The sequence below is a fragment of the Myxine glutinosa genome, chromosome 11 (assembly GCF_964187855.1).
Source record: "Myxine glutinosa chromosome 11, kmMyxGlut1.1, whole genome shotgun sequence".
In the NCBI taxonomy this organism is placed as follows: Eukaryota; Metazoa; Chordata; class Myxini; order Myxiniformes; family Myxinidae; genus Myxine; species Myxine glutinosa.
In genome coordinates, this window is record NC_136271.1 from 4,282,044 (window position 1) to 4,354,132 (window position 72,089).

Genomic DNA, 72,089 nt, shown 5'->3' on the forward strand with positions numbered 1-72,089 from the left:
ATGATGTCATAGGTGCCTCCATTAACCCACGTTAACCGTTACCATTAACCCACGTTAAGCATTAACCGCAACCCACGTCTAAATCCAATATGGCCGCCGCCATGTATGTCTGATGCCATGTATGTCTGAACATTGTGAGCGAAATATCTCGAAAAATAAGCGAAGTACCAACTTCTAATCTGGTGTGTGGGTGTATATCGGCATAAGGAAGAACGCTATTGAAAATTGGGTCGCCACGTCAAAATCCAAGATGGCCGCCACCATATATATGTCTGAAACTTGTGAGCGAAATATCTTGAAAAATAAGCGAAGTACCAACTTCTAATCTGGTGTGTGGGTGTATCTAGGCACAAGCAAGAACGCTGTTTAAAATTGGGTCGCCACGTCAAAATCCAAGATGGCCGTCACCATATATATGTCTGAACCTTGTGAGCGAAATATCTTGAAAAATAAGCGAAGTACCAACTTCTAATCTGGTGTGTGGGTGTATCTAGGCACAAGCAAGAACGCTGTTTAAATTTGGGTCGCCACGTCAAAATCCAAGATGGCTGCCGCCATGTATGTCTGAACCTTGTGAGATGAATATCTTGAAAAATAAGCGAAGTACCAACTTCTAATTTGGTGTGTGGGTGTATCTCCTGTGCTATCACCTCGGACCACTTCTGTGTCACCAGCCACCTGAGTATTGCTGTTCCTCGTCTTCAGCCCACCTTCATCACTGCCCGCAACATTCGTGCCATCGACCGTTCCGCCTTTAAAGAGGATCTTCACACCCGTCTCTCTGGCCGTTCCTATGTCACTGCAGAAGACCTCGACTGTTGCCTCCGCACAGCGTTGGACTATCATGCTCCAGCGACACGGCGCGCCATTCCCAGACGCAGGAGTACTCCGTGGTTCAGCGCAGTCAGCGACGAAGTCAGGGCTGCCAAAAAGGAACGACGACGTGCCGAGAGACAGTGGCTGAAGACTGGCCTCACAGTCCATAAACAGTTGTATAACATAGCTAAAAGACTCATCATAAAAATCATTCTGAAAGCAAAAACGTCATATATTTCTGATCGGATTACGAGGAGCTCCTCCTGCAAGCAACTGTTCAGCATTGCCAACCGCCTGTTTGCCACCAAAAATAAATCCGTTCTTCCCACTGTGTTTCCTCAAAACGAACTACCCCAACGCTTCCTGCATTTCTTTCACAATAAAATTCAGTCAATAAGAAACAATCTTGACAAGCAGTCACTCCTTTCCTTCCATGATGCTGAACACTGCTTTTACGGACGACCTCTTAGTTCGTTTACTCCTGTTACTGATGAAATTGTCAAATGTACAATCCTCAAGTCAAACACAAAAACATGTGATCTTGACCCTCTCCCACCGATTTGTTCATTGAGTGTTTGGACACCCTCCTCCCATTTATTACTGCAGTTATCAATGATTCTCTGACTACGGGTTCATTTCCGCTTCTCTTTAAGCAAGCTCTTGTTAAACCACTTCTTAAAAAGCCCACCCTTGACCTTAACGACATGAAAAATTACCGTCCTATCTCCAACCTGTCTTTCCTGTCAAAGATCACAGAAAGAATTGTGCTATCACAGATGAATGACCATCTAGTTTCAGATAATCTTTTCAATTCTCGCCAGTCAGCATATAGACCAGGCCATAGCACCGAGACCACTCTCCTAAGAATAACCAATGATCTTCTGACCTCTCGACTGTGGTAAGGTTTCCGTTCTTGCTCTTTTGGACTTGTCTGCCGCCTTTGACACGATTGACCATAGTGTCTTAATTCGTCGTCTTGAAATCACATTTGGTATAACTGGTACTCCCCTTTCTTGGCTGATGTCCTATCTTACTGAATGCAAACAGTTGTTGTCAATGGCCAGAAATCAGCCCCTTCTCCGCTTTCCTTTGGCGTTCCCCAGGGCTCAGTCCTGGGACCTATCCTCTTTCTTTTGTACACTCAGCCTCTATTTGATCTTGTTGCCAGACATTCAGTTGATCACCACGCCTTTGCGGACGACAATCAGCTGTACAAAGGAAGCACGATTCAACAAATCGTGCCCACTGTTGAAGTGTTAGAAGGCTGTATTGCCGACGTGAAGGCGTGGATGACCCAAAACAAACTTCAGCTGAACGATGCTAAAACAGAGTCTATGATTGTAAGATCACACAGATGTCCTCTACAATGTTCACTTCCTACCACTATTCATGTTGGTGAAACCGATGTAAACTTTGTTTCGTCGGCCAAGAACCTTGGTGTGGTTTTCGACTGTAACATGACATTTTCCAAGCAAGTACTTCAAACTTGCAATTCAGCATACTTTCAGCTGCGAAAGATCGCATCCATTCGCCACTTTCTTACTCCTCAAGCTGCTCTACCTCTGGTCTGTGCCCTTGTCCTCTCAAGGCTAGACTATTGTAATTCTTTGTATGCTGGCTGCCCTCAGTTTCTCTTGGATAAGTTACAAAAGGTTCAAAACTCTGCCGCTCGTCTTGTCTGTAAGGCGAAGAAGTCTGGCCATGTTACTCCCCTTCTTGAATCTTTACACTGGCTGCCTGTCTCTGCTCGTGTGCATACAAAATGTGCACACTATGTTATAAATCATTGTGTGGAGCGGGACCTCACTATCTCTCCGATTTGCTCACTCTCTATGAACCTCGGCGACGGCTTCGTTCAAGCGACGACTCTATGACCTTAGAGCCGCCGCGCACCAGCACCAAGTCGTTTGGTGAGAAATCCTTTTCCTTTGCTGCACCTCTGCTCTGGAATGACTTGACTTCCTCTGTTCGACATGTTGACTCTCTTCCTGCCTTTAAAACCTCCCTCAAAACCTATCTGTTTCACAAGTCTTTCAAAGTCTAAGTCCTGTTTTCCCTTTGGTTTGAGGTGGGACAGAGATCGAGAGCATGTCTGTGTACATGTGCGGGGGAGGGAGGGGGGAGGAGGGGGAGTACACATCTGTGGGTTTTGAATGGGAGGGAGAGGAATAGGGCAAGAGTGAAGGTGTGTCTGTGTGTGTGTATGTTTGTGTGTATGTGTGTGCGGTGTGTGTGCGTTCGCATGATAATGTAAAGCGCCATGAGGGTAGTTTACTCTGCTTGATGGGGCTATATAAGACTCCTTTATTATTATTATCTCGGCATAAGGAAGAACGCTATTGTAAATTGGGTCGCCACGTCAAAATCCAAGATGGCCACCACCATATATATATGTCTGAAACTTGTGAGCGAAATATCTTGAAAAATAAGCGAAGTACCAACTTCTAATCTGGTGTTTGGGTGTATCTAGGCACAAGGAAGAACGCTATTGAAAATTGGGTCGCCACGTCAAAATCCAAGATGGCTGCCTCCATGTATGTCTGAACCTTGTGAGCGAAATATCATATCATAGCATGTTTTCTGCGTCTTCCACTTTGTCAACTCGCATCTCTTCCCCGACGGGGGACCTAGGTGTAACGCTTGTCACGCATTAGTTCTTAATTCACATAGGATGTCCTCTATGGCTTTCCGTAGTTTTGAAAAAAGTCATAGCAACTGCTTTGCAATGGTCAAAGCAACAGCTAATACACCAGATTTTATTGAATTTTTGGACAGTAATAATGGCAGAACAGAAAACCAACTTTTGGGAAATAAGAGCATTGTTGAAATGTTCTCATATGACTACTTTTTAAAGCTATGACTTTTTCTTGGGTTTTGAACAGCATGTTGATCAATTTTGCCATGAAGGGTATAAGCTTACAAATAATAATTGTAACTAGAATGTTTCTTTGTTAAATACTTTTTAGCGAACTTTTTTTTCAATTAAGTCCCAACAGTGAGCTACAAAAGATGATATGTACAAAATATGCAGACTTACCATAAAATAGGTAGTTTCTTAACCTTTTGATACAAACAATGGCATGCAGAACTTCCACCCAATTAGATGAGCTCATGGTTGTAGTAAACAAAGCCTGTAGTCACTGTGCTGCCCTCTAAAGCTGTTTTTGTTTTTTTACTGCGGATACCCAGATGTGTCCAATTTAATTCAATAATTTCGTATTATCACCATCTCCCGTGATCATGGTCACGTTTCTTTTTCCACAGTCATTAAGCTGGCAGAATTTTTTTTTCTGCTGTGGCATCCATTTTGGAAGCCATTTTGGCCACCATCTTGAATTTTGGCAGATGGATACTCAGCAACATTGGAAATAATGGTAAATTTGAATTATTTGATCCCATAAACCTACCCATTGGCACCAAAATAACTGTACTAGATGCTGTACTAGAATCTGAGATATAGTTATTTTTATGTAAAAATGGCGGACATTGTGAAATTCAAAATGGCAACCATTGGAATAATAGGAAAAAAATGACACCAACCCAGCTGTGTTCCTTGGGGTTTAGGGAAATCAAAAACATTGGTGCAACTAGTATAGCAAATTTTGCAATAAAATCAAGACATGTTACATACCATGTACGGTACAATATAATACACCATTGTTTAGATAATACATGGTGAATTTAGTCATTTTTAAAGCACTGCAATTGTTGGCGATGTAATAAATGACCATGAAAACATGGGTGTAGACACATCATTTGTGATATTCTCATGTATAGTTTTCCAGATATTGAGGAAAGTAGGATTTCAGCAATTGTTTCCTTACCTTGGGTGGGAAAAATATGACCCTTACTAAGGACAAAACTGCATTTTTGTAATGTTTGACCATGAAAACATGGGTGAAGACAGCAGATTTGTGATACTCCCATGTATAGTTTTCCAGATATTGAGGGAAATAGGATTTTCGGTAATGGTTTCCTTACTTTGGGCACTTTGGGTGCTTTTGGGTGGGAAAGACACAACCCTGGCTAAGGAGAAATGGATTTTTATAATGATTGACCATGAAAACATGGGTGAAAACAGCAGATTTGTGATACTCCCATGTATAGTTTTCCAGATATTGAGAGAAATAGGATTTTCGGTAATGGTTTCCTTACTTTGGGCACTTTGGGTGCTTTTGGGTGGGAAAGACACAACCCTGGCTAAGGAGAAATGCGTTTTTATAATGATTGACCATGAAAACATGGGTGTAGACACCAGATTTGTGATACTGCCATGTATAGTTTTCCAGATATTGATGAAAATAGGATTTTCGGTAATGGCGTCCCTATTTTGGGCGGGAAGGCATGACCCGGCAGCAATGCATTTTTGTAATGTGGGGGTAGGACCCTTTCAACCCACGTGGTCAGTTGCTTCGGCGCTTTTCACTTGAATAAACCTTCTGGGCTCCTGGTCTATTAAGGTGTTGAACTATTTTTTTATATTTTATTTTTTTGGTATACAAGATCGAGGCTCGTGAAAGAGCGAACATTAATCACACAGAAAGACAAACCGACACATAAAACAAATAACATCGGGAGCGGTAGACAAGATGGGGAGAGAGGGGGAAGGACACAAACACAACATTTGAGAGCAGGGACCGAGAGACATGGAGACATCGAGAGATCTGTGGGAGGGAGAGGGCTTTGGGGGAGGAAGCTTGGGAAGGGGGGGTGGGAGAGGTATAAAACATATGGATGCTGCCAGGACTTCCAGGAAAGAAGTTGGAATTTCAAACAAGGTGTATCTGGGGTGAATTAGTGGGGGTAGAAAAGATCAAGGTTTTGGATGGGGGAAGATAAGAGATGGTGGTGAAGAGCTGTTTTGAAGACCTGGAGGGAGGAGTGGGATTGAAGAGAGTGAGGGAGTTTGTTCCAGAGGCGGGAGAAAAGAGGAATGAAAGAGTGAAGGTGAGCAGAGAGCCGAGATTTCGGCAGTTTAACCATCAGAGGGTTGCTGGCAGATCTTGTGCGACCTGTAGGAATATTTGGGGGACAGAGCACAGAGAGAGCTGGGGGAGCAAGGCCGGAGAGGAGTCGGTAGAAGACGGAAAGACCACCTACCTGCCTGCGGTGAGTGAATGAAAGACCCTCAGAGATAGCTTCATCGCGGGAGATTCCAATGATTCTGAAAGCTTTGGTTTCAACAGCGTGAAGCCGAGCTAGGTGTGAGGCAGGAGCACCGGCCCATAGGGGAGAACAGTATTCCATTGAGCTGCGGATGAAAGCCTTGTATGTGGTGAAGAGCTCAGGTGTGCCTAGGAAGGACTTCGCACGACGGAGGATGCCCAGTCGGCGACTGGCTTTGGAGGCCAGCTTGGAAATGTGGTTTTCCCAAGAAAGATCATGGCAGATAGTGAGACCCAAAGCTTGAGCGACAGAACTTCTTGGAGAGGATTGTTGAGAAAGTAAATGGGAGGGTTGTCCAGTCGATCTTTTTGGAGAGACATAGTAAGAGTGTGAGATTTGTCAGGATTGAAAGCATGATTTGTGTGATCTTTGAGCATGATTTGTGTGGGGTTAAGGTGTTTCTTAAACTTTGAGTATGATTTGTGTGGGGTTAAGGTGTTTCTTAAACTTTGAGTATGATTTGTGTGGGGTTAAGGTGTTTCTTAAACTTTGAGTATGATTTGTGTGGGGTTAAGGTGTTTCTTAAACTTTGAGTATGATTTGTGTGGGGTTAAGGTGTTTCTTAAACTTTGAGTTTGATTTGTGTGGGGTTAAGGTATTTATTAAACTTTGAGTATGATTTGTGTGGGGTTAAGGTGTTTCTTAAACTTTGAGTTTGATTTGTGTGGGGTTAAGGTGTTTCTTAAACTTTGAGTATGATTTGTGTGGGGTTAAGGTGTTTCTTAAACTTTGAGTATGATTTGTGTGGGGTTAAGGTGTTTTTTAAACTTTGAGTTTGATTGTGGTTTCCACCATACTTCTTGAACTTAATTTTTGTTATGTCTTCACGAATGATATTTTGAATGAATAACTTCAATAGTCAGTAACATGTCAATACCCATCATCATGTGAATGAATAACCATCATCATACTAAAATACGCAATTTGGCATCTGTCTGTCTGTCTGTCTGATGATTTTTTGACCGCAATACATTCTGTTGTTAATTATCCAATCTCAACCAAACTTGACAGGATGACTAAGGGTCAAACAATGAAGGTTGTACCACGCTCATTTGCCCCCCTCCCTCCCCAAGGGGGTTTGCTTGCACAAGCGGGTTTTCACCACCAATAAAGTTGCGTGTTGAGGTGTATATAAATGTTAACTTAGCTTCATCGTTGACTTTTTCCAAGGACCCTTGTAATAACAAAACTAATGATAATTAATAGCATAATATTAATGTTATTACAAAACAACATTAACACTAATAAAATCCCCCCCCCCCCTTCTCTCCGTCCCTCCCTCCCTCGCCAAGGGGTTTTCCTCCTTGGCCAAACACTGTGTAAACATGTATGAATAACTTCTTGTGCTGTTTCCGAAGGAGCACCCCCTCCCGAAGGATGACAGGCTGAGTCAACCCCCCAGAGTTAATTCAACGATCGACCGAGATTCGAACTTAGGATCCCAGGATCCCAAGCCAGCACCCTAACCGTGAGGCCAACACCTGGCTGCGCAAGGCGGTAAAAATATTATAAACCACAAACATGTTTGATTACCTTTTTAAACAGTCGATAATGCTGTTTAACACTGAACTGAAATAAATTTGGAGGAATCCGCACATCAGTCTGTGTTTTTCACGTCGACGAACGCACCTGATCGTAGATCTACTGTAGTTTATATACCCCACAAGGATTAACAACACGACTCTTCCTGCCTCTAACATGGAGTTCTTCCAAGGAGTTTTTCGTGGAGTTTTTCCAAAGTTGCTTCTCATAACAAAAGTAATAATAACACTTTTGATAAAGCACAATATTAATAATGTTACAAAACAATATCCCCACTCTCCAAGTGGTTTTCTGACTTGCAATAATTTTGAGGGGCAACCCCCCAGAAGACCCGTCATGGCCCGATTTTTTTTAATGCTGTGAACAAACTTTGGTACAACACAGGTGATGAAGGTTGTTGTCAAGTTTCATCAAAATTGTGTGCATACCTGCCAACCTTTTTTGAAAGAAAAGCGGGAGGCTGGCGTGCGAGCTACTCACCAATATTTATTTTTCTAACACATCATGATCATCAGTCACGTTTCCATAAATTACTCACTGTCCAAGCTCTACATGTATGTGCCCATACATGCACACAAGAGTTTACATAAACTCACTGATATATCTTTATGAATGAAATGACTGGCCACTCTGATTTCATAACATATTTACAGTTTCACACATATTTACAGTTTTCAGGTTTGAACAGTTAAGATGCACATTTAGCAATTCAGAGCCTGGTCGGTGGCAGATTTGGCCTTCTTAAGAAGGTCGGCATCCGGCTTCCACGAGAAGCAGCTGACTCCATCCGGCTTGAAGATGTTAATCTTCCCTGCCAGCAAACCACACAGAGTGTTTCTGACGCCATGGCTGAAAAAACAGGAAAAAAAAAACAACTGAAAAAACACAACTATTTATTTTTTTCCAATAACAATTTCCAAATGCGGTATGTCTGACTAATAAGTTCGGTATGCGTTGGGAGCTATAGAAAATCGGTATGCGTTGGGAGCTCTAGAAAATCGGTATGTGTTGGGAGCTACAGAAAATCGGTATGCATTGGGAGCTATAGAAAATCGGTATGCGTTGGGAGCTCTAGAAAATCGGTATGCGTTGGGAGCTATAGAAAATCGGTATGTGTTGGGAGCTATAGAAAATCGGTATGCGTTGGGAGCTATAGAAAATCGGTATGCGTTTGGAGCTATAGAAAATCGGTATGCGTTGGGAGCTATAGAAAATCGGTATGCGTTGGGAGCTATAGAAAATCGGTATGCGTTGGGAGCTATAGAAAATCGGTATGAGTTGGGAGCTATAGAAAATCGGTATGCGTTGGGAGCTAGAGAAAATCGGTATGCGTTGGGAGCTAGAGAAAATCGGTATGCGTTGGGAGCTATAGAAAATCGGTATGCGTTGGGAGCTATAGAATATCGGTATGCGTTGGGAGCTATAGAAAATCGGTATGCGTTGGGAGCTATAGAAAATCGGTATGCGTTGGGAGCTATAGAAAATCGGTATGCGTTGGGAGCTATAGAAAATCGGTATGCGTTGGGAGCTAGAGAAAATCGGTATGCGTTGGGAGCTATAGAAAATCGGTATGCGTTGGGAGCTATAGAAAATCGGTATGCGTTGGGAGCTATAGAAAATCGGTATGCGTTGGGAGCTATAGAAAATCGGTATGCGTTGGGAGCTAGAGAAAATCGGTATGCGTTGGGAGCTATAGAAAATCGGTATGCGTTGGGAGCTATAGAAAATCGGTATGCGTTGGGAGCTATAGAAAATCGGTATGCGTTGGGAGCTAGAGAAAATCGGTATGCGTTGGGAGCTATAGAAAATCGGTATGCGTTGGGAGCTATAGAAAATCGGTATGCGTTGGGAGCTATAGAAAATCGGTATGCGTTGGGAGCTATAGAAAATCGGTATGCGTTGGGAGCTAGAGAAAATCGGTATGCGTTGGGAGCTATAGAAAATCGGTATGCGTTGGGAGCTATAGAAAATCGGTATGTGTTGGGAGCTATAGAAAATCGGTATGCGTTGGGAGCTATAGAAAATCGGTATGCGTTGGGAGCTAGAGAAAATCGGTATGCGTTGGGAGCTAGAGAAAATCGGTATGCGTTGGGAGCTATAGAAAATCGGTATGCGTTGGGAGCTATAGAAAATCGGTATGCGTTGGGAGCTATAGAAAATCGGTATGTGTTGGGAGCTATAGAAAATCGGTATGTGTTGGGAGCTGTAGAAAATCGGTATGCGTTGGGAGCTGTAGAAAATCGGTATGCGTTGGGAGCTGTAGAAAATCGGTATGCGTTGGGAGCTATAAAAAATCGGTATGCGTTGGGAGCTATAGAAAATCGGTATGCGTTGGGAGCTATAGAAAATCGGTATGCGTTGGGAGCTATAGAAAATCGGTATGCGTTGGGAGCTCTAGAAAATCGGTATGCGTTGGGAGCTATAGAAAATCGGTATGCGTTGGGAGCTATAGAAAATCGGTATGCGTTGGGAGCTGTAGAAAATCGGTATGCGTTGGGAGCTATAGAAAATCGGTATGCGTTGGGAGCTATAGAAAATCGGTATGCGTTGGGAGCTGTAGAAAATCGGTATGCTACCGCGCGAATCGGTAGGGTTGGTAGGTGCGTTGTGTGTGTAGTTTCTGAGAAGAAAGCAAATACCTATTTTGAGGGTCAAACCTGCAATTCCAGTTTCGGAGAAGTACTTGTAGGTATTTACGGACGGACGGATGACGTGCCATCGCATAAGCTCACCTGAACTTCGTCCCAGGTGAGATACTCATAAGGATAATATGACTCCCTGTCGCTCCCGCAGTGACCAGGTGGACTGGTGAAGAAGATTCATTGTTGATCTGATTAATTAAAACTTGTTTTTCAATTTGTAAACATTCAACATTACCTCGTTTCATCATTATCATTTGAATATTCTGTACCTGTCATTTGTTGTACCTTATTTATCCAACGGTCTCATTCGTAAGAGATTCAGAGAGCAAGTGAATTGATGATGCTGTTTGAACAAACCAATTGTCGTGTTCTCGTTGGAATCAAGTGAAACTTTAACAAATGCTCGAATGTTCGGTTAATACCGTAGTTTGCAGAGAGGGCGTGTCGGTTTCGGTGATGAGTCAGTTTCGGGAAACAGAAACAGTTCGAGAAACAGAAACAGTTCGGGAAACAGAAGGTATTTAGTCACGTGGTAATTCATATAAAAACACCATCGCTACTGAATCACAACACTCGTTCCAGTTCTGTGTTCTCATCCTGGATTGCAGGTGAGTGAGCTACATGTGAATGGATGCAGGTGAGTGAGCTACATGTGAATGGATTGCAGGTGAGTGAGCTACATGTGAATGGATGCAGGTGAGTGAGCTACATGTGAATGGATGCAGGTGAGTGAGGTACATGTGAATGGATTGCAGGTGAGTGAGCTACATGTGAATGGATGCAGGTGAGTGAGGTACATGGGAATGGATGCAGATGAGTGAGCTACATGTGAATGGATTGCAGGTGATTGAGCTACATGTGAATGGATGCAGGTGAGTGAGGTACATGTGAATGGATTGCAGGTGAGTGAGCTACATGTGAATGGATTGCAGGTGAGTGAGCTACATGTGAATGGATTGCAGGTGAGTGAGCTACATGTGAATGGATTGCAGGTGAGTGAGGTACATGTGAATGGATGCAGGTGAGTGAGCTACATGGGAATGGATGCAGGTGAGTGAGCTACATGTGAATGGATTGCAGGTGATTGAGCTATATGTGAATGGATTGCAGGTGAGTGAGCTACATGGGAATGGATTGCACGTGATTGAGCTATATGTGAATGGATTGCAGATGAGTGAGCTACATGTGAATGGATTGCAGGTGAGTGAGCTACATGTGAATGGATTGCAGGTGAGTGAGGTACATGTGAATGGATGCAGATGAGTGAGCTACATGTGAATGGATTGCAGGTGAGTGAGCTACATGTGAATGGATTGCAGGTAAGTGAGCTACATGTGAATGGATTGCAGGTGAGTGAGCTACATGTGAATGGATTGCAGGTGAGTGAGCTACATGTGAATGTGAAATTCGTCATCGTTATCTTGTTCAGGATGTAATAAAAAGTATGTTTTGTACCTGTTATCTATTTCTGGATAATCTGAACACCCAGATAAACACCTTTACTAAAATCAATGATTGCTGGTGAGGTCTGATGAGAATGTCGTCAAAACGTGATTTTTGTTTTTCAGGACAAACGGTGAAAACTACCTTTTGGTGCCAACAAGGTTAGTGCCGAGTTGTGTGGATGTTCATACCCATAAACAAGCATCCTAAGGTAAAGGTAATCTTTTTACACAAATATGGCAGGACTTGGGTCGGTATGGACATGATGTGTACATTGGTAGGACTAGGGCATTGCCCGTACTATATCTATATATAAAATTATATCCCCCCCCTCTATTTACATGAAATGGTTTGGTCCAAAGCGAACGGCTTGCGAGTACGGTGACAATCCCCCCCCCTCTATTTACATGCAATGGTTTGGTCCAAAGCGAACGGCTTCCGGAGTTTGGTAATGAAATCGCCATCGCGTGCACAAACGCGCAGGAAAGCGAATGAATCGCAAATTCGGTTTTATTAGTTTTAAAACATAGTTTAACGCCAACATAGTTTGCAAACGTGAAATAAATGAATACGCTCTCAAATGTGCCATCCGAGGCAGAGTGTGTCCTCCACGTTCGGCACACGCGATCGTTCGCTGCTCTCTGATTGGTTGAATCGTTTTTTGGACATAGCTCGGTAAGTAATTGTCCGATTAATATGAAACCTTGAAAAGGCACATCCTCGGGTCCCCAGCAATATACCTGGCAAGTTAAAAGTATATCGGACCCGTGGTTGTCGAGAAACAGCGGTCACAGACAAACAGACGTACAAACGTACAGACGTACAAACAGAGATTACTGGAATTATAGATAGATGATGGCTTAAAGGATTGTCTAAACTCTAAGGTATGAATGTTGATATAGATTGCAGGTATCCCGACTGTGTTCGAATCCCGATTAGACCATAAACTGAGAGTAGTGGCAGCTCGGTGTATTACAAAGTGCACGATCCATTGGATGAATTCTAAGCTGGGTGTCCTGCCTCCTCACATTAGTTGATAGAGGTTAAAGACCCAACGTTCTGTTTCGTGATGAGTGAGGGAGTTATCGCCGGCATCCTGAATAAATTACAATTTCCTGCCCTATAGACCCTGTTACACCCTTTAGATCCTGCTCGACCCTTTAGAACCCGAAGATCCGATATGTGCTTTAGAACCCCTAAGACGTGTTAGACTCCATGCTACCGTTTAAGACCTTTAAACCCCAAAGATCATTTTAGACCCCGAAGATCTTTAAAGACCCTCTAAGACCCTCCATTACCCACCAGAACACTAACACCGTTTAGACCCCCAAAAAACCGTTGAGACCCCTAAAACCCCTCTCAACCGCAAGACCTTTAAAGACCACTAAGTCCGTTTAACACCCAAAATGTCCTTTACTACCCCTAAGCCACCTTAGACTCCCTTCTGTTGTTTAACACCTTTAGTCCTTCACACATGTCAGACCTTTAAATACCCTTTAAACCCCTAAGACCCTTGAGACCCTTTAGAACCCGAAGACTCCGAATATCCTTTGGACTCTTAAATACCCTTTTTTTTTTTTTTTTTTCTTTTTTTTTGTATACAAGATCGAGGCTCGTGAAAGAGCGAACATTTATCACACAGAAAGACAAACCGACAAACCGACACATAACCGACAAACTGACACATACAACAAATAACATCGGGAGCGGTAGACAAGATGGGGAGAGAGGGGGAAGGACACAAACACAACATTTTAGAGCAGGAACCGAGAGACATGGAGACATCGAGAGATCTGTGGGAGGGAGAGGGCTTTGGGGGGGAGGCATGGGAAAGGGGGTGGGAGAGGCATAAAACATATGGGCACTGCCAGGACTACCAGGAAAGAAGTTGGAATTACAAACAAGGTGGATCTGGGGTGAATTAGTGGGGGTAGAAAAGATCAAGGTTTTGGATGGGGGAAGATAAGAGATGGTGGTGAACAGCTGTTTTAAAGACCTGGAGGGAGGAGTGGGATTGAAGGGAGTGTGGGAGTTTGTTCCAGAGGTGGGAGAAAAGAGGAATGAAGGAGTGAAGGTGAGCAGAGAGCCGAGATTTCGGCAGTTTAACCATCAGAGGCTTGCTGGCAGATCTTGTGCGACCTGTAGGAATATTTGGGGGACAGAGCACAGAGAGAGCTGGGGGAGCAAGGCCGGAGAGGAGTCGGTAGAAGACGGAAAGACCACCAACCTGCCTGCAGTGAGTGAGTGAGAGGCCCTTGGAGTTAGCTTCATCACGGGAGATTCCAATGATTCTGAATGCTTTGCTTTCAACAGCGTGAAGACGAGCTAGGTGTGAGGCAGGAGCACCAGCCCAGAGGGGAGAGCAGTATTCCATTGAGCTGCGGATGAAAGCCTTGTACGTGGTGAGGAGCTCAGGTGTGCCAAGGAAGGACTTCGCACGACGGAGGATGCCCAGTCGGCGACTGGCTTTGCAGGCCAGCTTGGAAATGTGGTTTTCCCAAGAAAGATCATGGCAGATAGTGAGACCCAAAAGCTTCAGCGACAGAACTTCTTGGAGAGGATTGTTGAGAAAGTAGATGGGAGGGTTGTCCAGTCGATCTTTTCGGAGAGACATAGTAAGAGTGTGAGATTTGTCAGGATTGAAAGACATGTTCCACTTGTTTGCCCAGTCTGTGATTTTGTCCAGGTCTTCAGAGAGTGAGGAGGCTGCAGACTGCCGATCTGAGGGAAGAGGAATGGAGCGGCAGAGAGTGGAGTCATCAGCAAAGAGATAGAGAGGATTTTCCAGAGAGTCGGAGAGATCATTGATAAAGACCAGAAAAAGCACAGGGCCCAGCACACTGCCTTGGGGAACTCCAGCCTGAACAGGAAGGGGAGATGAGAGAAATCCATTCAGGGCCACACGTTGACTACGACCAGAGAGGAAGTCCGCAAGCCATGCATGGAGATTTCCATGGATACCATAGGAGTAGAGTTTGGTGAGCAGAGCTGGGTGCCAGACCGTATCGAAGGCACGTGATATGTCGAGGGAGACAGCTCTGATTTCCTGTTTGGCATTGAGGACCTCCATCCATTGTTGAGACAGGAGAAGCAGCATGTCCAGAGTAGAGTGACCTGGTCTGAATCCAAATTGATGATCAGAGATCAAGCCATTGGAGAAGAGGAAAGATTTCATATCCGAAGCAATGATGGATTCCATGACTTTGCTGATAATTGGGAGCAGGCTGATTGGTCTGTAGTTAAAAGGATCTGTTTTTGCACCTTTTTTGTGTAAAGCGGTAATGTTTGCTGATTTCCAGGATGCTGGCAGATGACCTTGAGCAAAAGATAGGGTGAAAAGCACAGAGAGAGGGTGAGATAGAGCGGCAGAGCAGGATTTTAGGACCCGTGGGCTGATGCCGTCTGGTCCAGTTGCAGAATCAGAGTCGAGGTTAGACAAAAACTCCTCCACCTTGTCAGGAGAGAAGGACACAGAGTCCAGGAGCAGTTGGGTTCGACTGGGAAAGTTGGGAACAGAGAGAGATGGGTTTGGGACTAAAGATTTTGAGGCAAACACAGAGTTGAGGCATTCGGCTTTGTCACGTGCGATGTCAACTGTGTGGCCATTTGAGGTAAGGGAGGGGATGGAGGGGGAACAAACACCAGAAACGGATTTGACCAGACGCCACCATGATTTGGAGACGCCCTTCGCCCTTCAGGGGAAAACTTTTTTGGGAAAACTTTCTTGGGAAAATCTTTCTTGGGAAAACCACATTTCCAAGGTGGCCTCCAAAGCCAGTCGCCGACTGGGCATCCTCCGTCGTGCGAAGTCCTTCCTTGGCACACCTGATTTGACCAGATTTGACCAGACGCCCTTCAGATGCTTTAGAACTCTAAGACCCTGTTACACCCCTTAGAACCCTCAGACTTTTTAGATGCTCTTTGAACTTTTAGAACCATAAGATCCTATATATCCTTGAGAACCCATAAGACCCGTTTGACTCCTTTCTACTGTTTAAGTCTGGTGTTGGCTTTGCGGTTAAGGTGGTTGGCTTCTAATCTTCATGTCCTGGTTTGAGCCCGTGTCAATCCGTTGAATTAACACCAGGTGGGTTGACTTGGCATATCCATCCTTCTGAGGTCGGAAAAATGAGTACCAGCTGACTGGAAATGAGGCAACCAGCAGCTACAGGCTGCACATGAAACCACCACCGTTTAAGACTTTCACACCTTTTAATATCCTTTAAACCCTGAACATCCTGTTAGACTTAAAACTCTTGGGACTGGTCTTAACAGGTCCCTTTAGACCCTGTTACTTCCTTTAGAATCCTGAGACCCTTTAGAACTATAAGACCCATTAAGACCATATAGAACCCTTAAACCCTTCAAGACTTTCAAGACTTCAAGATGAAATCTTTCCTCTTCTCCAATGGCTTGATCTCTGATCATCAATTTGGTTTCAGACCAGGTCACTCTACTCTGGACATGCTGCTTCTGCTGTCTCAACAATGGATGGAGGTCCTCAATGCCAAACAGGAAATCAGAGCTGTCTCCCTCGACATATCACGTGCCTTCAATACGGTCTGGCACCCAGCTCTGCTCACCAAACTCTCCTCCTATGGTATCCATGGAAATCTCCATGCATGGCTTGCGGACTTCCTCTCTAGTCGTAGTCAACGTGTGGCCCTGAATGGATTTCTCTCATCTCCCCTTCCTGATCAGGCTGGAGTTCCCCAAGGCAGTGTTCTGGGCCCTGTGCTTTTTCTGGTCTTTATCAATGATCTCTCCGACTCTCTGGAAAATCCTCTCTATCTCTTTGCTGATCACTCCACTCTCTGCCGCCCTATTCCTCTTCCCTCAGATCAGCAGTCTGCAGCCTCCTCACTCTCTGAAGACCTGGACAAAATCACAGACTGGGCAAACAAGTGGAACATGTCTTTCAATCCTGACAAATCTCACACTCTTACTATGTCTCTCCGAAAAGATCGACTGGACAACCCTCCCATCTACTTTGTCAACAATCCTCTCCAAGAAGTTCTGTCGCTCAAGCTTTTGGGTCTCACTATCTGCCATGATCTTTCTTGGGAAAACCACATTTCCAAGGTGGCCTCCAAAGCCAGTCGCCGACTGGGCATCCTCCGTCGTGCGAAGTCCTTCCTTGGCACACCTGAGCTCCTCACCACATACAAGGCTTTCATCCGCAGCTCAATGGAATACTGCTCTCCCCTCTGGGCCGGTGCTCCTGCCTCACACCTAGCTCGGCTTCACGCTGTTGAAACCAAAGCTTTCAGAATCATTGGAATCTCCCGCGATGAAGCTATCTCCGAGGGCCTTTCACTCACTCACCGCAGGCAGGTAGGTGGTCTTTCTGTCTTCTACCGACTCCTCTCCGGCCTTGCTCCCCCAGCTCTCTCTGTGCTCTGTCCCCCAAATATTCCTACAGGTCGCACAAGATCTGCCAGCAACCCTCTGATGGTTAAACTGCCGAAATCTCGGCTCTCTGCTCACCTTCACTCTTTCATTCCTCTTTTCTCCCGCCTCTGGAACAAACTCCCACACTCCCTTCAATCCCACTCCTCCCTCCAGGTCTTTAAAACAGCTGTTCACCACCATGTCTTATCTTTCCCCATCCAAAACCTTTATCTTTTCTACACCCGCTAATTCACCCCAGATCCACCTTGTTTGAAATTCCAACTTCTTTCCTGGAAGTCCTGGCAGTGTCCATATGTTTTATACCTCTCCCACCCCCCCCCCCTTCCCATGCCTCCCCCCAAAGCCCTCTCCCTCCCACAGATCTCTCGATGTCTCCATGTCTCTCGGTCCCTGCTCTCAAATGTTGTGTTTGTGTCCTTCCCCCTCTCTCCCCATCTTGTCTACCGCTCCCGATGTTATTTGTTTTATGTGTCGGTTTGTCTTTCTGTGTGATTGATGTTCACTCTGTCACGAGCCTCGATCTTGTATACAAAAAAAACAAAAAAAAAAGACCCCTGAGATCCATAAGACTATTTAGACCCTGTTACATTCTTTAGGACCCTAAGATCCTCTAGGACCCCAAAGACACTTTATGACCCCAACGACCATTTATAGACCCTTTAGATCCTTCAGGCACTGAAAGACTCCCAATACACTTTGGACCCCTAAGACCCATCAGACATCGAATACCCTTCAGAACCCAAACACCCTATAGAACCCTTTGACCGTTTGACCCCTAAAACCCCTGAATACCCATGAAACCCTTTAGACCACAAAAGCCTTCTTTTTTTTGTATACCAAGTCAAGGCTCATATAAGAGCTAACACATAGAACATACAATAAAGGGAGCGGGAGAGAAGAAGGGGAGAGAGAGGGAAGCACAACAGTAGATAACAGGGACATCGGGAGATCTGTGGAAGAGAGGGCTGGGGAATGAGGTTGGGGGGGGGGGTTGGGGGGGAGGAGGCAGCGGTGGATTACACAGGATAAACATTTTCAAGAAAGAAAACAGAATTTAAAGGACGTTAATTTGGGGTGGATTAACAGGGATAGAAAAGATCAAGGTTTTGATGGAGGAAGATAAGATATTGTCATGTCCGTGGCCGGCTGATGAACACCCTCCTTGGACGAATAGCTGGACGGTCTTTAATCCGAGGCGAACTCCGAATAATGGCGGTACTTTTTGGCATGCGCGGACGGAAGGCAGCAAGGTGCTTACCTGAACGAAGCACACGGGTTGATTCCCGAAACCCCCGAACAATTAAACACACTAGAGCGTGCCCGTACGTGGGTGCAAAAAAACATGCGTGCAAACAACAACAACAAAAAAAAACTTTGAAACCACGTGGCAGTAACGACCACAGAACCCCCCCCCTCTATTTACATGAAATGGTTTGGTCCATTCGCAAAGCCAAAGCGAACGGCTTGCGAGTACGGTAGAACCCCCCCCCCCCCCCTCTATTTACATGAAATGGTTTGGTCCATTCGCAAAGCCAAAGCGAACGGCGAACGGCTAAATCGCCATAGCTCGGTAACTACTTGTCCGATTAATATGAAACCTTGAAAAGGCACATCCTCAGGTCCCCAGCAATATACCTGGCAAGTTTCAAGTATATCGGACCCGTGGTTGTCGAGAAACAGCGGTCACAGACACACAGACACACATACACACAGAGATTGCTGGAATTATAGATAGATGACAAATACCCATGGTCAGAACAAAATTTTCCTGTTTGGAATGATTTTCAATTTTGTTTTACTGCCAGACAGACAGACAGACAAAGTTCAATTCCAAATGCCATAACATAACATAAATGCCATAATAACATGACAAAACACGGTCATAACCTGTATGAAACATTCCAATCCGCCTCAGCGCCGCCTTTGACACCATCGATCACACCATCCTCCTCACCCGACTTGAATCCACCTTTAACATTACCGGCACTGCCCTCTCTTGGATTAAATCATACCTCTCTGACAGACGTCAGTTCATCTCCATCAATAACTGCAAATCCCCCACTGCTCCCCTCCCCCAAGGTGTCCCCCAAGGTTCAGTTCTTGGCCCCCTCCTCTTCATCCTTTACCTGTCCCCCCTCGGTCACTTAATCCGCCGTCATGGTCTCCAATTCCACTGCTTCGCCGATGACATCCAGCTTTTCATCTCCACCAAGTCCATCTCCACCGCCACCCACTCTATCCTGACAAACTGCATCACTGAAATAAAATCCTGGCTTCAAATCAACTTCCTCAAACTTAACTATGATATATCTGAAATAATCATCATTGGCCCAAAAACGCTCACCAAGTCCACCCATAACTTTGCCCTCAACATCGACGGTTTCCCAGTATCCACCTCCACTCACATCCGGACTCTTGGCATCATCTTTGACCAAACCCTCTCCTTCGACAAATACACTAAACAGATCACAAAGACAGCCTTCTTTCACCTGAAAAACATCGCCCGTCTCCGTCCATCCCTCTCCTCCGTGGCTGCAGAAACCCTCATCCACGCCTTCATCACTTCCCGTCTGGACTACTGCAACAGCCTCCTCTTTGTTTCACCCTCAACAATCACCAATAAACTCCAATACATTCAGAACTCCGCTGCCCGTCTACTCACCCATTCCCGGACCCGTGACCACATCACCCCCGTCCTTTACAAGCTTCACTGGCTCCCCATCTCCCAGAGAATCCAGTACAAAATCCTCCTCTTGACCTACAAAGCCCTCCATAACCTGGCCCCATCCTACCTGGCTGACCTCCTCTCCAGACACACTCCCACCCGCAACCTCCGCTCTGCTGGTACCAACCTCCTGACCCCCCCCCCCATCCGGACCAAATTTAGATCCTGGGGGGACAGGGCCTTCTCCATCGCTGCTCCCACCCTCTGGAACTCGCTACCTCACACCATCAGAGACTCCTCCTCACTCACCACATTCAAAACATCTCTCAAGACCCACCTGTTCAACACTGCATTCAACATTTAACCCACAGCATCTAACCCCTGACTATCTCCTCTCCTTCTCCCTCCTTTGTGCTTTGAATATTTCCCTATTGATTCTTCTTTTTTTGCAATTGTTTTTATGTTTTGCTATGCATTATGTTTTGCACTCTGTCAAAGCGTCTTTGGGCTTCCTGAAAAGCGCTATATAAAATAAATGCATTATTATTATTATTATTATTAAATAAAATGCAACAATAATGATTGAATGAAAGTAAACGCAAGAATAAAATAAATGCGGAGGTGAATCTAACATTTCCTAGGGTGAGACGTCTCCACTCAGACACAAAAACAGACAAAGGAGAATATAATAAAACAAAATAAAATTCCCCAAGCCGGCCGGCACTCAGCTCTGGTCCAAAATTGGTGCTTGTGGATTGTGGTGATTGGTGGTCGTCGAAACTGGTCAGGTCGGCAGTGCAGGATGAGGATGGCTGACGAAAGGACCGCGCGTCAAAGCCCCACAATGGCGCCAATCAACGACGCAAGCGCACCCCTTCCTCACGATCGAAACTGTCGACACCGTTCTCTCTCAGCGTCAGCGCACCGAAGAATGCCAGCTGTTCGAGCCAGTCTGTTCGAGCGAAGGGATCAACAATGACGAAAACCTTCCCGTTCGTGCAGAAACGAGAGTCCACACCGAGAGCAGAGACGTGCTCCTCTTCTTCCTTCCCTCTCCTCCAAAGCACACACTAGCCAGAAGCACCAGCACAACAGCGACCGACAGGGATAAGAGCCAGACCGAGAGAGAGTCTTCTTCTTCCTGCTCTTGAACCTACCCTGCTCTCTGACGTCACTCGACCAGTCTCCGAGTTCTGTCGAAACACGCCACGTCCTCTTGACCAATGACAAAGCTCGGGGCATGGCCTACCGGTTACGATCCTTTTGAGGCGGAGTTTAGCCGTCGATCGAGAGTGTAAGGCTTCTGTCGGCAATTCTGCCGCTTATGGTGGGTAAATGGAAGGTTGTTGTTGTTGTAACGAGGGTTTTGTGGCCATAGGCTCCTCCCCCTCCACCCTCCCCCCCCCCATGTGAAGTTACATAAATAACCTAAAGCTCCAGTTTCCCTACTTAATACATCAAAATGTCTCCTACGCGTTCACGGTCCATGCTAATACTATACAATCCTACCTTTACTGTGGTAATTTATTCTCTACCCCCACAAACGTAACAATATTGTGGTGAACAGCTGTTTTAAAGACCTGCAGGGAGGAGTGGGAGAGTGTGGGAGTTTGTTCCAGAGGTGGGGAAAAAGAGGAATGAAAGAGTGAAGGTGAGCAGAGAGTCTTTATTTTGGCAGTTTAACCAGAAGTGTTGCTGACAGATCTTTTACGACCTGCAGGAATATTTGGGGGACAGAGCACAGACAGAGCTGCGGGAGCTAAGCCGGAGAGGAGTCGGTAGAAGACAGAAAGACCACCAACTTGCCTGCGGTGAGAGAGAGAAAGGCCCTCAGAATCAGGTTCACCACAGGAGATTCCAATGTTTTTTGAATGCTTTGGTTTCAACCGCATGAAGCCGAGCTAGGTGTGAGGCAGGAGCACCAGCCCAGAAGGGAGAACAGTATCCCATCAAGCTGCGGATGAAAGCTCTGTACGTGGTGAGAAGCTCAGGAGTGCCAAGGAAGGACTTCGCACAACGGAAGATGCCCACTGCCCAGTCAGCGACTGGCTTTGGAGGCCAGCTTGGAAATGTCATTTTCCCAGGAAAGATCTTGGCAGATAGAGAGACCTCAAAGCTTTAGTGAAGGAACTTCTTCGAGAGGAAGTGAGAGGGTTTTCCAGACGGTCCTTTCAGAGAGACATAGTGAGAGGGTGAGATGTGTCAGGATTGAAAGACATGTTCCACTTGTTTGACCAGATTTTATCCAGGTCTGCAGAGAGTGAAGAGGTTGCAGACTGCCGATCTGAGGGGTGAGATATGGAGTGATAGAGGGTGGAGTCATCGGCAAAAAGAAAAAAAAAGAGGAACCACCTTTAGAGGACATTTTTCCCCGCAGAGCGGGGGTTGGCCAGTCATCAGCAAAAAGACAGATCAAAAATATTTTAAACCCTTTTAGACCCCAAACACATGTTAAGGCTCCATATAACCCGAAGACCCTCAATAACCCTAAGACACTTTTAGAACCTTTCGATCACTTTGCACTCTTTAGGCCCACAAGACCCTTTATAACCCCTAAGATCCCTTGGAACCCAAAGACCCTGAAGACCCTTCAGACCATTTTGTCCCCTAAAAACGTTTAGACCCTGAAAACCGTTTAAAACCCCGAATAACATACAGACAACTGTTACGTGCTCCTCCCCAAACCCCGGTCACGGTGTACCTCCGAGCCCCGAGAGGGGTCACGGCAGAAAGATGTGTTATTCTGTATGTCTTAGAGCAATGGTGAAACCACACCAATTGTTACCAACAAACAGGTATTGTATAAAGTCCACACAAGAATAACAGTACAAAAAACAATAGTAATCAATTGTACAACCAATATATATTTCCGATGATGGTACCATCATGTTCGTACAATATAACTCACTGTGCTCCAAGTGAGCGAAAAGCAGAACATTCCCAATGTCTCTATTCCTGGCTTCAAGCCAAAGTTGCTTCCGGCTTCAAGCCAAAGTCGATTCACTCCAGTGATCGTCCGTACGATGTCGTATCGAAACCAGAATCCCGTTTGGATGACAGTCACAGTCCTGCTGCCAAAGCTGCACAAAGGCGCCCTCAAGGCGACTGGGAAATCACACCCTCTGGTATGGATGTTCCACGGCTCCAAATCGGCGAACCGCAGATTTCCCACTCAAAAGCCAGGTTACACACACACACCAGATTAACGTCTGAATGCGGTGAAAATGATTGAAGCGAAGTGAAAAACCTTGAGCGATGCGCAAAGCGCGCGAGTCAAAATGGCCGACGGCCCGCTCTCGAGGCGTAACGGCACTACGATGATTCTCTTCGGAATCAACCGCAAAACCTGACACGCAGGTTGATCTGTCACAGCGATAACAACTCTGTCGCAGGAATGCCTTTCCCGGGAAACCCAAAGTTCACTCGTGACCCTCGTTCGCCAATCGTTCGCTCCAGACCTCGAAGGAGCTCGGCTTCTTGTCCGACTCACTCGCTCCGCCTTCTCCCTCTCCTCTTCCTCTTCGTCGTCGTCCGGTTCCGTCTTCATTTAAAACATTAACTTTTTTTACCTTTTGAAAATAGTAATCTCTATCTCCCTTAAACGACAACAATAAGAGTACATGGAATCAAAAATGGTTACAGTGGATGAAGACCACAACAACAGAAGTGACAAATCCATAACACTTCCCCCCTTCAAGAAAGAAAGTTTGAACATAGTGAAAACTTTCTTTGCAGGCAAAAACTCTTTTAACAAACAAAAGTAAAACTCACACCCAAATGATCAATTCACTTGAGTAACAATAATTAATATTCCCCAAAATAAAGCAACAAAACTTCCAAACCACCTACAGAAATTTCCAAAGTTAGTTCACTCTGGACAAAGCATCAGCAACGACATTGTCCCTGCCTTTTACATGCTTCATTTCCAAGTTGAACTCCTGCAAAGCCAAACTGCATCTCATCAACCTCTGGTTTTTATTTTTCATTTTTTGAATGAAGGTTAAGGGGTTGTGATCAGTGAAGACTTTTATAGGAAAGGTAGTAGTTCCCAGATACACCTCATAATGCTGAAGCACTAGCAGGAGAGCAAGGGTCTCTTTCTCCACAGTGGCATAATTTGCCTGATGTTTGTTAAACTTTCTGGAGTAGTAGCACACCGGGTGATCCACTCCATCTTCATCTTCCCGTAATAGAACTGCCCCAGCCCTCACATCACTTGCATCAATGGCCAACTTGAAAGGTGCTTGAAAATCCGGGGCTGCTAGGACAGGAGAGCTCATTAATATTGCTTTGACGTGGGCAAAGGCAGCCTGACATTTGTCATCCCAAACAAACTTGGTCTCTTTCCTCAGCAAATTCGTTAAAGGGGCTACCACATCAGAAAAATTCCTGCAGAACCGCTGGTACCAACCAGCCATACCCAAGAATCTCATAAGCTCCTTCTTCCCTTTTGGAACTTGGAAGCGATCAATGGCTTCTATCTTGGCTGTCACTGGTTGCAACTGACCCTGACCTACTACATGGCCTAGGAACACCACCTGTGCTTTTACAAACTCACTCTTAGATAAGTTGATGGTCAACCCTGCCTCGGTCAGTTTCTTGAAAAATGCCTGAATTTGTTTAATACTAGGGCATGCCCGTACTATATCTATATCTAAAATTATATCCCCCCCCTCTATTTACATGAAATGGTTTGGTCCAAAGCGAACGGCTTGCGAGTACGGTGACAATCCCCCCCCTCTATTTACATGAAATGGTTTGGTCCAAAGCGAACGGCTTGCGGAGTTTGGTAAAGAAATCGCCATCGCGTGCACAAACGCGCAGGAAAGCGAAAGAATCGCAAATTAGTTTTAATTAGTTTTAAAACATAGTTTAACGCCAACATAGCGGCAACATAGTTTGCCAACGTGAAATAAATGAATACGCTCTCAAATGTGCCGTCCGAGGCAGAGTCTGTTCGCCACGTTCGGCACACGTGATAACTCGCTGCTCTCTGATTGGTTGAATCGTTTTTTGGACATAGCTCGGTAACTACTTGTCCGATTAATATGAAACCTTGAAAAGGCACATCCTCGGGTCCCCAGCAATATACCTGGCAAGTTTCAAGTATATCGGACCGGTAGTTGTCGAGAAACAGCGGTCGCATACACACACACAGACAGAGATTAGTGGAATTATAGATAGATGATCTTCCATGGTCATGGTGTGGATGATGACATCATCCAGATAGGCCTCCACCCCCTCAAGGTCTGCAATAAGCTTATTAATCAGCCGTTGAAATGTAGCAGGCCCGTTTTTCAATCCAAAGGGAAGAACCTTGTACTGATACAACCCATTTGGTGTGACTAAAGCCGAGATCTCCTTGGCTCTATCAGAAAGAGGAATCTGCCAATACCCTTTCAGCAAGTCAAATTTAGTTACAAATTTAGCTGGGCCTATTCTATCAATGCAGTCATCAATCCTCGGGATGGGATACGAGTCGGTCTTGGTCACTGCATTAACCCGTTTTAAATCCGTACAACAGCAAAAACTGCAATCGGGTTTTGGAACCAACACACATGGTGAGCTCCATTCACTGCTGCTTGGTTCGATGATGTCATTCTCCAACATATGCTGAACCTCCTTCCAAAGATACTCCATCTTCACAGGGTTCATCCGATAGGGGTGTTGTTTCACTGGAGTGGCTTCCCCCACCTCAATATCATGATATACCAGGTCAGTACGACCAGGTACATCTGTGAACAAATGTGCAAACTCAAAAATTAGGCTGGATAGTTGTCCTTGTTGTTCCCTCGTTAAATGGCCTAATTTCTCATCTAAATGACAACACTTCCATGTTCGTCAATCTGGGACAAGTCTGGTCATAAAAGATATCAAACTTCACACCGGCCTCAACCTCTGGATTCTCTTGCACCCCGACTACAGGCACGACAGGTGAGACAGGAACCATTTTTTCCACAGGCTTCCTCTCATGATATTTCTTCAGTCGGTTGACATGACACAGCTGCCGCTTTTTCCGTCGGTCGGGAGTTGTCACCACGTAATCTGTTTCATTAACCCTCCTTTCGATTGCATAGGGACCAAAATATCGAGCCTGTAGTGGCTGACCTGGAACAGGAAGCAACACTAACACTCGGTCCTCAGGCCTGAAATTTCTTATCTGAGATTTCTTGTCATGTCTCACTTTCATTTTATCCTGTGTCACTTTCAAGTTTCTTCTCGCAACTTCACAAGCCTTTGCCAATCTGTGCCTAACCGTTGACACATACTCCACCACTGTTGACTGTGACTCCTCCTGTAGCCACTGTTCTTTCACCAATTTTAACGGTCCTCGCACTGCGTGTCCAAACACAAGTTCAAAAAGACTGAACCCCAATGACTCCTGAACAGATTCCCTCGTAGCAAACAACAATAAGGGTATTCCTTCATCCCAATCCTTGTCACATTCCAAACAGTACGTTCTGATCATATTCTTCAATGTCTGGTGAAACCTTTCCAAGGCCCCTTAGCTCTCGGGATGGTAAGTACTTGATCTTACTTGCTCCACTCCCAACAGGTGTACCACTTGCTGAAAAAGTGTTGACATGAAATTGGAACCCTGATCAGACTGGATGACCTTAGGTAGGCCAACCAAGGTGAATAAATTTAATCAAGGCCTTCGCAATAACTGCCGCAGTAATTTCTCTAAGAGGCACTGCCTCTGGGAACCTTGTGGAAGCGCACATGATGGTCAACAAATACTGATGTCCAGCCTTAGTTTTAGGTAAAGGGCCTACACAGTCAATAATGACACAGCTGAATGGCTCTTCAAAAGCTGGAATGGGTTTTAAAGGTGCGGATGGAACTTTCTGATTTGGTTTTCCCACCAGCTGGCAAGAATGGCAAGATTTACAGAAATCCGCTACATCACGTTGCAATCTTGGCCAGAAAAATGTACCATTATTCTGTCACAGGTCTTGTTCACTCCAGGGTGCCCCGCCAAAGGTGTCTCATGCACCAAACTCAATATCTCCTTCCGGTACGGCGGTGGCACCACAATTTGGTAATGAACTTTCCACTCATCGTTTTCTGGCACCTCCGGTGGTCTCCATTTTCTCATGAGTATTTCCCCTTTCATGAAGTAACCAACAGGTATTTTCGTAGCCTCTTCCTCTGTAACGGCTTTACCAATTAAACTCCGGATTTCCGTGTTGTTCTTCAACAAGTCTCTTTCGGACCAGCACCGTTTGCTTAACCTCGCTCCCAGATGTCTCCGACGGACACTCCATTTCCTCTTTGGTTCCAGGTGCCACCTTTTCCTTAAGTTCCTTGATGTCACTCCCTTTCCTATTTCCTCTTTCAGAATTTTCCTCCAATACCTCCAAGGAACCCAAATCCACATCGCCTTCCTTCTCCTTCTCTTCAGAGCGCTTCCTACCCATAGCACGAGTCACTGCACAGGATGGAAAGATACCCGGATTCTCCTGCTCTAACTGTGCGGTGTTATTTTCCATACTGGGCTTTTCAACCAACATTGGATTACCAGAAATTACCAGATCAGGGAGACTTCCGGTTCCTCGGGCGAGTGAGGCGTGCTTCGAGCTCTCCACGGCATCGAAGTTTGAGTGTTTTCCCATTCTTGTCTTTGTCAAATTTCCACTGGTTATTTTGCTGTGTACGTGTTATTGTGTGTTTCTAGTTGGTGTTGGTTTGTGGTTCGTGCAAACTTGTGTGTAGTTAATCGTTTTCTGAGTCGTACCTCGTGCGCGGCCTGGTGACTTGGGGCTTCCCTCCCCCCGTCGGTGTTTTGTCGGTTTGGGTTATTTCCTTTGCTGTATTGCTTGTTTCTTTTATTTTGTTTTCTCCCCCTCACCTCACCTCCCTAGACAAATAATTATATATTGATTCTTTCTCTCCTCCCGGACACGTGCTTGTTCGCTCTCCTCCTCGTCTCGGCTTGTGCCCAGCCCCCTGTATCTCGTTTTCTTCCGCCTCTGCTCCTTCTTTCTCAAATCCACGTTCTCGCTTGGAGACTTTTCCCGGATTGTTTTTTCATGGTTCTGTTTGGATATTGTTGGAATATGTTTAAACCGCAGCCGTGATGCTGACGCCCCCCCCCCCCCAGAATGTACATGTTTTAAACGTTTCCCAGTGTGTACCCTGGTCAGAATAGGTACACCGTATCCCTGCGTGTCGTAAGAGACGACTAAGAGGGTTGGCGTCAGGAAGGGCATCCGGCCGTAAAAACATTGCCTCAAAAAGAGAACCATGACAATCACAAGTACATATGGGCAGGGTGCAGCCCGAAGTGGAGATCGGTTTCTGAGGTTTGGGACATGGAATGTGGGGACAATGACAGGGAGATCAGGAGAAGTGGTGGAAGTATTGGTCAGAAGAAGAGTGGACATATGTTGTGTGCAAGAGACGAGATGGAAGGGAAGTGGTGTGAGAATGGTGAAGGGTAGGCAGGGACAGAAATACAAGTTTGTGTGGCAAGGGTGCCCGGAGGGCGTGAATGGTGTTGGTGTCCTGTTTTCTGAGGAGTTTGTAGACAGTGTGGTGAGTGTGACTAGAGTGAGTGATAGGTTGATGATGGTGAAAATGATGATTGGAAAGCTCTTGGTGAACGTCATCTCGGGATATGCTCCGCAGGTTGGTCGAAGCGATGAAGAGAAGGACAAGTTCTGGTGTGCGATAGAGAAGCTGATGGAAAACGTGAAATATGAGGAAGTTGTTGTGGTGGGAGGAGACCTGAATGGACATGTGGGAAGGAGTATGGATGGTTTTGAGGGAGTTCATGGGGGTTACGGATATGGTGTGAGAAATGGAGAAGGTGAAAGGATTTTGGAGTTTGCTGATGGAGCTGATTTGTTGATTTGTAATACTCAGTTCCAGAAAGAGGACAATAAGCTTGTTACATACACGTCAGGTGGGTCGACGACAACCGTTGACTACCTGATGGTGCGTCGGCGAGATAGGGGGCACCTCCGGGACACAAAGGTGATCCCGGGGGAGGAGGCTGTTTCACAGCACCACTTGGTTGTCTGCGACATAAGGGTGAAAGGTGCGAGGAGAGCTCGGCGGGTGAAGTACCAACCGAGAATGAAGGTGTGGAGGTTGACAGAGGTGACAGTAAGGGGGGCATTAAAAGAGAGGCTGAGTAGGGTCGAGGATGATGTGGTTGAGCTTGAAAGTAGTTGGATGTCAATGAAAGCTAGTCTGTTGGGAGCCGTTGGTGAGGTATGTGGATGGACAAAAGGACCACCGAGGCACTCGGAAACATGGTGGTGGGATGTTGAGGTTGGAAAGAGGATTGACGAGAAGAGGAAGAAGTTCAAAGAGTGGCAGAAGGCGAAGGGTACGGGAGCAGAACAGCAGAGCATGAAAGTTATAAGGCAGCCAGGAAGGCTGCAAAGAAAGAGGTAGCAAAGGCGCAGGAGGCATGTAGGAAAATGTTCGGAGAATGCTTGGATTCGGAAGAGGGTCAGAAAGCAGTATTCAGGATTGCAAAGCAGATAGCGAAAGAGAGGTGTGATGTGATGGGGGTGAGTTGCTTGAAGGATGAAGTGGGACAAATCGTTGTCGACCCAGATGGAATTAAAGGAAGATGGAAAAGATATATGGAAATGCTGTTGAATACAGAGAATGAATGGGATGGCAACATAGAGAGTAACCCAGTTTTAGGACCGGCAGAGAAGATAACTGAGAAGGAAGTTGAGGAAGCGATAAAAGCAATGAAGAGTGGAAAAGCGGGAGGGCCGACGGGAGTTGTGGGAGATATGTTGAAGGCAGCAGGAAGTTGGGGTGTGAAGAGAATGACAGAGATCTGTAATCTGGTGGTGAAAGAAGGCCGCATTCCAGTGGATTGGGAACTGCGTACCCTCGTCCTTCTATACAAGGGGAAAGGTGACCCTCTGGAGTGTGGCTCGTACCGAGCGATAAAGTTATTGGAGCATGGAATGAAGGTATTGGAAAGGGTGTTGGAGAGGAGGATAAGGAAGAAAGTGAAGATCGACGAAATGCAGTTTGGATTTATGCCAGGAAGAGGAACGACAGATGCGCTTTTCATTGTGAGGCTGTTGGAGGAGAAGTACATGGATAAGAGGAAGAAGTTGTTTTTTTGGGTTTGTTGATCTGGAGAAAGCATTCGATAGGGTTCCACACAAAGTATTGACATGGGCATTGAGGAAGTTAGGAGTGGAGGAATGGTTGATCAGAGTAGTGATGGCAATGTACAAAAGAGCACGCACAGCTGTAAGGACGAAGGACGGGAACAGTGGTGAGTTTGAGGTGAAGGTGGGAGTGCATCAGGGGTCGGTACTAAGTCCACTACTATTTGTAGCTGTGATGAAGGTGCTGGCTCAGACCGTAAAGGAGGGTTTACCATGGGAGTTGTTGTATGCAGATGATCTGGTGTTGATTGCGGAAAGTATGGATGGACTGAAGGAAAAGATGAACAAGTGGAAGGAATGTATGGAGACAAAAGGTCTGAAGGTGAATATCGGAAAGACAAAGGTGATAGCAAGTGGTAAAGCATGTGGTGAGGTGGAAAGAACTGGGAAGTGGCCATGTGCTGTGTGCAGGAAGGGTGTCGGAGTGAACTCCATTCAATGTATAATGTGTGCTGAGTGGGTTCATCAAAAATGTAGTGGTCTGAGAGGGTCATTAACCAGTGTGGCAGCTACATTCAAATGTAAGGTGTGCACAGAGGGAGCTGCAGATGGAGGAAATGTTGAGTTGGATCTTGGAGACGGCGTGAAGCTGGAAGGTGTGAAAACATTTTGCTACCTCGGAGACATGCTGAATGGAGAAGGTGGATCAGACTCGGCAACGGTTGCTCGAGTGAGATGTGCATGGAAGAAGTTTCGGGAACTGAGTGGCGTGCTGATGAGGAGGAGAGTGTCGCTGAAGCTGAAGGGAAAGGTGTATGCAGCATGTGTGAGAAGTGTTATGATTTATGGGAGCGAGACATGGGTAATGAACGTAGAGCAGCAACGAAGGCTGGAAAGGGTGGAAATGCGAATGGTTCGATGGATGTGCGGAGTATCGTTGAGAGAGAGGAAGACAAATGATGAATTGCGAAAGATGATGGGAATATTTCCTGTGATTGATGCTGTGAAGAGGAACAGGTTGAGATGGTTTGGTCATGTATTGAGGAAGGATGAAAGTGACTGGTTGAGAAGAGTGATGGAAGTTAATGTAGAAGGAAGTAGAGGACGGGGAAGACCGAGAAAGACTTGGCTAAAGATGGTGGAAGAAGAAATGCGGGCAAGGGGGTTAACAAGGAGAGATGCAGAAAATAGGGCAAAATGGAGAAGATTGTCATGGGGACCGCAAGGCTAACCCCCGCTCTAGCAGGGAACATGGCCTTAAAATGCATGTTGTGTTGTTGTTGTATTGGATTACCAGAAACTCGACCACCGGCCAAATCATTCCCGATAATAAAAGAGATTCCCTCTACAGGAAGAGTGGCTTGTAAACCTACGGTGACCGGTCCTGACACTAAATCAGACTTCAAATGGATGACATTTTTTGTGTGATGACATGTGATGTGATGACATGTGATGATGATCACACACACAAAAAAAAAAAGTCTCCATCCAGTGACACAAACCCCTCTGAAATAAAAGGTTTGTAACCCTCTTGAACAAGGTCGTTCTGTGATGCCGTAACTTTGGCATGGGAACCTTCACAAGGCACTGTCCTCCAAGGACGATTTCTCGCATTGGCCAATGCATTCGGCGTTGTACTAGTCTGACTCCGCTCCTGATTTTTCCTTTTCAGGGTGTAACATTGGGACATCAAATGCCCAGGTTTCTTGCAAAAACCGCAAGTAGGCCCGGAGGAAAAACTCGTGGTCTGCCTTGGGCCCCCCGGAAGATAAGTCTGTCTTGGAACTGTAGTCTTCTGATCCCTAAAAGTCGTGGTATCAGATTTGTCCCCATAGTCATCTCTAGGCCGCCTCCATGAATATTTGTTCTCCGCACCTGATTTACCATAACTCCCCTGGCTAACTCTAGGCGGGAAGTTAGGTTTGTGGAACCCCATCCTGTGTGTCAAGGCATAGTCATCTGCCACGGTTGCTGCCTCATACAACTCTGGTACTTTCTTTTCATCCAGATGGACTTTAATGTCCGCGTGGACACACTGCTTGAATTCCTCCACCAAGATCAATTGTCGTAACAGATTGAAGTCTTTCCCAATCCGCTTCGAGTCACACCACCGATCAAACATGGTTTCCTTCATTCTAGCAAACTCCACATGGGTCTCACTCTCCCTCTTCCTGGCATTCCTGAATTTTTGCCGGTAAGCTTCAGGGACAAATTCATAGGCTTTGAGAATGGTTTTCTTCACTATCTTATAATCCGTACATTGGTCAGTCGGTAAAGTCGAATAGATATCTTGAGCTTTACCCACCAGAACACTTTGCACTAACATAGTCCAGGACCCCACAGGCCATTTTAGCATTTGAGCCACTTTCTCAAAGTGTAAAAAAAACTTGGCTACCTCCATTTCATTGAAGGGTGGAACCAGCCTCACGTGCCTACCAACATCCCAAGTGTTCTGACTAGTTGTCGAACTAGCCGGCATGGACACAACTTCTCTCCGTTCTCCCATTAATTCCAGCTCCTTGAGTTTAAGTTCCTTCTGATACTCCATGTCACATTCCTTTAACTCCCTTTCGGCTCTCCTTTCCTCTGCTCTTCTTTCTTCTTCAGCTCTCCTTTCCTCTGCTCTTCTCTCGAGTTCGAGTTCTGCTCTTCTTTCCTCGAGTTCCTTTTCAGCTCTCCTTTCCTCTGCTCTTCTCTCCTCGAGTTCTTTTTCAGCTCTCCTTTCCTCTGCTTTTAACCTTTCCTGGCTCTGCAGTTGCATCTCCATTTTCCGGAGCTCCACATTTTCTTTTTCCTCGGGTAACCAATCCAAGGCTACCTCGTTCCATGTTCCTTGTCCCACCAGAGATTCTACCACCAATGTCTGCATCTCTGCTTTCTTCATATTAACTCAGACCTCCAAGTTAAAATATTTGGCCAATATCAAGAATTCCGATCTTTTTAACGCTTGGAACTGTGCCTCATTAGAGGACGCCGCAAACTTTGCGTCAAACACCATGGTGACTATCAGTTAGCACCTGTTGAACCTTCACACCAAAAATTTCAATTTTTGTTTTTTTTTGAAAAATTAGGGAATGTAAGAAAAATTCCAAATTTGGGAATTTTGGGAATGTTAGGGAATTCTATCCCGGACGAGGATGTTAGGGAATTTAATCCCGGACGAGATTTGAGAATTTTGTCAGCAAAGACGAGCCCCCAATTTCTGTTACGTGCTCCTCCCCAAACCCCGGACACGGTGTACCTTCGAGCCCCAAGAGGAGTCACGGCAGAAAGATGTGTTATTCTGTATGTCTTCGATCAATGGTGAAACCACACCAATTGTTACCAACAAACAAGTATTGTATTAAGATCACACAAGAATAACAGTACAAAAAAACAATAGTAATCAATTGTACAACCAATATATATTTCCTATGATGGTATCATCAGGTTCGTACAATATAACTCACTGTGCTCCAAGTGAGCGAAAAGAGGAACATTCCCAATGTCTCTATTCCCGGCTTCAAGCCAAAGTTGTTCCGGCTTCAAGCCAAAGTCGATCCACTCCAGTGATCGTCCGTACGATGTCGTATCGAGACCAGAATCCCGTTCGGATGACAGTCACAGTCCCTCTGCCAAAGCTGTGCAAAGGCGCCCTCAAGGCGACTGGGAAATCACACCCTCAGGTATGGACGTTCCACGGCTCCAAATCGGCGAACCGCAGATTTCCCACTCAAAAGCCAGGTTACACACACACACACCAGATTACCGTCTGAATGCGGTGAAAATAATTGAAGCGAAGTGAAAAACCTTGAGCGATGCGCAAAGCGCGAGAGTCAAAATGGCCGACGGCCCGTTCTCGAGGCGTAACGGCACTACGATGATTCTCCTCGGAATCAACCGCAAAACCTGACATGCAGGTTGATCTGTCACAGAGATAACAACTCTGTCGCAGGAATCCCTTTCCCGGGAAACCCAAAATTCACTCATGACCCTCGTTCGCCAATCGTTCGCTCCAGACCTCGAAGCAGCTCGGCTTCTTGTCCGACTCACTCGCTCCGCCTTCTCCCTCTCCTCCTCCTCTTCGTCGTCGTCCGGTTCCGGTTTCATTTAAAACATTAACTTTTTTTACCTTTTGAAAATAGTAATCTCAACTCCCTTAAACGACAACAATAATAGTACATGGAATTAAAAATGTTTACAGTGGATGAAAACCACAACAACGGAAGTGACAAATCCATAACACAACTAAGACCCCAAGACCTTTTGTAACCGTAAGACTCTTTAGACCCCATTACACACTTTATAACCATTCGACCCCAAAGATCCTTTCGATCTTGTTCGACCCTTTTATAACCCAATATATCCTTTAGATCGCGAAGACTCCTGTCTTCCCTTTTAGACCTTCACACCTTTCACACATTTTAAAGTGCAAGTAAAGTGACAATGTATATTGGGCCTTATTAGGGAGAATTATGTTCATTTTTAACATTTATTTGGCAATACACAATATTTAGTGATTATAGTTAACATAATTAGCATATTTTTTGCCATTTTTCAACACATATCTTCATATGCAATAAACCGGAAGCGTTCGGCATTTTCCGGAATGTGACGTCACGAAAAGACTTCGCCTGCGAACAGATGATTTATCACCATCACAAAGCTATCACGTTGATTTGCCGTGTGATGTTTACCTGATTATTTTTGGGTGTACATGTGTGTATGTGTATATATGTGTATATATATATGTGTGGGTGTATATGTGTGTGTGTGTGTGTGTAAATGTGTGTGGGTGTATATATGTGTGTGTGTGTGTGTGTGTGTGTGTGTGTGTGTGTATATATGTGTGTGTGTATATGTGTGTGGGTGTATATGTGTGTGTGTGTGTGTGTGTGTATGTGTGTGTGTATGTGTGTGGGTGTATATGTGTGTGTGTGTGTGTGTGTGTGTGTGTATATGTGTGTGGGTGTATATGTGTGTGTGTGTGTGTGTGTGTGTGTGTGTGTATGTGTGTGGGTGCATATGTGTGTGCACGTGTATATGTGTGTGGGTGTATATGTGTGTGTGTGTGTGTGTATATGTGTGTGGGTGTATATGTGTGCGTGTGTGTGTGTGTGTGTGTGTGTGTGTGTGTATATGTGTGTGTATGTGTATATGTGTGTGTGTGTGTGTGTATATTTGTGTGTGGGTGTATATATATGTGTGTGTGTGTGTGTGTGTGTGTGTATGTGTGTGGGTGCATATGTGTGTGTATGTGTATATGTGTGTGGGTGTATATGTGTGTGTGTGTGTGTGTGTGTGTGTGTATATTTGTGTGTGGGTGAATATGTGTGTGTATGTGTATATGTGTGTTTGTGTATATGTGTTTGTGTATATGTGTGTGTGTATATGTGTGCGGGTGGATATGTCGGGCTACCTCTCGAACTCAAGAAGAGGCACGTTTGAAGCAGCAAGAGCGGTTTAATGAAACGAACAAAACACAATTGTGGAGCCCGTCTCGGACCCGCAGAGCTTTGTCACACAAGGCAGTGCAAATCCGAGCCGCACTGAAAATACTCTGAAACAAGATTCCTTATATAATCGAACAGTCTAAAAAACTCTCCGCTGAAGTAATGACCTCAGACAAGAGAGGGCTGAGTTTGAAGGCACAGATGTGTGTGAAAGTAAGATATTTCTCAAGTTCTTCTTCCAAACAAGCTGGGCGTACAATGCCCAGCGATGCGTTCTCATAAACAAGATCCCTTGTATTACATTTGGCAGTAAAACATATTGAGCCAGGCACATACAAATCAAAGGAAACATATTAACTCATACTCTGCTCGAGGTTAACTGAAGGCAAAACAAGATTTAATTGAGTGTGCATGTGTATATATGTGTGTGGGTGTATATGTGTGTGTATGTGTATATGTGTGTTTGTGTATATGTGTGTGTGTATATCGTATATGTGTGTGGGTGTATATGTGTGTGTGTGTGTGTATATGTGTGTGGGTGTGTGTGTGTGTATTCCCTGAATTCGACGTGCTGTCTGTCCAATCTCGTGACAACACGTCGATTCCCTGACTGTGGCCATTGCTTGGCAGTGACCACATGTACACCTGCAACAAAACATGACACTCATCAACACATTATGTTATGTCCATAAGCGGCGATACTTAAAATATTTGTCATTCATGAAAGTATGTACACTTATATTTAGTTAAGAACTCACCAGTCACTGTTTCCCATTCTGGATGCTTCTTCCTCGACATTTGTGTTTCGCGGTCCGCCATTAGCCTGATTAGCGTCGCGCTGCGGCTCGAACATAGAGGGTTTAATCCCAGCAAAATCCACATTAAATTCCTCAATCTCTTCTCTGACAAATCCATCGCAAGAACTTCCCTCATCCTCCGAAAATTCCAGCACAAACTCGCTCTCACTCCCACTCAAATCCTCAAATTCCACAAGTATTTCTGCACTCGCTGATGCCATAGTTGTTGACCTCCATAAGCCTATTGTCTTTTCGTGACGTCACAGATGCGCCCCGCCCACTTTTGAAATTCATTCGGGAAATTTCCAGGAAAAAGTGTTTTTCTCATCGTTAAAATAATATTTCAAAGATTTCATTTCAGTAAAACATAACTTCAGGATATATTATATAATAAGGCTCAATATATATTATCACTTTACTTGCACTTTAATGCCATTTATACCCCTTTGACCTTTATACCTTTTTTAGAAGTCTTAAGATCCCTTTGACCTTTGAAGACCCTTTTGACCCCAGTTAGACCTTTTGACCTTTACATATTTCAACCTTTACACCTTTTGACAATTTTAGCTTCACAGACCTTTTACCTGCTTTCATCTTTGTAGCGAGACAATTTAGATCTTTCATTCGCAATCAATGACACAAAACAAGTCCTGGTGATGGTCTGCAATCTGATTGCATGATAATTTATCCCGTTCGTTCTCAATGTTTTTCAGGAGCGGATATGGTTGATCAAAGTCTTGAAGCACAGCTGAAACAACTGGAATGCCACTTCACCTGGAACCTGGAAGCTTCTGTTCGAAGAGTGTCATGGTTCGAAAAAGCAATTGAATTCCAGTTGAAATACAACTCTGAAGTTTGGAATCCCGCAGCACACAACTTCCTCGCTTTCATTGCTGCAATGAAGAATAGTTGGCCTTGTGCTCTGCAGCACCTCGCTGCAGCTGAAGAAGCTTCCCGGAAGATCCCATCAAGAAATGAGCGAACACAATTTGGTCTTGTACAGCAATTATGCCTGGGTCCATTTCCAAATGAACAACCAGCAAGAAGCCAATTGTTATCTCAAAAAAGTGCAGAAGATAAGCGGTGAAACCAAGGTTGGAGATTGTACCTCACTGGTGAATCCAGAAGTGCTGGCTGAGAAAGGCTGGACCTTGTTTCGTTGTGGATTTGCTCATTACAACAACGCTGCAATGTGTTTGAAAGAAGCATTGAAAAGTCGACCAGATCATGTCCAGTGGACCTTGGCATGTGCCATTGCATTGTGGCGTTTGGAGTGCAACTATAATTCATCTGATTGTTTCAAGATAAAACCTTTGGAAGGAGAGAATCTTCTCAGGCGGACCCTTGAACTTGACCCAGAAAACAGTATGGCGTCGATACATCTGGCAATCCGTTGTCAAGCTAAACAGCAAATGGAAGAGGCATATTTACACTTGGGGAAAGCCTTGCACAAGGCCTCAAACCATCCTACCATCCAGAAGTACTTTGGTCAATTTTTAGAACGTGAACGTTCTCCAGAAAGTTTGAATGAAGCAATAAGAATCGTTCAAGATGCTTTGAATACCAACCCCAACAACCCAACACTTTTGTGCACTTTGGGAAAAGTTTACTACAAGAAAGCGCAACTTTTGAAAAGGGAGAGAATGGAACCAAAGACCAAACAAGATCAAATTAAATGTTTATTGGACAAATCAATTTACTTTAACCAGAAATCATATGATGTGTCTGAAAAGGCATTTGTAAAACCAATGTGTAATGTTGCAAAAACCTATGCTGAGGTTGGGATGATAGATCGGGCACGTAGTCTCTACAATGATCTTTTCGCTGACCAAGAACGTCTGACGTGTTCAGAAAATGTTCAGATTTTGCATGCTCAATTTGGATTGTTCCTTCGGTCACAAAATAATGTAGAAGAAGCAAAGAAGCATTTTACGTTGGGCCTTCATATGAATGAGAATCCAAATGCTGCAAACATATGCAAAAATGCACTAGAGAAGTTGTCTCGACCACGATCCTGGTTTAAAAACTCAGATGGGAGCAATCCATAATTTCCTGTTGCCTCCTCTGCCACCCATGATAATTTATGTTATTGTGGAGTAAAAGGTTTGCGGTTTACACCATGCGTTTACTCTTAAAATTGCTATTTATTTATACTAGTACACCCGCTCACTTCGGGAGGGGCAGGAAGGGTCATTCCTCTTTTGGGTATTTCGATTACAGTCGATCTATGGTCGGATCTCAAGAACATTGGGTGTGTGGTCATTTACCAAGTTTCTTGTGAAGAGATCGCCAAGTGGTTTAAGCATTTGAGCAAGCACTCCATTCAAAACCGTTAATGAACGGCTGGCTTGGCAAGCGCTAGCTAGCTGCTTGGTAAATGAGCACAACCCGGGCTTCCTCCCTTTCCGTTTCATGTTAAACAGCAGGAGCGAGTTTCAAAAGTTCGCCACGAAAAACGCTGCATTGGTGGCAGAAAGGATCATGTTATTAACCCAACCCTTGTGGGGTATGTAGAGCACAATAGATCTTCGCTCAGTTCTGTAAGTAAAACTTACCTCACGGATGTCGGGATTCCTCCAAATTTCTTTGTTTAGTGTTATAAACAGAATTAGCGATTGGTCAAAAAGGTAATCTTTTTTTTTTTTCATGGATATTGCCCCAGACAAGGCATACAGCCACTCTAGGTAAGGGGCTCAGAGAAAGTTAGAAAAATATAAAGATAAAGCAAAACAAAATAAAAACTAGAGAGGTTCCAGGGAACCTGAACTCAACGGGTCTATATCAATATGGTTAGAATATGCATAATGGAACTACAAACTATATAGTTTATATGTGCTAAAAATATATGACAAAAATTGATTTTTCAATATGGCCGCCCTGCCGCGCCCATTTTTGGGCGTGCAACGCCCAAATGCAATCCCAAACTAGTTTACGTCTTAAAGATGCTGCATAACAAGTTAGTGTATGGGTGAGCGGAGATGGCAAACCGGGTCTTACGTCCAAACACTCGTGTGGGAGGAACCAAGTTAGAAAGTCCAACAGAACATTTGCCATGAAAATATTTGCAGAAGAAACCAAGAGTCGCAATTGGCCAATGGTGAGAGAGGTTGAAGAGTTGAACCCATCTCCACACCAACCATAGACTAGACGGATTTATGGTAAAAGGCCATGTATAAGCTTCGAGGTGCATTTTGGGGGTAAAAGTTGGGAACATCACTTTTTAACATAATTAGGGCATGCTGAATTCGATTAACCCGGTTCCCAAACCGAATTTTGAGTTGTTCTTTTGAGTTTTGAATAAACTGCTGAAGAACTTGGGCATTGGTGAACTCACAGAGGAGACAATCAAATCTGCAGAAGCGTTCGTCTGCAGAATATATAATGTGCACAGAACAACCTCTGTTGATTCAGCACGACATATGTTGTTCTCCAAGACTGGTAATCCAGAAGCAATGTCACTGACAAGTGATGCTCTTCATTTCCATTTGATGCGAGGACACCATCAAGCCATGGTATGGAGAAATGCTCATTGTGCTATAGCTGATCTTCCTGCACCTGTGGAAATGGGATGGAAACATGGTGATTCTGATGTCACTGAGTCCAATCCCAGAAAGTTGCCTCGACATGATTTGTTGTGCATGCCAGAAGCAATGCAAGACTCGACGCTGCAAATGTCGCTATTCAGAGTTGAGGTGCACATCAATGTGTGCTTGTCAGAAACAGTGATGATCAGACCCCTTGTATGAATTTGATGTAGTTTGGCAAAACAACATGTGTGACATTCCTGAATGTTTGTGCTTCATGGCCATGTATACTTAATTTTAAAATAAATGGTTGTATGAAACATTGTCTTATTAAAACCATTTCCCATTTTATCATGTCCAATTTCAATATCAGTTTGAATGTCACTTTCAATATGTCGCCAACCATCACAAAGACTAGACGGATTTATGAATAAGGCCATGTATAAGCTTCTTGGTGCATTTTGGGGTAAAAGTTGTAAAGTTAAAGTAAAACAACTGCATGTTTATACATGATATATAAATGCTTGTTCAAAGAAATTGTCCAAAAATGGCAATTTGGCTGCCATTTTGTTTATGCTGATTAGAAGGTCAAAAACTCAACATTCGGCTTGGAAAACGGGTTAATCGAATTCAGCATACCGTAATTATGTTAAAAAGTGAGGTTCCCAACTTTTACCCAAAAATGCACCTCGAAGCTCATAAATGGCCTTTTTCCATAAATCTGTCTGGTCTGTCTATGAGGACGGTCTCGTAAAACACTTTCCACCCAGACTATGATATGGGGGTTCAGGCACAGGTCACTCAACACCTTCAGAAGGGTAAATCGCTGCATGGTGTTTAAGGCTGACGAGAAATAAACAAATAACACACGGACAAAGGTTCCATTCTGGTCAAGGTGACTTGTGATTAGATGAAGTAAACTGAGCCAGACATCTTCAACACCTCGTCTTGCTTTGTATGCAAATTGTGAAGGATCCAGTTTAGAAGTTACATCTGATGTTATAAACTTCACCATCAATTTCTCCATACATTTACACAAGATGGAGGTAAGGGCAACAGGTCTATAATAATCATTGAGCTGCCTTGGGTGAACCTTTTTTGGCACGGGAATAATAATGGACTTTTTCCAACAAATAGGAACAGTGTGAGTCGCCAAAAGTAACTGAAACAATCGAGTAAAAACATTACTAAGTTCGAAACAGAACTCTTTCAGAATACAAGACTTGATGCCATCTGGACCACAATACTTCCTTTTACTCAACACCATAAAACACCTCACGACATCAGGTTCACAAATTACAGGTATGGGACACGCTCGAGTATCGAGATCCTCCCAGAGCTTCACATTTTACTTGGTTTCCTGGAACATCAAATCTCACATAAAAGTCACTCAATTCATCCACAAATTTGGAATCTGGAACATTAGTGGGCAATGTTCCATCCTTGAGCCTCATTCATTCCCATCATATGCCTGAGTCCCCTCCAAGCGTTCCGAGCATCATCATCGTGTCGTTGTTCTTCAATCTCATCCTTGTACGACCGTTTACACTTGCCAGTGACAGACCGCAGTTCTTTCTTCGGCTCCCTGAGGGCGGAGTCATTCTTCTTCAGGAATGCACCCTTCTTCTTCATCAAACAGGTTTTCACTTCAGAGGTAACCCAAGGTTTGTTATTAACCTGCGCTCGTGAAGCAAAAAACGGAGTTTAGCATTCAGTTGTGTACGTGTGCCGTACGTGTCTGCATTTTTAAAATTCATTTTCTCGGCAACAGTTGGTCCGATTGACACGAAATTTTACCATTGTAGAATTTTTTCATTCATAATTATGACGTCATAGTTCATGTGGTACGGACGCCATCTTGGTAAAATGTTGCACCTCCATATCTCCCAAACCACTGTATGGAAAAAATTGAATCTTGTAAAGAATGTCCGTGAAGTGAAGAACCCATACCATCCCAACATGTGCAGTAGCAGCAAAACCCCGAAGCCATTTCGACAGCTGTGGAGGTCGTGAATCTCCATCTTCCATTAACCAAGAAAAATCCACTCAAAGAAAGCAAAGTGGCGACGAAACAACAGAAGAGTAAACGGTGTCACGTGGGGTCAGCTACAGTGCAGCACTTTATTTCGGGGACAATAAAGATTTATTATCTCACTATAATTTACCAAATGTCCATCCGTCTGTCCGTTCGAAGGTACCGCAAAAACGGCTGAACCGATCGCAACGATATTTTGGGTGGGTAATCCTGGGACCCCCTGGAGTAAAACAGGGTGGGTAATCCTGGGACCCCCTGGAGTAAAACAGGGTGGGTAATCCTAGGACCCCCTGGAGTAAAACAGGGTGGGTAATCCTAGGACCCCCTGGAGTAAAACAGGGTGGGTAATCCTCGGACCCCCTGGAGTAAAACAGGGTGGGTAATCCTAGGACCCCCTGGAGTAAAACAGGGTGGGTAATCCTCGGACCCCCTGGAGTAAAACAGGGTGGGTAATACTAGGACCCCCTGGAGTAAAACAGGGTGGGTAATCCTGGGACCCCCTGGAGTAAAACAGGGTGGGTAATCCTAGGACCCCCTGGAGTAAAACAGGGTGGGTAATCCTCGGACCCCCTGGAGTAAAACAGGGTGGGTAATCCTAGGACCCCCTGGAGTAAAACAGGGTGGGTAATCCTAGGACCCCCTGGAGTAAAACAGGGTGGGTAATCCTAGGACCCTCTGGAGTAAAACAGGGTGGGTAATCCTAGGACCCCCTGGAGTAAAACAGGGTGGGTAATCCTGGGACCCCGTGGAGTAAAACAGGGTGGGTAATCCTAGGACCCCCTGGAGTAAAACAGGGTGGGTAATCCTGGAACCCCCTGGAGTAAAACAGGGTGGGTAATCCTAGGACCCCCTGGAGTAAAACAGGGTGGGTAATCCTCGGACCCCCTGGAGTAAAACAGGGTGGGTAATCCTAGGACCCCCTGGAGTAAAACAGGGTGGGTAATCCTAGGACCCCCTGGAGTAAAACAGGGTGGGTAATCCTAGGACCCTCTGGAGTAAAACAGGGTGGGTAATCCTAGGACCCCCTGGAGTAAAACAGGGTGGGTAATCCTGGGACCCCGTGGAGTAAAACAGGGTGGGTAATCCTAGGACCCCCTGGAGTAAAACAGGGTGGGTAATCCTAGGACCCCCTGGAGTAAAACAGGGTGGGTAATCCTGGGACCCCATGGAGTAAAACAGGGTGGGTAATCCTAGGACCCCCTGGAGTAAAACAGGGTGGGTAATCCTGGGACCCCCTGGAGTAAAACAGGGTGGGTAATCCTAGGACCCCCTGGAGTAAAACAGGGTGGGTAATCCTAGGACCCCCTGGAGTAAAACAGGGTGGGTAATCCTGGGACCCCGTGGAGTAAAACAGGGTGGGTAATCCTAGGACCCCCTGGAGTAAAACAGGGTGGGTAATCCTAGGACCCCCTGGAGTAAAACAGGGTGGGTAATCCTGGGACCCCCTGGAGTAAAACAGGGTGGGTAATCCTAGGACCCTCTGGAGTAAAACAGGGTGGGTAATCCTAGGACCCCCTGGAGTAAAACAGGGTGGGTAATCCTAGGACCCCCTGGAGTAAAACAGGCGATATTGTTTTTCCAGTTTTTCAATTCTGCAGTTTTTCCAAACTCGATGGAATAATATTTCCCGATATGAACAGTGATGTGGCTTTTGTTGAAATTCTACAAATACTGTTTATTCTACGTACCAGGAGAGAGAAGATCGACTCCTGACGAAATCTTCCTGTATAAACGTGCGGCTCCTCGGTAACACGGCAGCGGGTGCAAAGCGACGGAGAAACAGGTGGAGCGGCCGTTTCCGTTTTGCAGAATTCAATCTTTTTTCAAAATGGGCGCCATGTACTGTTTAGATTTCGATGATTTGCGTGTGATATGATTCAACGGATGTTTATATGAATCGTTTAAAATAAAAAAACCCTTCAATTTCTGATATGTTCCCTTTTCATTTGGCCTTCCCAATTTAAGCCCCGCCCACAGGGCGGGTCCCGTTTGTAGTTGTGTAAAATTCAAACGTCAAATGATGTTAGCTGTTACACGAGCCTCGATGTTGTATACAAAAAATAAAATAACGTCACTCAGCGATAATTATTTTTGCACATGGAATATATATTTTTAGATGGTATTAGTTTTATTAAAATGTTTTCCAGTAAATTGGTGATTTTGTCATAAAAATGGTAATAATAAAACACCAAACGCATGTTATTGGCGTCCGCAAGGTCGAAACGTTAACACGTCATTGCGTGACGTCAGACGTACGGACTGCGAGCGCGCGGAGCATCGAATCGATTATTGTTTGTATTCTTTTCTTTCACAAAATATAAATTTCGTGTCGACCTAAACTCGCGTTTATTATCTTAAAACAATTGAGATCTGAGGTGATTGGATGATTCTGTGGTTAAAATGTTATCTGTATATTTTATTCCTTATTTTATTGATAGTAAAATGTTATCTTTATATTTTATTCCTTATTTTATTGATCGTAAAATGTTATCTTTATATTTTATTCCTTATTTTATTGATCGTAAAATGCTATCTGTATATTTTATTCCTTATTTTATTGATAGTAAAATGTTATCTTTATATTTTATTCCTTATTTTATTGATCGTAAAATGTTATCTTTATATTTTATTCCTTATTTTATTGATAGTAAAATGTTATCTTTATATTTTATTCCTTATTTTATTGATGGTAAAATGGTGTCTTTGTTACCTGAGGTGAATCTGAATGGCGAAAGGGAGCCATTTGATAACGAAGAAAAGAACCGCCAGTTGGCGCCAAAATGTAACCAACCCCGTGTAAGCGGAAGTTTTCGTGGTACAAAAGGAATAAAATCCACTTATTAGCTCACCTGGAACGAAGTTAATCGAACGAAGTTCATCGTACGAAGTTCAGGTGAGCTTACGCGATGGCGCGTTGTCCGTCAGTCCGTAAACACTTAAACTTCTTCCCCGAAACCGCTGATGGGATTGCGACCAGATTTGGCGCAAATGATATTTATTGTGTTGTTGAAGGAGCTGCGCTCCAACGCGAGTCGAAAGAATTGACGCGACCAAAGACGGAAATTCGTCCGAGTTGCTTTATGACACGTATCAAACTCGGGTACTCTGAAAAGCCCGTTTATCGGGCAGCAATATATATACACATTTATGCCGGAGCGTTTGCCCGGGAAAAGCGAGACCGGGCGTGCCCGGGAAAAGCGAGACCGGGCATGCCCGGGTGTCAAGGGCGAGTCCTGGAAAGATGCCGGAGCGTTTGCCCGGGAAAAGCGAGACCGGGCATGCCCGGGAAAAGCGAGACCGGGCATGCCCGGGTGTCAAGGGCGAGTCCTGGAAAGGCGAGTCTGGGCGTGCCCGGGCGCTCTGGGCAAGCCCTGGAAAGGCGAGTCTGGACATGCCCGGGCGGCCTGGCAAGGCGAGTCTGGACATGCCCGGGCGGCCTGGCAAGTCGAGGCTGGGCGTGCCCGGGCGCTCTGGGCAAGCCCTGGAAAGGCGAGTCTGGACATGCCCGGGCGTCCTGGACGCGGCCTGGCAAGTCGAGGCTGGGCGTGCGCGGGCGCTCTGGGCAAGCCCTGGAAAGGCGAGTCTGGACATGCCCGGACGCTCTGGGCGAGCCCTGGAAAGGCGAGTCTGGACATGCCCGGGCGGCCTGGCAAGTCGAGGCTGGGCGTGCCCGGGCGCTCTGGGCAAGACCTGAAAGGCGAGTCTGGACATGCCCGGGCGGCCTGGCAAGTCGAGGCTGGGCGTGCCAGGGCGCTCTGGGCAAGCCCTGGAAAGGCGAGTCTGGACGTGCCCGGACGCTCTGGGCGAGCACTGGAAAGGCGAGTCTGGACATGCCCGGGCGGCCTGGCAAGTCGAGGCTGGGCGTGCCCGGGCGTTCTGGGCGAGCCCTGGAAAGGCGAGAGCGGGCATGCCCGGGAAAGACGAGACCGGGCGTGCCCGGGAGGTTCGAGCGTGCCCGGGAACAGCGAGTCTGGGCATGCCCGGGAGAGGCGCGTCTGGGCCCGTCCGGATGAGCCCGGCATGGCGATTGCGCCCTGGCCGCGACCTGGCAGGTGCAAGGCGATTGTCTACATCCAGCGGGAACCGCTACATTGTGACTAAAATTTGTTCACCGCATTAAAAAGTCGGGGTCTCAGGGGGTCTAGGGGAAGGGGGGGGGGGGTCAAAGTGGGTCCAGGTTTGATCCCCCAAAATCGGTGTTTGCTTTCTTCTCTGAGACCACACCTGCAATTCTGACGAAGCTTTACCACAACCTTCATCACCTGAGTTGTACCAACGTTAGTTCCTGGCATTTAAAACATCGGGGTCAAATGTGGTCGATATACATATATATTGTACACAGTCGAGGCTCGGGTAAGAGCACATTTCACACGAGAACAGGCACAGACCCATAAAACATTCAATAAATAAAGGGAGTGGGAGACAGGAGGGGGTGGGAGAGGAAAACACACAAGCACAACAACAGCAAAGAGCAGGGACGTCGGTAAATCTGTGGAAGGGAGGGGGCTTGGGGGTGGGGTGGGGTGGGGGGCTTGGGGGTGGGGTGGGGGGGGGGGGATGAGCAGTATAAACAAATTGACACGACTAGGAATTTCAGGAATGAAATCGGAGATTGAAAGAGGTGGATTTGGGGTGTTTTAACGGGAGTAGAGACATCAAGGTTTTAGGATGGGGGAAGATAAGAGATGGTGGTGAGCAGCTCCTTTAAAGACCTGGAGGGTGGAGTGGGATTGAAGAGAGTGACGGAGTTTGTTCCAGAAGCGGGAGAAAAGAGGAATGAAGGAGTGAAGGTGAGCAGAGAGTCTTGATTTTGGCAGTTTAACCATCAGAGGGTTGCATGCAGATCTTGTGCGACCTGAAGGAATATTTGGGGGACAGAGCCCAGAGAGAGCTGGGGGAGCAAGGCCGGAGAGGAGTCGGTAGAACACAGAAAGACCACCTACCTACCTGCCTGCGGTGAGTGTGTGAAAGGCCCTCGGAGTTAACTTCATCGCAGGAGATTCCAATGATTCTGAAAGCTTTGGTTTCAACAGCGTGAAGCCGAGCTAGGTGTGAGGCAGGAGCACCGGCCCAGAGGGGGGAGCAGTATTACATTGAGCTGCGGATGAAAGCTTTAAAAGGCTTGCCCCCCAAAATAGGTATTTGCGTTTTTCTCAGAATCTACACACACAATGTTGATGAAACGTCACCACAACCTTCATCATCCGTGATGTACCAATGTTTCTTCAAGGCATTGGAAAAATTGGAGTGTGAGTAGGTACATGGGGTGGTAGGGGGGGGGGGGATTGCCCCCCAAAATCGGTATTTTATTGTTTGTTTATTGAAAGTATTATGATTATGTTAGTATGATTGTACATGCTGCCCTGTCTTCCAGCAACCATTGAAATTGGTTTAAAATACCTTCAGTCAGTGCAGTATACTGTTTATTCTACCAGCTGAATGATTACAGGTTTGTCAATCCGTTAACCGCTCTATAAATTACAGGTTTGTCAATCCGTTAACCGCTCTATAAATTACAGGTTTGTCAATCCGTTAACCGCTCTATAAATTCCAGGTTTGTCAATCCGTTAACCGCTCTATAAATTACAGGTTTGTCAATCCGTTAACCGCTCTATAAATTCCAGGTTTGTCAATCCGTTAACCGCTCTATGAATTCCAGGTTTGTCAATCCGTTAACCGCTCTATAAATTGCAGGTTTGTCAATCCGTTAACCGCTCTATGAATTACAGGTTTGTCAATCTGTTAACCACTCTATAAATTACAGGTTTGTCAATCCGTTAACCGCTCTATAAATTACAGGTTTGTCAATCCGTTAACCGCTCTATAAATTACAGGTTTGTCAATCCGTTAACCGCTCTATAAATTACAGGTTTGTCAATCCGTTAACCGCTCTATAAATTACAGGTTTGTCAATCTGTTAACCACTCTATAAATTACAGGTTTGTCAATCTGTTAACCGCTCTATAAATTACAGGTTTGTCAATCCGTTAACCGCTCTATAAATTACAGGTTTGTCAATCCGTTAACCGCTCTATAAATTACAGGTTTGTCAATCCGTTAACCGCTCTATAAATTACAGGTTTGTCAATCCGTTAACCGCTCTATAAATTACAGGTTTGTCAATCTGTTAACCACTCTATAAATTACAGGTTTGTCAATCTGTTAACCGCTCTATAAATTACAGGTTTGTCAATCTGTTAACCGCTCTATAAATTACAGGTTTGTCAATCCGTTAACCGCTCTATAAATTACAGGTTTGTCAATCCGTTAACCGCTCTATAAAATACAGGTTTGTCAATCTGTTAACCGCTCTATAAATTACAGGTTTGTCAATCCGTTAACCGCTCTATAAATTACAGGTTTGTCAATCCGTTAACCGCTCTATAAATTACAGGTTTGTCAATCCGTTAACCGCTCTATAAATTACAGGTTTGTCAATCCGTTAACCGCTCTATAAAATACAGGTTTGTCAATCTGTTAACCGCTCTATAAATTACAGGTTTGTCAATCCGTTAACCGCTCTATAAATTACAGGTTTGTCAATCCGTTAACCGCTCTATAAATTACAGGTTTGTCAATCTGTTAACCACTCTATAAATTACAGGTTTGTCAATCTGTTAACCGCTCTATAAATTACAGGTTTGTCAATCCGTTAACCGCTCTATAAATTACAGGTTTGTCAATCCGTTAACCGCTCTATAAATTACAGGTTTGTCAATCCGTTAACCGCTCTATAAATTACAGGTTTGTCAATCCGTTAACTGCTCTATAAAATACAGGTTTGTCAATCTGTTAACCGCTCTATAAATTACAGGTTTGTCAATCCGTTAACCGCTCTATAAATTACAGGTTTGTCAATCCGTTAACCGCTCTATAAATTACAGGTTTCTCAATCTGTTACCCACTCTATCAATTGCAGGTTTGTCAATCCATTAACCACTCGATAAAATACAGGTTTGTCAATCCGTTAACCGCTCTATAAATTACAGGTTTGTCAATCTGTTAACCGCTCTATAAATTACAGGTTTGTCAATCCGTTAACCGCTCTATAAATTACAGGTTTGTCAATCTGCTAACCGTTCTATAAATTACAGATCTGTCAATCTTTTAACCGCTCTATAAATTACAGGTTTGTCAATGTGTTAACCGCTCTATAAATTACAGGTCTGTCAATCTTTTAACCGCTCTATAAATTACAGGTTTGTCAATCTGTTAACCGCTCTATAAATTACAGGTTTGTCAATCTGTTAACCGCTCTATAAATTACATGCTTGTCAATCTGTTAACCGCTCTATAAATTACAGGTTTGTCAATATGTTAACCGCTCAATAAATTACAGGTTTGTCAATCTGTTAACCGCTCTATAAATTACAGGTTTGTCAATATGTTAACTGCTCAATAAATTATAGGTTTATCAATGCGTTAACCGCTCCATAAAATACAGGTTTGTCAAGGTTTGTGCTTTTACCCAAGATATTCACGAACCTGCTGTCCATGCCTGAAGTCAAATATTTTAATACATTATTTGGTAACTGGTATCCCCACCAGATCATACTATCGTCTTCAACTAAAGAAGTATCAAACAAGCCCAGCTACAGTCCTGGCCAAAAATATTGGCACCCTTGCAATTTTTTCAAATAACACAATTTTCTCGAAAAATAAGTTGAAATTGACAAAAGTATTTTGTCTCCACAATTCTTTATTTCACTGTTAATATTACAAAACCTTTGTTTTTGATTCAGAACTTAATATATCCTTTTAAATCAGAAAATAAAAAGAAATGGCATTGACAAAATTATTGGCACCCAAGACTTAATATTTGGTAGCACAGACTTTGGACAAAATAACTGCAGTCAATCACTTCCTGTAGCCAGGAATGAGCTTCCTCCACCTCTCTACTGGCAGTTTGGCCCACTCTTCTTGTGCAAACTGCTCCAGTTCTCCCAGATTTGAAGGATGCCTTCTCCCAACTGCTGTTTTCGGATCTCCCCACAGGTGTTCAATGGGATTTAGATCTGGACTCATTGCTGACAACTTCAGAACAGTCCAGCGTTTTGTCTTGAACCATTCCTGGGTGCTTTTTGAAGTGTGTTTGGGGTCAATGTCCTGCTGCAAGACCCATGACCTTCGACGGAGACCCAGCTTTCTGACACTGGGTTGAACATTGTGCTCCAAAATGCCTTGGTAATCTCCTGATTTCATGATGCCATGCACACATTCAAGGTACCCAGCACTAGAGGCAGCACAGCAACCTCAAAACATCATTTAACCTCCTCCATGTTTGACTGTAGGGAAGGTGTTCTTTTCTTTGAAGGCTTCATTTTGTTTTCTATAAACATAGAGATGATGTGCTCTACCAATAAGCTCTAATGTGGTTTCATCTGTCCACAGGACATTCTCCCAGAAGGATTTTGGCTTGTTCAGGTGTGTTTTGGAAAACTCCAGTCGGGCTTTCTTATGTCTCTCTCTCAGCAGTGGGGTCCTCATGGGCCTCCTACCATAGAGCCCCCTTTCATTGAGTTGGTGACGGATGGTGCGAGTTGAAACTGTCGTACCTTGTGTCTGAAAGTCAGCTTGAATCTGTTTGGCATTTGATCAAGGTGCTTTCTCCATCATTCGAACAATCGTTCGCTGCAATCTTCGATCAACTTTTCTCTTGCGGCCACGTCCAGGGAGGTTGGCTACAGTACCATGGGCTTTAAACTTCCTGATAACATTGCGTACGGTGGACACAGGAACATCAAGGTCTCTGAAGATGGACTTGTAACCTTGAGATTGTCCATTCTTGACTACAATATTGTGTCTGACCTCCTCAGGCAATTCTCTGGTTTTCTTTCTTTTCTCCATGCTAATTGCGCTCCACACAGTGACACAAAACAACAGAATGACTCATTTTCTCCATTCAAACTGGTTGAATGAGTGATTTTCATATTGCAGGCACCTGCAACTCACCACAGGTGAGTTCAATTCCAAAGTAAAGGAGATTTACCTGCTTGAAATTTAATTATTTCTCACAACTTCTAAAAGGTGCCAATAATATTGTTTGGGCCATTTTAAGATTACTTTGTGGAATAAGCTAGGATTAAATAATTTTTTCAGCTTTTTACTCCCGCCAGGGAGTAATGCATTCGATCGTGTCCGTCCGTGTGTGTGTGTGTTCGTGAACAAGATATCTGGAAAAGTTCTGAACGGATTTGGATGAAAGTTGGTGGGATGATTGTCCTTGGGATAAGGAAGAATTGATTCGTTTTTGGTGAAGCTCAGGATATTATTCCGGATCCAGGAATTTTTTGAAGGATTGTTTACCATTGGCAGATGGGGCTCTTTTTTTTTTTACATTATCTTCTATAGATTCTATATTTAACATTGTGATATGAAAATAGTTTTCATATATGTTGTAAATGTAGTTTAAACTCGTGGTTATGCGTTAGAGCGGTGTATTTTTTAGCAGCGTCGCCTTCAATGTTCTTTTTTTTTTTCTTCTAATAAAGACATATTCTGTCATTTTAAAACCACCAAAGTGTGTATTAGGTTTCGCCGTTTCATAAAATGTATCGTTTGATACGTATAATGCTTTAAAACAGTTTTTTGGTTTTTTTTAACCTCAGAAGAAATATCAACATTGACCTCAGCGAATGTCAATCGCGGTGTCAGTATTTGATGAACTTATAAAGACTTAGGTGACTTATAAGTGTGACCAGCATGTGCACGGGATTCTTCCCAGAAGAATGAGTGGTCGCATTAGCTTGTACGACTTAAAATGAGCGAGTTTTGTTTTCACGTTTGGGCCAGTTTTAATACATGTTGTATCCCGAAGGAATGAAACGAACGTTTTTCCTGGCTTTCAATTTTATTTGAAGTCACACATGCCTCAAAATACACTCACCTATATGGAATTGAACGCTGAATCCGAATATGTAAGTGAAATTGCCTTGTTTTTTAAAAAACATTATCTGATATATATATATATATATATATATATATATATATATATATATATATATAATATATATATATATATGTGCAGTGTCTGTCTTGTCTTGTGTTGTCACTGAACTACTCCCTCAAACTTTTGTGAAATCGTACTATTCCAACTTGACCCACGGCGGGAGTATGCGCTCGACTGAGTGGCGTTCTAGTTTGGTTTTGTTCCACTGCAAACCAAAGAAATACAAATGTGGATCCCAAAATATTTTTTAATTTCAACAATTTTCTAGACCTCTCCACTGGCAGTTTGGCCCACTCTTCTTGTGCAAACTTGTGCAAAAGAAGACATGGTGCATTATTTGAAAAAAGTGTAAGGGTGCCAATATTTTTGGCCACTACTGTACGCCGTTGTTAGATTATTATCGGTCTTGTTTTCATAATACTCGTTCTGCACATAACCTACATGATCAAATCAGGAATAGATGTTGGGAAAAAATTTTAAATTGATAGATTTCAACCTTTTTCACTCTTTACTTGCATATTATATTAGCCCCTTCTGGATATTTCACATTAACCTCAAGACCTCTCTTTAGACCTGGACAAAATTACAAACTGGTCAAACAAGTGGAACATGTCTTTCAATCCTGACAAATCTCACACTCTCACGATGTCTCTCCGAAAAGACCGACTGGACAACCCTCCCATCTACTTTCTCAACAATCCTCTCAAAGAAGTTCTGTCACTCAAGCTTTTGGGTCTCACTATCAGCCATGATCTTACCTGGAAAAACCACATTTCCAAGCTGGCCTCCAAAGCCAGTCGCCGACTGGGCATCCTCCGTCGTGCGAAGTCCTTCCTTGGCACACCTGAGCTCCTCACCGCATACAAGGCGTTGATCCGCAGTTTGATGGAACACTGCTCTCCCCTCTGGGCTGGTCTGGTCTGGTCTGGGCTCACACCGAGCTCAGCTTCACGCTGTAGAAACCAAAGCTTTCAGGATTATTGGAATCTCCAGCGCTGAAGCTGATTCTGAGGGCATTTCACTCGCTCACCGCAGGCAGGTTGGTGGTCTTTCTGTCTTCTACCGACTCCTCTCCGGCCTTGCTCCCCCTGCTCTGTCTGTGCTGTGTCCTCCAAATATTCCTACAGGTCGCACAAGGACTGCCAGCAACCCTCTTCTGGCGAAACTGCCAAAATCAAGACTCTCTGCTCACCTCGCTCGTTCATTCCTCTTTTCTCCCGCCTCTGGAACAAACTCCCTCACTCTCTTCAATCCCACTCCTCCCTCCAGATCTTTAAAACAACTGTTCACCACAATCTCTTATCTTCCCCCATCCAAAACCTTGATCTTTTCTACCCCCGTTAATACACCCCAAATCCACCTCTTTCAATCTCCGACTTAATTCCTGAAATTTCTTGTCATGTCAATTTGTTTTATACAGTGTACCCCTTCCCTCCCCCCCCCCCCCCGCCCCCCTAGCCCTCTCCCTTCAAACAGATCTCCTGATGTCCCTATTCTCTGCTGTTGTGCTTGTAGTGCTTCACTCTCTCTCCCCATCTTGTCTCCCCCTCTCTCTCCCCATCTTGTCTCCTCCTCCCTTTATTGTTTTACGTGTCCGTTTATCCTTTTTGTGTTTTATGTGCTAATATGTGTTTCATGTGCTTGCTCTTACAAAAGCCTCGATCTTGTATACAAACTAGAGAGGTTCCAGGGAACCTGAACTCAACTGGTCTATATCAATATGGTTAGAATATGCATAATGGAACCACAAACTATATAGTTTATATGTGCTAAAAATATATGACAAAAATTTATTTTTCAATATGGCCGCTCTGCCGCGCCCATTTTTGGGCATGCAACGCCCAAATGCAATCCCAAACTAGTTTATGTCTTAAAGATGCTGCATAACAAGTTTCATCAAATTACATCAATATTTGTGACTTTTAGAGCGTAGACATCGAATTGTTTGCAGAAGACAGACAGACAGACAGACGACAGACAGACGACGGACACTGGGTGTCGACAAAAACTCAGCTGGACATAGTCCAGTTGAGTTAAAAAACCAAAACAAATTAAAATCAACATTTACTCCTGTTTGATCATGTGGGTTGTGCAGACGTACTATTATGAAAAAAACTCAGTTTTTGTTAATTTTGCGATTCTGCTCATGGACACCAAGGGGTTAATCCTAAAATCTGTGGACCCATCTAACATCCTTTGATTATTCAAGACTTTGTCATATATTACTCTTAAATTTGTGTCATTTTGATTAATTTATGTTCATTGGTTTGGTTACAACAAGGCTATTTACACCCAAGACCCCTAGATTTTTAACTACCCCTTCCAAGCATGACCGTTTGATCCCTAAATCTGCACTTAGTGACCCCATCAAAAAATAATTCCTACCAACTTGTAGCCCACCATAAACCTTTATAATGATACGTAAAATGTTGGTATACATCAATGAGAACATAGTGAAACAATCAATTATATATCCTGTACCCCTAAGTGTTGGGCCAAATTTCGTGTTGTGGCAAGGTTATAAATCTAGATCGATGACGACTTTCGCAAGAGTTGACCTCCCTAAACATGTGTGCCATGGTCCAATCGACCAGAAACACACAAGAAAAAGGTATGTTCTTTCTTGACTACCCCTTTTCCAGATTCTGGGCCTTGGCACCACGACTGCCACCAGATCAGCCTCTCCACTTGACAACCAAGTCCCTGTACACACCACCTTTTTCTCATGGGTTTATTGAAAATTTGTTTTGTAACCTTAATATGCTAGAGAAGATACGATTATATTGATGACAAGTTTGGAGAAAATACATCCGCATCCTCATTTCCACACCCCGCACCAGGTTGTGGTGCAAATCGTGATTGGCAAAGCAGAGTCAGGAGAAACAACCATGGCAGCTGGTTCCTACCTCTCGTTGGAGAATCGTCACCGAACTGCATTCGGTCGACAGCCGTGCCGAGTGCTTCTCGTGGACTGTGCATCACCTTTTGACCACGAGCAGTGCTCAGTACTCTGCCAGGCTCTGGGGAACTTCTTTGCTGTTGCGTGCAACCTCGGCGGGCCGAACCGTCTTCCGCTTTTTTCTCTCTACGTTGTGCACAAATGTTACGAGTGTTTGCTACCCTTCATAGTAAGTACGCTGCATTCGTGGTGAAAAACCTTGCTAGTACTCTATTATGGTTACACTGGCCAACAAGTCACTTTTATCAGATATAATTATAGGTGGGATGATTCTATATCTGTTTTTTGGTTTTCCTTTAGAACGTTTAGTTTTCGTGATGAGATCGATCAATTTTGAAAGATAAGTAACGAGCAGGGGAAACGCTTCCATCAAGATATTCAGGCAATGGAAAATCCCTCCCAAGGTTTCTGGAAACAAAGTATGCCGGCAGACTACAACTGGGTGTTGTATCGTGACAATCTGGACAACGTTTACAATGGAAATTCGCTCCCAAGGTTTCTGGAAACAAAGTATGCCGGCAGACTACTACTGGGTGTTGTATCGTGATGACAATCCGGACAACGTTTACAAAAGAAAATCGCTCCCAAGGTTTCTGGAAACAAAGTATGCCGGCAGACTACTACTGGGTGTTGTATCGTGATGACAATCCGGACAACGTTTACAAAAGAAAATCGCTCCCAAGGTTTCTGGAAACAAAGTATGCCGGCAGACTACTACTGGGTGTTGTATCGTGACAATCTGGACAACGTTTACAAAGGAAAATCGCTCCCAAGGTTTCTGGAAACAAAGTATGCCGGCAGACTACAACTGGGTGTTGTATCGTGACAATCCGGACAACGTTTACAATGGAAATTCGCTCCCAAGGTTTCTGGAAACAAAGTATGCCGGCAGACTACAACTGGGTGTTGTATCGTGACAATCTGGACAACGTTTACAAAAGAAAATCGCTCCCAAGGTTTCTGGAAACAAAGTATGCCGGCAGACTACTACTGGGTGTTGTATCGTGATGACAATCCGGACAACGTTTACAAAAGAAAATCGCTCCCAAGGTTTCTGGAAACAAAGTATGCCGGCAGACTACTACTGGGTGTTGTATCGTGATGACAATCCGGACAACGTTTACAAAAGAAAATCGCTCCCAAGGTTTCTGGAAACAAAGTATGCCGGCAGACTACTACTGGGTGTTGTCTCGTGACAATCCAGACAACGTTTACAAAGGAAAATCGTACTCGCAGCGTTTTAAAGTTGCTATACATTTCTTTTTTTCACAAGTGTGTACCGTATAAATTTAACCAAGTGTATGGTGTGTAACGTTTCTGGGAGTTATACTAGCGTTTTTAAGTTGCTATACATTTCTTTTTTTCACAAGTGTGTACCGTATAAATTTAACCAAGTGTATGGTGTGTAACGTTTCTGGGAGTTATACTGAAAAATGAAGTTGGAACGTTAATTAGCCGAATGTGTGATTTTTACCTAAATTGTGCTGAAATGAACACCAGTCGTATTTCGATAACTAGATGTGCTAGAATAAAACCGAACACAGATTTGGAATCAGCGTGCTAAATTGGTCTAGAAAGGTGTTTATAATCTTCGATGTAAAACAAAAAAGTTCGATTTTGTGCACCGGTGTTATTTGTTTGTTTGTCTACGACGTTTGCAAGACGTGTCTGGTTTCCGCATCTTAACTTGGATTTCATATATTTTGAAGATACCTCGCATTGTTTCTATTCACAATCGGACACCTTTACCTTGTGGTACCTCTGCCAAATTTCAATCCTGCGTCCTGATCTGCAACAATCGGAACATGGCACGTTATGCCGAGGCACGAGAGAGGTTCCGTAGCTGATACCTGCAGAGTCACTTCAATCTTTCCGACCTATGGAACCACCTTCCATCGGCTCTTCCATCCCGCTCTTTCCTACAGGGCTTCAAGCAGCCGCAGCATCTCATGTCATCCCTCATCCCTTCCCACAATCTTTACTACCCCCTTTGACCTTGCCGATCCACACCCTCTTACTTGCAGGTTATGGTGTTTCCTCCATTCATCCTTTCCTAGTCGTCATTCCCTTGCTTATTGTGTCCAACTGTGCAACGTTTATCCTTGATCCTAGGGCCACTATACAGTACTCAGTTGTTATTTTCACTTTGTCAACTCGTAGCATGTAAAGGGCAGCTTACCACGTGTCCAGCACTGTTTGGCGGAGCTAAGGATGTTCGCAAGTCATGGGGACTGTGTGATGTCCGATCGCGTCGATGAACTAAGGACTGCTATTCAACATAGCATGACTCAGTTTCGCCAACACCTTCCGCTGCTGAAACAAACAATGGGCCTCAAAAAATGCTCCCTGGAAGTGAGTCGCTAAGCAATGTAATAATTCATAATGACTTGTTTGTCATAACGCACATGAAATATCACTCACAATAGGAGGAGTACAAACTTTCATGTACCTTGTGATGTGCAGGTGACCGTGATGTCATGGCATGCACAGCAAAGCGGCGTCAAGTCCCTCGAGGTCACCTTGAAGCAACTTGACCTGGAGAATCTGAAGAAACTTCAGGTTTTTACATTTTGAAAAATCTTTTTTGTATTTTAGGTAAATATTTTGGCCTGGTGTTTGGCTAGGCGGTTAGGGTGCCGGCTTGGGATCACAGGATCCTGGGTTCGAATCCCGGTCGTCGCTGAATTAACACCAGAGGGGTTGACTCAGCCCGTCACCCAAACGAGGTCGGCAAATTGAGTACCAGCTCACTGGTAATTCCCTGTGTGTCGCAAGAGGCGACCAACAGGGTTGACGGCAGGAAGCGCATCCGGCCATAAAACATTGCTTCAAAAAGGGGACCACGGTGCCCGAAAAAGGAAGCATTGCTTCAAAAAGGGGACCATGGTGCCCGAAAAAGGCCAACCCTGCTTTGTGGGGAAAAATAGCATCCAAAGGTGGTTCTACTTTAGGTGACAGGCAACTTGATTGGCAAATTACATACACTCAAGCTACTAGACACGAGGTGGCTTAAGGGGTCATTTACAAATCATACAGAGATGGTGGGGAAGTCGGTAGGGGAGTAGTGAATGTACTAGTGTATTGGGAAAGAAGAATAGAGCATTGGAAAATGAGGAGTGTAGTTGGGGACAGATGAAGAAAAGAGCTTCACAGGGCATGACCACACATCACAACCCAAATGGGCAAGTGCTTTTCAAAATTGATTTATCAAAAAGTTTTCATCACAACCGGTTTTTGACCTCTGTATTTGGATCAACATCCTCATCAGCAACACAAAAGGATTGATCCTTATATTTTAGTGGAAATAGAGAAGAGAGAGTAAGAGTATGGTGTGTGTCAGGATGGTGCTGAGGAGTCGTCGGAGGACGCAGCGACTTGCTGATCCAGCTTACGCTCCCATCTATATGTATATATATATATTAGGTGTTTTAATAAAGCATCTGCAAGAGGCCATACAGTGTGCAAATGTAGGTATACTTTGGATCGAAATCCTCGTTGTCTTCAGGTGCTGCACATGAAGAGTCCAAATGACTCCATGAACCTGGATAACGATCAAATGAGCCCCGAGATCACATCCTCACCATTGGATATCGACAGCAATGGTAAGTCGTTCAAGATTGCACTGAACCGAATCAGGACGTGAATTTAGCGAAATCGATTGAAAATTGAACAATGGTCTGCATATCGATCAGGTCTGCATATCGTTTGAATCCCTCTTTAGTTCCTTCCTTCCACAGGCATGTGCTATAAACATGGATATGGAGGGATGGCATGGGGGGAAAATGGCCGTCCCATCAAATGTAGGTATAGATTCAGGTGAATCAGTGCATGCATGTATTGTTACGTCAAAAGTGAAGAAACAGAGCAAGAGCTCCACAGATGTGGTAGTGTATACACTTGAGCAAATGTGCGTATCTCACCCATCTCTGCCTTTTCCCCTTTTCAAAAAATTCTCCATAACCTTAGTATCCCCACATGTGCTTGAAATAACGACAATAAAACACTTCTCCTCAATATGCCTTCTCTCCCTCCACCCTCATCGGTCAACAAACCAAAATCCCATAACCAGTATAACAATTCTAAAATATTCTCCCAAACACCTGTCTCCATAAACTTCCCATCCAATACTTCAACGATGTGCTTGTCTGTAGCCTTCCGTTCCACATGGTCACTGTGATAATCATCATATACACACACACACACACATAGATATATGTATGTATGTATGTATGTATGTATGTATATACGTATATATATAAAATTATGGGGAAAGGCATGTGTGAAAGAGAGGAGGAAGATGGTTGGGAGGGAGGTGAGAAGAAAGGAAGAGGGGAGATATGTGAAAGCAGTCGGTCAGGCACAGCTGTGGGAAGGTGTGCGGGTGAGGATATTGAAGTGGCAAGAGATTTGGAGGATGGAGCCAATATTGTTGAATTTCCTGTTGCGGGCAACATATGATGTGCTTCCGTCACCAGTAAACTTGAGATTGTGGGGGTTGTTGCAGGAGGAGAGATATTATTTGTGTGGAGGTGTGGGAACGGTGCAGCATGCACTGAGTGCATGTTCAGTAGCATTGGCAGCAGGACAATACAGGTGGCGACATGATCAGGTGCTGGCGGTGGTGGTGCAGATGGTGCAACAAGAGGTGCTGAGGTCGAGAGAAAGAAGAGTGGAGAAGGAGACTGATGGGTGAGAGGTGTGGTTTGTCAAAGAGGGCCAAGTGGTAAGAGGTGGAAAGAGGAGGAGGTGGAAAGCAAGAGGGCTGTCAGATGCTTGTGATTGGCAGGTGGTGGCAGACATAAAGCCACAATTGGTATTCCCAGAGGATATCTGTGTGACAAGGTTGCGGCCTGACATTGTCATTTGGTCAGGTGCAACAAGACAGGTTATCTTTGACGAATTGTCGGTACCTTGGGAAGAAAATATGGAGGAGGTGCACGAGAGGAAGAGAGGAAAGTACAGTGAGTTGGAGGCAGAGTGCCAGGAGAAGGGTTGGCGAGTTTCGTGTCAGCCATTTGAGGTGGGGTGTAGAGGGTATATTGGCAATTACTTTTCCTGATTTCTTGCTAGGCTGGGAGTGTGTGGGACAGAAAGAAGGAGGATGTGTGACAAGGTGGCCCAGGTTGCCTTGAAAGGCTCATTTTGGATATGGAGGAAGTTTATGGAGGCACGTCGAACGGTGTAGGTTGGTTGTGTGTGTGTTTTTTGTTTTTTTGGTTACTATTATTATTTCTTATTTTGTGTGTACGAGTGAGTGGGTGAGGGTGTGTGTTTTTTGCATGAATTCATTTTTGCACGAGTGTGTGTTTTTGTATGTTGAGTGGTGTATGTTGTAAGGGTAGGTGGTTGGTTGGTTGGTGTTGTGTGTGTGGATGGGTGTGTATGTGTGTGTATGAATGATCTGGTGTGTTTTGTTGGTGAGTGGTGAAGGGTATAAAAGTGGGTGCTTGAGTGTTCCACCATGTTTGTTTGGTGCTGTGGATTCTGGATGCGGAGGTGTTGTTGTTGTTGTAGTCTGCGTTCGCACTAGCTGAGGGTGGGGGTATGTACACATCCAGGTGTAGTTGCTGCATGTGGATGTGTATGTGCCCCTGCTGGCCCACCTTAGCTGACCGTATCGAGGTTGAAGGGCCGAAACGGGATGATTGAGGACCTCGACTGAGGACCCGGTCAGTGCGGCACACTTGTGACCAGGTGTGTTTTGAACTTATATATATATATATATACGAGCAGGCCAGTCAACAAGTAACCTTAAAATGGCGATATAAATTAGAGAATGTAATGTGTGTAGTTGTAGACGACATACAGTCACGTGAAAAAGTAAGTACACCCCGTGTAAAGTTTTGACTTTTTCAACATATTTCAACATACAGCTATTTGATCTTCATTTCAACAATATTGATAGATAAAGGTGATATAATATAACAAATATCATGAAACATTTACATTTTGTAGTCCATTGTATAATTTAAATAAACATAAATGCAAATTTCGCATGTGGAAAAAGTAAGTACACCCTTGGCTCTAATCGGTGGTATTGCCCCCTTTAGCAGAAACAACCTCAAGTAGGCGTTTCTTATAACTGTCTACCAGTCTCTGACATCGACAGGGAGAAATTTTTGCCCACTCCTCCATGCAGAATTCTTTCAGCTGTGCGAGGTTTGAGGGGTTTCTTGCATGCACAGCTCGTTTCAAATCCCCCCACATCATCTCGATGGGATTTAGATCCGGGCTTTGACTTGGCCATTCCAGAACCTTCCATTTCTTTCTTTTTAACCATTCCTTGGTGGATTTACTGGTATGTTTAGGGTCATTGTCATGTTGCAAGGTCTACCTTCGGTTGAGCTTCAACTTTCCGACAGATGGCCTCACATTATCCTCAAACACCCTCTGGTACAATGAAGAATTCATAGTGGATTATATTATTGTGGATATGAGAATGTTTTTTATTTATTTATTGTTGTTGTAAAAGGTTGTTGAAAATATCGCCCCTCCTCCCTCCGTTGTGGTTGTATAAAGGTCAAAGGGCGTTCCCGTAGTTAGTTCCATAAAGCATACATGAAGGACACTATAATATCCCTGTTCAGTAGTTTATTTCCTTATTCTGTGTATTAGGTTAAGGCCTTGTCTTCCATTAAGATGACACTCCATTGCACGAAGTGAAATAAGATAGATTCCCTTTCATGCCCCATTCCCACTCCCAAAGCCTCAATTGCCAATTACATCCCCTCCAAGCCTCCATTGCCAACTGCACTGGGCAGTTTGCCAGGTTTGCTACAGCTGTGGTTGTTGATTTTGCCCCAAAACCACCATTGAACATGTGCTCGGGTCGGGGAAGAAAGGCGTGTCTCCACCTCGTCATAGAGGGGAGGAGTGAGTCAGCCCCACTCAACCAACCACGAACAAGGGGTTGGACTTGGAGAGGGTGTGGAGAGAAACATCAAGGAGGTTCGCGAAGGTTCAGGGGCGTGGCATATATAACCCGAAGAAGACGCCCCCACCTCAGACGAGTCCTGGCAAAGCACGCGACGTCCCCACAGCGGCACGAGCAGATGAGTCCTGGAGAAAGCACGCTACGTACACACAGCAGCAGCAGCAGCAGCCACAGCAGCTTGGGGCTTTGACGGCAGTTCTTGAGCAGGGCCGCGAAGGAACGACGGCTGCTAAACACGCCGATCGTGCTGCAGTACCCGTGGACCTTCCTCTCCCTCCAGCCATTTACCTCCTGCCAGTCCTATCATCATTCCCCGCGTGAGTCTGTCCTTGTTTGTTCTGTCCCTGGGTTAATTAAGACTGTAGGTAAGCTAGCGTTGCACTGTGTCTCTAATATCTTCTGTACATTATTTTATTATCTTTCCTTCTCCTTGGTTACTTTGAGCGTGTATATAGTAGGAATAAATTTAGTAGTATTTCCAACCTTGTTGTCTTCTTCTTCTTCACATCCGTGTCGCCTTTGTCTTTTCCCTATTGAATACCTGTGGCGCGATCCGGCCAACGTTCGGGAATCGGGTTAGTCGGGGTAACTGTTCGGCCGCGGTGCCATCCGCTCGGCAAACAACATCTTATCCGCGGTCCGTAACAATATGATGGTGAGATACCCAGGCCCTGATGCAGCAAAGCTGCCCCAAACCATAATATTTCCACCAGCATGCTTTACAGTTGGTATCAGGTTCTTGTGGTCAAATGCTGTCTTTGGCTTTCGCCAAACATGTCTTCTGATACTGTGGCCAAATAGCTCTACCTTTGACTCATCTGTGCAGAGCACATTGTTTCAGAAGTGCTGGTCTCTGCCTCGGTGTTCATTGGCAAACTTTAGTCTTGCCCTGATGTTCTTTCTGGACAGCAAAGCTTTTCTCCTCGCACACCTCCCATGTAGATCAAATTTGTGCAGCCGCCTTCTAATGGTAGACTCATGCACTTTGACATCAACAGTGGCAAGAGCTACCTGTAGGTCCCGTGATGACATTCTGGGGCTCTTAGAGACTTCTTTCAGCATCTTGCGGTCTGCTCTCGGGCTGAACTTGCTGGGGCGGCCTGGCCTGAACAAGTTGGCAGTTGTTTGGAATCTTCTCCACTTGTAGATGATCTTCCGGACAGTCGAATGATTGATTTCAAATTGTTTGGAGATCTTTTTAAATCGCTTCCCAGACTCGTAGGCATCTATAACCTTCTTTCTGAGGACCTCAGATAGCTCTTTTGATCTAGGCATGGTGACGCCGCACACTTCAACAAGAAAGAGAAACCCAATCTAAATGTCTGAGGTTTAAATAAGACAGGTTCCTCCAAGATCCTCTCTAACGATGTTCTTATCATTTGCTCCTGAGCTGGTGCACTTGATTCTAATTTTAGGTATTTGAAGTAGTGATAAATGTTGGGGTGCACTTACTTTTTCCACATGCGAAATTTGCATTTATGTTTAATTAAATTATACAATGGACTACAAAATGTAAATGTTTCATAATATTTGTTATATTATATCACCTTTATCTATCAATATTGTTGAAATGAAGATCAAATAGCTGTATGTTGATATATGTTGAAAAAGTCAAAACTTTACATGGGGTGTAACTTACTTTTTCACGTGACTGCACATATACATATATGTATATATATATACATATCTATATATATATATATATATATATATATAGATAGATATATATATATATATATATATATATATATATATATATATATATATATATATATATATATATTTCAGTCATTATGCGACTCCATACTATCAGTGGTGAACCACCATTAAGGCGGTTATTAGGTTAGAGCACTAAATAATTATATTCTGATTGGTTACTCCGGACCGCATCTAAGCGACACCATATAATGAGTGGAGACCAGAGATAATGTACCATGTGGCAGACGGTGCTTGTCACTCCCATTAAGGTACAGCGATAGCTGCATAGGATACCTTAATGGCGGTTCACCACTGATATTATGGAGTCGCATAATGACTGGTATAAAACCGAAAGGTTTTCAGATTCATGAATGTATGCAGGACTCACTGCGTTGCCCTGATGAAGCCCCAACAAGGGCGAAACCAGGTTGGTAACTGTGAGCTTTTGCATGCACTCATGATTGTATTTGAAATAAGATCTAAAATTACGTACGGCTCGATGGCTCCTCCAGAGTTTGGCAGGCAAGGTGTACGTACGTGGCGGTGACGTCACTGCGTGCGCTCATTAGGTTGGAACACCAAATAATTATTTTCTGATATATATATATATATATATATATATATATATATATATATATATATATATATATATATATATATATATATATATATTGTTACGTGCTCCTCCCCAAACCCCGGTCACGGTGTACCTTCGAGCCCTGAGAGGAGTTACTGCAGAAAGATGTGTAATTCTGTATGTCTTAGATCAATGGTGAAACATACCAATTGTTACCAACAAACAAGTATTGTATTAAGATCACACAAGAATAACAGTACAAAACAATAGTAATCAATTGTACAACAAATATATCCTTCCTATGATGGTACCATCAGTTTCGTACAATATAACTCACTGTGCTCCAAGTGAGTGAAACAAGAACATTCCCAATGTCTCTATTCCGGCATCAAGCCAAAGTCGATCCGCTCCAGTGATCGTCAGAACGATGTCTAATCGAGACCAGAATCCCGTTCGGTTGAGTGACAGTCACGCTGCCTGTTACGGCCTGAAGCACACCAGACCAAGCCTTCAATCACACGGTCTTTATGTATTTATTATCACACGAAAATCTCTTACTACACATAAAACAAAGAAGGGAGAAGAGAGGGAAAAACCCGAGTAGGCCGGTCCAAGGGTAGGCCAGTCCAAGAGTAGGCCGGTCCAAGGGTAGGCCGGTCCAAGAGTAGGCCGGGCAGTAGGCCCCAGGGCAGGCCCCGTAGTAGACCCCAAGGCAGGCCCAGTGGTAGGCCCCAAGGCGGGCCTAGTGGTAGGCCCCAGTGCAGGCCCAGCACGAGAGGGTAGGAGTAGGCAAGTCCATGAGTAGGCCCCAAGGCGGGCCTAGTGGTAGGCCCCAGTGCAGGCCCAGCACGAGAGGGTAGGAGTAGGCAAGTCCACGAGTAGGCCCCAACACGGGCCTAGTGGTAGGCCCCAGTGCAGGCCCAGCACAAGAGGGTAGGAGTAGGCAAGTTCACGAGTAGGCCCCAGTGCAGGCCTAGTGGTAGGCCCCAGTGCAGGCCCAGCAAGAGAGGGTAGGAGTAGGCAAGTTCACGAGTAGGCCCCAGTGCAGGCCCAGCACGAGAGGGTAGGAGTAGGCAGGTTCATGAGTAGGCCCCAGTGCAAGCCTAGTGGTAGGCCCCAGTGCAGGCCCAGCACAAGAGGGTAGGAGTACGCAAGTCCACGAGTAGGCCCCAGTGCAGGCCTAGTGGTAGGCCCCAGTGCAGGCCCAGCAAGAGAGGGTAGGAGTAGGCAAGTTCACGAGTAGGCCCCAGTGCAGGCCCAGCACGAGAGGGTAGGAGTAGGCAGGTTCATGAGTAGGCCCCAGTGCAAGCCTAGTGGTAGGCCCCAATGCAGGCCCAGCACGAGAGGGTAGGAGCAGGCAACAAGAGTTCGATCAACGTCACCCTTCCGGTAGAGAGATTGCAGCTCTGGACACTCTACAGCCCCCGAAAAGCACTCTGCCATAAGCCCTCTCCCAAAATGGCCACTCACTCCTCTGAATCACCTTCCTGGCCACTCCCCCTGCACCACAGCCAATCATAGGCTTTATACCCATGGACCAAACCACCTGGTCTAGCTCACAGGGGGGTGTGGCGGAAGGAAGAAGAAAAAGGTCACAAACCGTAACATAAAGGTGCCCTCCAGGCGACTGGGAAATCACACCTTCGGGTATGGACGTTCCACGGCTCCCAATCGGCGAACCGCAGATTTCCCACTCAAAAGCCACGTTACACACGCACACCATATTAACGTCTGAATGCGGTGAAAATGGTTGAAGCAGTGAAAAACCTTGAGCGAAGCGCAAATCCTGCGCGAGGTAAAAATGGCCGACGGCCCATTCTCGTGGCGTAACGGCACTCCGATGATTCTCTTCGGAATCAACCGCAAAACCTGTCACGCAGGTTTATCTGTCACAGCGATAACAACTCTGTCACAGGAATCGCTTTCCTGGGAAACCCAAAGTACACTCGTGACTCTCGTTCGCCAACGTTCGCTCCAGACCTCGAAGCAGCTAGGCTTCTTGTCCGACTCACTCGCTCCACCTTCTCTTCCTCTTCTTCCTCTTCGTCATCATCCGGTTCCGGTTTCATTTAAAACATTAACTTTTTTTACCTTTTGAAAATAGTAATCTCTATTTCCCTCAAACGACAACAATAATAGTACATGGAATCAAAAATGTTTACAGTGGATGAAAACCACAACAACGGAAGTGACGAATCTGTAACAATATATATATATATATATATATATATATATATATATGTATATATATATATATATATATATATATGTATATATATATATATATACATATATATATATATACATATATATATATATATATATATATATATATATATATATATATATATATATATATATATATATATATATATATATATAAATATACAAATATACACAGTTACGTGAAAAAGTAAGTACACCCCATGTAAAGTTTTGCCTTTTTCAACATATTTCAACATACAGCTATTTGATCTTCATTTCAACAATATTGATAGATAAAGGTGATAAATACAACAAATATCATGAAACATTTACATTTTGTAGTCCATTGTATAATTTAAATAAACAAATGCAAATTTCGCATGTGGAAAAAGTAAGTACACCCCTGCATTTATCACTACTTCAAATACCTAAAATTAGAATCAGGTGCACCAGCTCAGGTGCAAATGATTAAAAATCGTTAGAGAGGATCTTGGAGGAACCTGTCTTATTTAAACCTCAGACATTTAGTTTGGTTTGCTCATTGTTGTTGAAGTGTGTGGTGTCACCATGCCTAGATCAAAAGAGCTCTGTGAGGCCTTCAGAAAGAAGGTTATAGATGCCTACGAGTCTGGGAATGGATTAAAAAAGATCTCCAAACAATTTGAAATCAATCATTCGACTGTCCGGAAGATCATCTGCAAGTGGAGATGATTCCAAACAATTGCTAACTTGTTCAGGCCAGGCCGCCCCAGCAAGTTTAGCCCGAGAGCAGACCACAAGATGCTGAAAGAAGTCTCTAAGAACCCCAGAATGTCATCACGGGACCTCCAGGTGGCTCTTGCCACTGTTGATGTCAAAGTGCACGAGTCTACCATTCGAAAGAGGCTGCTTAAATTTGATCTACATGGAGGTGTGCCAGGAGGAAACCTTTGCTGTCCAGAAAGAACATCAGGGCAAGACTAAGGTTTGCCAATGAACACCTCGGCAAAGACCAGCACTTCTGGAACAATGTGCTCTGGACAGATGAGTCAAAGGTAGAGCTATTTGGCCACAGTACCAGAAGACATGTTTGGCGAAAACCAAAGACAGCATTTGACCACAAGAACCTGATACCAACTGTAAAGCATGGTGGTGGAAATATTATGGTTTGGGGCAGCTTTGCTGCATCAGGGCCTGGGCAGCTCACCATCATAGAATCCACTATGAATTCTTCATTGTACCAGAGGGTGCTTGAGGATAATGTGAGGCCATCTGTCGGAGAGTTGAAGCTCAACCAAAGGTAGACCTTGCAACATGACAATGACCCTAAACATACCAGTAAATCCACCAAGGAATGGCTGAAAAGAAAGAAATGGAGGGTTCTGGAATGGCCAAGTCAAAGCCTGGATCTAAATCCCATCGAGATGTTGGGGGGGATTTGAAACGAGCTGTGCATGCAAGAAACCCCTCAAACATCGCACAGCTGAAAGAATTCTGAATGGAGGAGTGGGGAAAAATTTCTCCCAGTCGATGTCAGAGACTGGTGGACAGTTATAAGAAACGCCTACTTGAGGTTGTTTCTGCCAAAGGTGGCAATACCACCTATTAGAGCCAAGGGTGTACTTACTTTTTCCACATGCGAAATTTGCATTTATGTTTATTTAAATTATACAATGGACGACAAAATGTAAATGTTTCATGATATTTGTTATATTATATCACCTTGACATATCAATATTGTTGAAATGAAGATCAAATAGCTGTATGTTGAAATATGTTGAAAAAGTCAAAACTTTACATGGGGTGTACTTACTTTTTCACGTGACTGTATGTCTGTCAGGCCAGGTAATGTTTGGGCAGGAATTTGAAATTTGGCTAGGGTATCAGGACACCATGACATACTGTTATCGAAAGTCGTTGTGGGATCTTTACTGTGAACTAGTAAATGCTTGGCAGACAGGACACGTTGCTTAATGCGTGTCTGATTCAGGGTGATGTTAAATCTTAACATAAGACAGTTCCTAATAAACAGTCCAATTAATCTCAATTCTAATTCTGAGATGTGTGAAGATTTAAACAAAAATAACAAAGTACAGTACAAGCATATTTTACGAGGCTCATTCAGGAGAAATACAAGAAATTGGATAGATTTCACAAAGTGCTCCTGTTATGTTTGTTGTGTAAAGTTTTGCCATTCTCTTCCTTATTCTTCAACTTGTGTTTTTTGTGTAAAGTTTTGCCATTCTCTTCCTTATTCTTCAACTTGTGTTTTTTGTGTAAAGTTTTGCCATTTTCTTCCTTGTTCACCAACTTGTGTTTTTTGTGTAAAGTTTTGCCATTATCTTCCTTGTTCGCTAACTTGTGTTTTTTGTGTAAAGTTTTGCCATTTTCTTCCTTGTTCACCAACTTGTGTTTTTTGTGTAAAGTTTTGCCATTCTCTTCCTTGTTCGCTAACGTGTTTTTTGTGTAAAGTTTTGCCAATATCTTCCTTGTTCACCAACTTATGTTTTTTGTGTAAAGTTTTGCCATTCTCTTACTTGTTCACCAACTTATGTTTTTTGTGTAAAGTTTTGCCATTCTCCTCCTTGTTCACCAACTTATGTTTTTTGTGTAAAGTTTTGCCATTCTCTTCCTTGTTCACCAACTTGTTTTTTGTGTAAAGTTTTGCCATTATCTTCCTTATTCACCAATTTATCTTTTTTGTGTAAAGTTTTGCCATTCTCTTCCTTGTTCACCAACTTGTGTTTTTTGTGTAAAGTTTTGCCATTCTCTTCCTTGTTCACCAACATGTGTTTTTTGTGTGAAGTTTTGCCATTCTCTTCCTTGTTCACCAACTTGTTTTTTGTGTAAAGTTTTGCCATTCTCTTCCTTTTTCACCAACTTGTTTTTTGTGTAAAGTTTTTCCATTCTCTTCCTTTTTCACCAACTTGTTTTTTGTGTAAAGTTTTGCCATTCTCTTCCTTGTTCACCAACTTATGATGTTTTTTTGTGTAAAGTTTTGCCATTCTCTTCCTTTTTCACCAACTTGTGTTTTTTGTGTAAAGTTTTGCCATTCTCTTCCTTGTTCACCAACTTGTGTTTTTTTGTGTAAAGTTTTGCCATTCTATTCCTTGTTCACCAACTTGTGTTTTTTGTGTAAAGTTTTGCCATTCTCTTCCTTGTTCACCAACTTGTGTTTTTTTGAGTAAAGTTTTGCCATTCTCTTCCTTATTCGCCAACTTGTGTTTTTTGTGTAAAGTTTTGCCATTCTCTTCATTATTCACCAACTTGTGTTTTTTGTGTAAAGTTTTGCCATTCTCTTCCTTGTTCACCAACTTGTGTTTTTTGTGTAAAGTTTTGCCATTCTCTTCCTTATTCGCCAACTTGTGTTTTTGTGTAAAGTTTTGCCATTCTCTTCCTTATTCGCCAACTTGTGTTTTTTGTGTAAAGCTTTGCCATTCTCTTCATTATTCACCAACTTGTGTTTTTTGTGTAAAGTTTTGCCATTCTCTTCCTTGTTCGCCAACTTGTGTTTTATGTGTAAAGTTTTGCCATTCTCTTCCTTGTTCACCAACTTATGTTTTTTTGTGTAAAGTTTTGCCATTCTCTTCCTTGTTCACCAACTTGTGTTTTTTTGTGTAAAGTTTTGCCATTCTCTTCCTTGTTCACCGACGTATGTTTTTTTGTATAAAGTTTTGCCATTTTCTTCCTTGTTCACCAACTTCTGTTTTTCGTGTAAAGTTTTGCCATTCTCTTCCTTGTTCACCAAGTTGTGTTTTTTGTGTACAGTTTTGCCATTCTCTTCCTTATTCGCCAACTTGTGTTTTTTGTGTAAAGTTTTGCCATTATCTTCCTTGTTCACCAACTTGTGTTTTTTGTGTAAAGTTTTGCCATTCTCTTCATTATTCACCAACTTGTGTTTTTTGTGTAAAGTTTTGCCATTCTCTTCCTTGTTCGCCAACTTGTTTTTTGTGTAAAGTTTTGCCATTCTCTTCCTTGTTCGCCAACTTGTGTTTTTTAAAGTAAAGTTTTGCCATTCTCTTCCTTATTCGCCAACTTGTGTTTTTTGTGTAAAGTTTTGCCATTCTCTTCATTGTTCACCAACTTGTGTTTTTTGTGTAAAGTTTTGCCATTCTCTTCCTTGTTCACCAACTTGTGTTTTTTGTGTAAAGTTTTGCCATTTTCTTCCTTATTCACCAACTTGTGTTTTTTGTGTAAAGTTTTGCCATTCTCTTCCTTGTTCGCCAACTTGTTTTTTGTGTAAAGTTTTGCCATTCTCTTCCTTGTTCGCCAACTTGTGTTTTTTAAAGTAAAGTTTTGCCATTCTCTTCCTTATTCGCCAACTTGTGTTTTTTGTGTAAAGTTTTGCCATTCTCTTCATTGTTCACCAACTTGTGTTTTTTGTGTAAAGTTTTGCCATTCTCTTCCTTGTTCACCAACTTGTGTTTTTTGTGTAAAGTTTTGCCATTCTCTTCCTTATTCGCCAACTTGTGTTTTTTGTGTAAAGTTTTGCCATTCTCTTCATTATTCACCAACTTGTGTTTTTTGTGTAAAGTTTTGCCATTCTCTTCCTTGTTCGCCAACTTGTGTTTTTTGTGTAAAGTTTTGCCATTCTCTTCCTTGTTCACCAACTTATGTTTTTTTGTGTAAAGTTTTGCCATTCTCTTCCTTGTTCACCAACTTGTGTTTTTTTTGTGTAAAGTTTTGCTATTCTCTTCCTTGTTCACCAACTTATGTTTTTTTGTGTAAAATTTTGCCATTCTCTTCCTTGTTCACCAACATGTGTTTTTTGTGTAAAGTTTTGCCATTCTCTTCCTTGTTCACCAACTGATCTTCAGCAACTCTCTAACATTAAACCTTATGAGAAAAGTAAAATATCCCAACTTCCTTTTCCAGAAGGTGATGAACTCTTAAGTTTCATCGACTTCCAGCCTCTGGACTGCACCACGAGCATGCTTGAAGGTTTTTTCAAGGCCTGGCTCCATGATTTCGAGACAGACTGGGAACATCTCCACCTCATCTTTCCACCACTCTCTTCAAGATCAGCACAAGGAAAACGCAGTAATCGCCAATTTTAGCAAACAACTAACCTTATCCTCATTTCATTGCATCTTGGAAAAAACATTTGGTGTGCAGAATCTTTTATTTCATTTGATCATTATTTGTCAAGTCGTATGATAATTCAAAGTGTGTGTCCTGTGATGTAAAACACTGAGTGTTCTCGTCATGCCGTAAAGTAAGCATCATTATGTGACGTTTAGGATATTTATGGGGTTCCAGATGACTACTTTGGTCATATTACAAGATACCTGTTGTCTTATGGATTTTGTTTTCCTGGAAAATGATGCAAAGATGTTTGGGTAGTAAAGTGAAGGGTGATTCAGAAGTAGGCAAATGCAGATAATGCTCATAAATGTTTCCTCACCTTATGTCGTTGAAGGAACATTTAAGTTAAATTATTTAATAGCTCTTGGATTGTCAGCTTCTAATGAGAGTATCATATTAACACACAGAGATATTTAAATATTAAACTTGCAAAACTCAGACCTTGAAGGAATGAAAAGCATCGGAATCTAGCTTTCTCAGAATCGAATGGTTTACTAAGAATGATCGATTTGATGTCGAGGAAGTTAGGAAGCAACCCAGAGATAGAACTAGACCGGCACTCGGGAGAGCGCATACCTCCACCAGGCTTAACAGTTTACGTTTAGTATCCCGGATACAACAGTGAATCCGGACCTGAACCAAAATCGAATCGGCTTGTTATTGTCAACTACCTAACTTATCCACCTCGTTTTATCAAAACTCGTACACAATTTTTGAAATATCATGCCCTACTGTATATCGTATTGGACCCATTTCTCAATGGTGAAGAATTACTTGAAACATTATATAGGATCTGCATTCAAAACCAAAATCGAATAAATTTGTCCTTGCCACACACCCAACCTGTCTACCGGGTGTCATCCGAATCCGTCCATAACTTTTTGAGATATCCTGTTCACAGACAAACAGACAGACGGGGTGAAAACATAACCTCCGTCCACCTTTGGTGGTGGAGGTAACGACAATTTTAACCCAAGACTGTTAAAAGTGGGAATGCATTAGCTCTAAAGCTTAAAAAGTTTAATATAAAGTCTTCATCGGTAGTTTAAACGTTTTGATTTGACATTTTCTGCTTTGTTGCATGATTGTGTTTAACGGATGTGTTTGTTCGCAGTAACTCTGAAATGTGACATGCAAG

At 44.0% G+C, this 72,089-nt stretch overlaps 2 protein-coding genes across 2 annotated transcripts in view; both read left to right on the plus strand.

The window, feature by feature from the left end:
- Positions 1 to 10,627: 10,627 nt before the first annotated feature.
- LOC144894223 (interferon-induced protein with tetratricopeptide repeats 2-like) lies at positions 10,628 to 39,846 on the plus strand. Its single transcript, XM_078786358.1, has 3 exons — positions 10,628 to 10,774; positions 11,735 to 11,770; positions 36,720 to 39,846. The coding sequence occupies exon 3, from the start codon at positions 36,728 to 36,730 to the stop codon at positions 37,091 to 37,093; it is 366 nt and encodes a 121-aa protein (XP_078642484.1). The 5' UTR covers positions 10,628 to 10,774; positions 11,735 to 11,770; positions 36,720 to 36,727; the 3' UTR covers positions 37,094 to 39,846.
- Positions 39,847 to 56,684: 16,838 nt separating this feature from the next.
- The window catches only part of LOC137436362 (meiosis 1 arrest protein-like), a 39,713-nt gene continuing 24,308 nt past the window's right edge, over positions 56,685 to 72,089 (plus strand). The window contains exons 1-5 of the mRNA XM_078765932.1: positions 56,685 to 56,825; positions 56,937 to 57,032; positions 57,979 to 58,075; positions 70,742 to 70,906; positions 72,066 to 72,089. The exon at positions 72,066 to 72,089 is cut by the window's right edge and continues 148 nt beyond it. Coding sequence (XP_078622058.1) covers positions 56,685 to 56,825; positions 56,937 to 57,032; positions 57,979 to 58,075; positions 70,742 to 70,906; positions 72,066 to 72,089 — 523 coding nt within the window. The remainder of the gene's footprint in view (positions 56,826 to 56,936; positions 57,033 to 57,978; positions 58,076 to 70,741; positions 70,907 to 72,065) is intronic.

Coding starts and splice junctions, on each gene's coding strand:
- LOC144894223 (XM_078786358.1), top strand. CDS start 36,728: ATGGTTGATCAAAGTCTTGAAGCACAGCTGAAACAACTGGAATGCCAC.